This window comes from Pinus tabuliformis, chromosome 3_2, assembly GCF_031772625.1.
Source record: "Pinus tabuliformis cultivar Carrire ecotype Pingquan chromosome 3_2, CPIR1, whole genome shotgun sequence".
Lineage (NCBI taxonomy): Eukaryota > Viridiplantae > Streptophyta > Pinopsida > Pinales > Pinaceae > Pinus > Pinus tabuliformis.
Window position 1 is genome coordinate 15,209,784 of NC_142302.1, and position 72,089 is coordinate 15,281,872.

The following is a 72,089-nucleotide window of genomic DNA, read 5'->3' on the forward strand; positions in this document are numbered from 1 at the left end:
AAAACAACGTATAGCCAAAAATCTTATAATTCAGTTAGTTTATCTTCAGTTAAGTGCATAAGGACATTATTCACCATATTAAGAGTAAACAGATGCAGTAGAACAGATCACACAAAAACCACACACATGAACACCATGATATAAGGTGGAAACCCAATGTGGGTGAAAACCACCTGCTGCAAGTCGTCTCTATCTTTCTTTAATATGAAACTTCAGTTTACAATCTTTTTGTACTAGTGCAGCCTTATACCAGTACGCAGGCTACAACCTGCTGAAGGCTTCAACCTTCTCTCGTTCTCCAAACTCCCTTGGAAGGGAGCTCCAACCCCCTTTGCTCTTGTACTAGCTAAGATACTAGTACGTAGGTGCTGACCTACAATCTTCTTTCTTTCAGGTACCACCTTTCATACATTTTCAGACTGGATATTCCTGAAGCACAACATTACAATCTGAAGACCACAATTCATTCAACTTTCACAACAGATCATTGAAGCACAAAACAACCAATACTAGCATCATCAATCTTTGAATCACTGAACCACTGAAACCCTGTCAACACCAGTCACAAGAACTCAGAGCAGACTACAGAACTCTGCAATAGCAGTCAGATCCAACTGCAACCCCAAAAATCAAACTTCAAAAGATATACGCTACTTCAATGAGAGAAACCCGCGTATACACGCGCTTTTACCGAAGACAACCAGCATACAGATCTAAAAATAAATTCTCTTAACTTGCAGCTGTACCAGACATCAGTTAGACCCAGGACATAACATTGCGTCAGTATGCAGATCTAGAAATACGCATAATCAACCATATCATAATAGGGCATTTCAAACCATTAGATCCCGATCTATCCTTAGATCTAGTCTTCCATCAACCGATATGATCTCTCCTTAGCTTAGATCAAGCAACCCAGAACCTGCATATCGGATCTCTTTCTTTTTCAGATATTCAAGCCTTTTCAAAAGATATCTTTCCCTAATGATCTTCTTCTCCTTATATAGCCTTAGGCCTTGCTCAATACCAAGAGCCAAAACCATAGAAATCCAATACCATCAACTTAAAAACTAGGGATCAACACGTCTGTCGAGATACTTTGGTCCAAATTCATAGGCTCAAGTACCGAGGACTAACTACCACGGACCAAAAGGAAGTTTCCCGACATATACACCCTTTTCTGTTCATGCATCTGCGTGTATACGCGCCTTCGTATATAGCTCTCCTGCGTATACACGACTTAGTATGCAGATCACCAGCGTGTATACGCAACTTGGACTTAATTAACCTGCGTATATGAGATTTTCTCTTCATTATGTAGTCTGAACGGAGATCTGTCATCAAAGAGAGTTGCCATCAAGGACAACACCTGTATCATAGCGCCACCCCTGTGCCAAAATGCCAACAATCTCCCCCTTTGGACTTGATGGCAACCTCAAGCTCCTTAGAATCATTCTCCCCCTTTGTCATCAAGGGCAAAGGGCTGTGCTCCCCCTGAGTACATGCTGATACCTCTGCTGGGTTGTGCTGAATCATGCTCCCCCTGACTGTAGGCAAGATCTGCAAACGATGTTCTTCAAAGAGAACCAAGACTTATACACCATAAGGGACCTTCCTATCACCAAAAGACTCAATACATACATCCATACTCCCTACCAAGAGGGGACACATCAGAAACAATCAATTATAGTACATCATTCATCCCAGACATAGTGGGGAAACCAACATAGGCCATTACATGACCTTGACACCATAAAAGAGATATCACACAAGAGATACATGACATAGAGACAACAAATCTAGACCAAGACTTATGAAAGTCACCAGCAGCATCTGATAAACATCTTTTAGATCAGCAACCAAGATTTCTTTCTGAGCTCCTTCTCCTGAAACCAACATCAGTCTAACATCAAAAATGCCAACAATGCTTTATGAGACTTTAAGCTTCTCCCCCTGAACCTGTGCCTGCTGCACCCCCTGAAACTGTGCCTGAAGAATTCTGGCATACCCATCTCAGACCTTTTCCAACCAGAGTCTGACCTTGCTGTTCAGAACTCCATATACGCGATTTCTCCTGCATAAACCTGCGTATGTACGAGGATATACTTACTGCAGCACGCGTACATCATACACGCGACTTTCCCACCATAAATCGGCGTGTATACGCGGATATCCCTTACGTAACTTGCGTATACCAACTTTTCTGTAGAACAGACAAGCTTCAACAGCAGGATGAAGCATCAACTACTCCCAGCTTTTGTCTGAGATATTCAAAAGTTTCCCTGGGCAGTGGTTTTGTGAGAATATCAGCAATTTGTTCCTTAGAGGGAACATACTCCAACTTGACCTTCTGCTCAAGCACTTGTTCCCGAAGAAAATGGTACTTGATTGGTATGTGCTTGGTTTTTGAGTGCATGACTGGATTCTTTGAAATGCTGATTGCACTTGTATTATCACATAAGATAGAGACTGGTGGAGTGCAAGTGATTTGAAAGTCCTGCAAGGTCTGCATCATCCAAAGAATTTGTGTGCAACAAGATGCCGCAGCCACAAATTCTGCTTCAGCTGTAGATAAGGCAATCGAACTTTGTTTCTTGTTGAACCAAGATACTAATCTGGAGCCCATAAAGAATGCACTACCACTTGTGCTCTTCCTGTCATCCACGCTTCCAGCCCAATCTGCATATGTATAAGCATGAAGTGTGAGGTCTGTATCTCTAGGATACCATAAGCCATAATTTTGTGTCCCTTGAAGATATTTGAAAATTCTCTTCACTGCCTGAAGATGAGTCTCCTTTGGATTTGCCTGAAATCTTCCAACTATTCCGACTGCATGCATGATGTCTGGTCAGGTACCTGTCAAATAAAGCAAACTCCCAATCATGGATCTATAAGTTGGTTGATGAACTGCTGCTGATTCATCATTTGCACTGAGGCTGCATCCTGTAACCATGGGTGTACATACTGGCTTTGAGTCTTCCATGCCATACTTCTTCAAGATCTGCTTGAGGTACTTGGTTTGAGACAAGAAGATACCTCCTTCATTTTGTTGGATTTGCAACCCAAGAAAGTATGTCAATTCTCCAAGTAGTGACATTTCGAATTCTTTCTGCATAACCAAGGCAAAGTTTTGACTCATAGTCTCTTCATTGCTGCCAAAGATAATATCATCTACATAGACAACAAGTATTAGCAATTTGTTATTTTCAACTTTTATATAGAGATTGCTATCTGCTGATCCTTTTGAAAAGCCTTGTTGGTGAAGATATTTGTCCAACCGATAATACCAAGCCCTTGGAGCTTGTTTGAGTCCATAGAGAGCCTTTTTCAATCTGCATACAAGGTTTGGATCATTCCCAAGAATGAAACCATCTGGCTGCTCAATATATACTTCTTCTTCTAAGTCTCCATTCAGAAAGGCTGATTTCCCGTCCATTTGAAACACCTTGAAGTTTTGAAAGCTTGAGAGAGCAAGGAACATTCGGATGGCCTCAAGTCTTGCCACAGGAGCAAAGGTCTCTTCAAAATCTATTCCTTCTTGCTGCGCATACCCTTTACAAACAAGTCTGGCCTTGTTTCTAATTACTTCTCCATTTTCATTCAATTTATTCTTGAAGACCCATTTTGTTCCTATTACATTCTTATCTTTTGGTCTAGGAACTAATTCCCAAGTGTTGTTCTTTTCTATCTGCTCAAGTTCTTCATCCATTGCTTTGACACAGCATTCATCTTTGCATGCCTCTTTCACATTTTGTGGTTCAGTGGAGGAGAGTAATGCCAAATAGCTTGAAGCTTCTGCAAGTGTCCTTCTTGTTTGTACTCCTGCTTCTTTCTGCCCCACAATATGAGATTCTGGATGATTCTTTTGAACATATCTGGATGGAGTCTTCTCTTCTATTCTTGTCTGCTCCTCTGGTTCTTCTTGAGGTTCTTCTTCTTCTTGAGGTTCTTCTTCTTCATCATTCCGCCTTTGAGGGTAGCCTTCATCTTCTTCAATGTCTTCATGATGAACTTGCCTAGGAATATATCCCTTCTCATCAACCACTACATCAATGTTGTCAACAATTCTGCCAAGTCTTTTATTGTAGCACTTGTATGCTTTGCTATGTGGAGAATAACCAAGAAGAATGCCCTCATCTGCTCTTGGTTCAAGTTTGCCAAGTTGCTCATCAGTATTCTTAATATAACATTTTCTCCCAAAGATTTTGAAGTGCTTCACTGAAGGAGTCTCACCACTCCAGAGCTCATGAGGTGTTTGAGTGTTGTTTACTCGGACATTTGTTTTGTTAAGAATAATAACCGCAGCATGTGCAGCTTCACCCCAGAAGGTTGCGGGAGTACCTGATTCATCAAGCATAGCACGAGCCATTTGTTGGATTGTTCTGTTCATTCTTTCCACAACCCCATTTTGCTGAGGAGTTCTAGCTGTAGAGAATTCTCTTCTTATCCCATGTTCTTCACAGAAATTGAAAAATTCATTTGAGGTAAACTCCCCACCTCTGTCAGATCTGAGGCACTTAATTTTGTGTCCTGATTCATTTTCAACCAAGGCTTTGAAGAATTTGAATTTTTCGAATGCTTCATCTTTGTGCTTCATGAGCCCTAACCAAACAAATCTGGAGAAATCATCAATGAATAATATCAGATATTCTTCTCCTCGAGGTGTCCTCTTCCTAAATGGACCACATACATCTGTATGGACTAGCTCGAGAGGCATGCTAGTTGATCCTTCCTTCTCTGGAAAGTTAGTTCTGGTTTGCTTTCCAAACTAACAAGATTTGCATATGGTATTGTCTGGAATTTTGATATCTGGAAGACCACGAACTGCCTGATATTTGCATGCTTTCCTTATTTGTGAAAAGCTTAGATGCCCCAACCTCCGATGCCATAGCCAATGTTCATCATCCTTGCTTAAGTAGCATTGTTGTCTTTCCTCAAAGATATAAAGATTATTTGGAGTCCTTCTTCCTTTGATCACTGTTTTACCTGTATCAAGATCGCGAACACAACATCCATTTGATCTAAATATTACCTCGGTTCCTTGATCGCACATCTGACTGACACTCAGAAGATTATGCTTCAATCCATCAACATATAAAACATTTCCTGCTTTGACCTACTCTTTCAACGGAGCAACACCTTTTCCTTTTATGGCTGCAGAGATATCATTCCCAAAAGAAACTTTCTTCCCCTTTTCTAATGTGGTATATGACTCAAGCTTTTCTTTGTCCCCTGTCATATGCTTCGAACATCCGCTGTCAATGTACCATAGACTTTCTTGACCTTCTGCATAAAAGGCTATCCCACATCTTTCTGGTTGTGATTCTTTTATTCTCCATGTTCTAACATTTGAGGTTTGTTCCTTCTGAGTTGTCTTCCGGAACCTGCTCCTGCATTCAGAGTCTTCATGACCAAAGTTATTACAAATAGAGCATTCAACTTCATTTTCAAGAACCGAAAAATTGTTATAAGTCCTTTTCATGGTTCCAGTCATTCTCCCTTGCTTTTGAGCTTCTCTAGTCATGATTGTCTTGTAGGCAACACATTGAGCTGCTTTGTGACCGAAATTATGGCAAGAAAAGCATTGGCCATTAAAGAAACTTCTGCGATAATCAGATCTATCATCCAACCGATTGTAGCTTCTATTCACATTCATTCTTGGAGCAAATTGGGAAGATTTTACCTGTGGCTGATTGTAGCTTCTGTTTGTCCTTAAGGCAGTTTGTCCCCGAATTTCTTGATGGTCTTTATTTGTTCTTGGGGTAAACTGTCCCTGATTCACCTGATGGCTTTTATTTGGCCTTTGCTCGCTTCTCCTTGCTGCATCAAGATAACTTTTAGAGGTAGAGGCTTGAGATGTTTCTCCATTATATCCAAGACCTGTCTTGATCAGAGGGGATCGCTGCACATTGATAATCTCATCCAAGGTTTCAGATCCTTTAACAAACTTAAGATTAATTGCTTTGGTTTTCTCAATCTCCTTTCTAAGACAAACAATCTCACATTCCAATTTTTCAAGATGTTTTTCCTTTTCAGCTAGTTGACATTGTAGAGAATCAATAATAGCACTCTTCTCTTCTAAACAAACTTTGAGATCTTTCATTTCTTCATAAAAGCCTTCTACATCTATAGCATCCATGTAGTCATCATCTTCAAAAGCCATCAAAAGTTTATATCTATTACCTTGTTCATCTTCATCACTATTTGAAAGTCCATCACTATCTTCATGAGTGTAATAGCTTTTCTTCTTTTCATATTGTTTCTTGTTCCATTTAACAGGTTCCTTTCCCTTGTCATTCTTATCTTTGTGAGGACATTTGGCAGCATAATGACCTACTCTTCCACAAGCAAAGCATTTAAAAGGTAACTTACCTCTGAACCTTCCAGAACCCCTTTGAAGATTTCTGACAAAATTTGATTCCTCTTCTTCATCTTCTGGCAGGTGACTTGCTTCATAATAATCTTCTTTGCCTGAAGCCTTGAAGGCAGATTCTCTTCTGTCTGATGGACCTCCCTTTCTCATTTCATAAGCGGTTAGAATTCCGTGAAGCTGAGACATAGTAAGAATTTGCAAATTTTCTTTTTCTTCTATGGCAGACACTTTAGATTCAAACTTGGGGGACAAAGATCTTAGAACCTTTTCAACCACAATAGCCTCTTTTATTTCTTCACCCAAGTTTTGCATGCAATTGACAATCTCATCTACCCTAAGGAAGTAGTTAGCCACACTTTCATCATTATACATTCTGAGAGTCTCATACTTAATCCTGAGAGTTTGAAGTTTAGCACGCTTTACCTGATCGTCTCCTTCATAGCTCGTGACCATTTTATCCCATATTTCTTTTGCAGATTTATAGTGCATTACCTTCATGAATTCTGATTGAGAGATGCATCCCAATAGAGTATTGACTGCTTTCGCATTTGTTTCATATTTCTTTTTCTCAGCTGCATCTGTAGGAGTAGCTGAAGGAAAAGTGTAGCCTGTCTCTACGATGTTCCAAACTTCTGTACCAAGAGATCGAAGATAGGCAGTAACTCTTACCTTCCAATAATTGAAGTTTGTCCCATCAAAAACCGGTGGCCTGATTGCTGCTTCTTTCTCGTAGTTGCTCATGATGAACGATCTACCTTCAAGCGGTCAAGCTTCTCTGAAGGACCTGCTCTGATACCAATTGTTGAAAATAATACTGAGAGGGGGGGGGGGGGTGAATCAGTATTATCATAACTATAAAACTTTTTCAATGCTCAGAAACATATACGCTACTTTCGTTAAGTGAACCAGCGTGTACACGCAACTGTGTCTAAAGAAAACGGCGTATAGCCAGAAATCTTATAATTCAGTTAGTTTATCTTCAGTTAAGTGCATAAGGACATTATTCACCATATTAAGAGTAAACAGATGCAGTAGAACAGATCACACAAAAACCACACACATGAACACCATGATATAAGGTGGAAACCCAATGTGGGTGAAAACCACCTGCTGCAAGTCGTCTCTATCTTTCTTTAATATGAAACTTCAGTTTACAATCTTTTTGTACTGGTGCAGCCTTATACCAGTACGCAGGCTACAACCTGCTGAAGGCTTCAACCTTCTCTCGTTCTCCAAACTCCCTTGGAAGGGAGCTCCAACCCCCTTTGCTCTTGTACTAGCTAAGATACTAGTACGTAGGTGCTGACCTACAATCTTCTTTCTTTCAGGTACCACCTTTCATACATTTTCAGACTGGATATTCCTGAAGCACAACATTACAATCTGAAGACCACAATTCATTCAACTTTCACAATAGATCATTGAAGCACAAAACAACCAATACTAGCATCATCAATCTTTGAATCACTGAACCACTGAAACCCTGTCAACACTAGTCACAAGAACTCAGAGTAGACTACAGAACTCTGCAATAGCAGTCAGATCCAACTGCAACCCCAAAAATCAAACTTCAAAAGATATACGCTACTTCAATGAGAGAAACCCGCGTATACACGGGCTTTTACCGAAGACAACTAGCGTACAGATCTAAAAATAAATTCTCTTAACTTGCAGCTGTACCAGACATCAGTTAGACCCAGGACATAACATTGCGTCAGTATGCAAATCTAGAAATACGCATAATCAACCATATCATAATAGTGCATTTCAAACCATTAGATCCCGATCTATCCTTACATCTAGTCTTCCATCAACCGATATGATCTCTCCTTAGCTTAGATCAAGCTACCCAGAACCTGCATATCAGATCTCTTTCTTTTTCAGATATTCAAGCCTTTTCAAAAGATATCTTTCCCTAATGATCTTCTTCTCCTTATATAGCCTTAGGCCTTGCTCAATAGCAAGAGCCAAAACCATAGAAATCTAATACCATCAACTTAAAAACTAGGGATCAACACGTCTGTCGAGATACTTTGGTCCAAATTCATAGGCTCAAGTACCGAGGACTAACTACCACGGACCAAAAGGAAGTTTCCCGACATATACGCCCTTTTCTGTTCATGCATCTGCGTGTATACGCGCCTTCATATATAGCTCTCCTGCGTATATGCGACTTAGTATGCAGATCACCAGCGTGTATACGCAACTTGGAATTAATTAACCTGCGTATATGAGATTTTCTCTTCATTCTGTAGTCTGAACGGAGATCTGTCATCAAAGAGAGTTGCCATCAAGGACAACACCTGTATCATAGCGCCACCCCTGTGCCAAAATGCCAACACCATTTATGTCTTTGCCCATCTAGATCATCCTGAGTGAGTATATATTTTACCACTACACTTGGAACGAAAACAATTATGTGGGAATGTAGAATATACACTCTTAAGTCCTTCAAAACCTTTACTAAAGAAAATGATTGTTTTTCCATGATATTTTACTTCAAGGAGGCATCTCTTAAAGCTCTGCTGAAGAATGTTATAGGTTGTTCATGTCCCTCCTTTTTTTCTGCAACAACACTACTGCAATAGTGTGCTCTGATGCAAAAGAAAAAATCATGAAATCTTTAGTAAAATTAGGGCTAATCAAAACAGGAGCACATGTCAAAGCTACTTTCACCTCACTGAAATATTTTTTAGCCTCATTATTCCATTTTATTTCAGTATCCTTTTTCAACATGTTTGTGATTGCTCTCAAAATATTGGCTAAGTTTGGGATGAATCTTCTCAGAAAATTTATCCCACCAATGAAATACTGAATTCATTTTTTCTCCTGGGAGGATCAATCTTCATTATGTCTTCAACTTTGCTGGGGTCTATTCTAATACCATCCTTTAAAATAATGTCACCAAATAGCTTTCATTCCTCTCACCCAAAAAGAGACTTTTTGGGGTTCAAGGAAATACCATTTTTCCTACATTTCTCAAAAACTAACCTTAAGTGAAGCAGGTGATCTTCATCTGTTTTGGAGAATATAGTAATTTCATCTAGATAAATCACAATAAATCCATCCTCCTCATCTACAAAAACAATATCCATATCTCTTTGGAAAGTGGCCCCTGTATTCATAAGGTTAAAGGGCATCTTCACATACATAAAGGTTCCCCAAGGTGTTGTGAAAGTTGTTTTATGTTGATCATCAGGATGCACAAGAATTTGGTTATATCCTAAAAAACTATCGAGCAAATAAAATTTGCTGGAACCAACTATTTTCTATAAAATATGATCCATTTTGGGTAGAGGGTAATTAACTTAGAGTGACACTTTATTCAGATTCCTGAAATCTACACAGTCTTATTTCTGTTGTCTTTTTCCTTCTTGTCACTAGATTTGACACCCATTTTGAAAATCTTAAAGGCACAATGATTTTTGCATCAAAACGTTTTTTAACCTCTTTTTCTATCAAGGGTAAAAAAACTAGATTTACCCTCCTTAATTTATGCTTGAAAGGTTTTTGGTCCTCTCTGATGGGAATGGTATGTTGTATAATACTGGTATCATATGCCTTTAGATCTTCATAACCCTAAGAAAACACATCAGAATATTCTTTTAGTAGATCAATGTACTTCTGTTTTTCTTTGGGAGGTAAGGACTTGGACAACTTTACAATCTTAGGATTTTCCTTAGTACCTATATTACAATATTCAACCTTAGATCGTACAAGTTCTATCTTTAGCTTTTTAGCCACATCATTAAAATGAAAGAACTCTTCTAATGGTACCAAACCCCTTGGCAACACATTGTCTTTCAATTGTAGGACCTCAATCTCTTCTGGATTTTCATCAGTCTCATTCAACACTATTTCATTCATATCATTATCTCCATTATTATATGAATCAATATGTACATTCTCAAATTCTTCTTTTAACTGCAAAAAATTCTCTACTTGCTTATCACTAGCAAAAAGCTGCCAATAGCTAACATTATCTGGGACAGCTGGTCTATGCTTCACTTCAAACTAAATTTTTCTATTGGGATGAAATGGCATCTTACAAGTAATAGATAAGGCAACCAATGCAACTAGGATATTTTAACCCCTAGGAATTAAAGATAACTAATACTCTGGGAAACACTGCAGAAAATCCAAGAAAACATTTTTGTAGGCCCTTAGTCTAGGGTGTTTATCCAAGTACTCACCTTTGATTTGGTTAATGATGAGTTCTGAATCACCATGTACAAAAATCCTTTTAGCTCTTGATCTCTTCAAAAGTTACTGTCCTAAAATCATTGCTTCATACTCAAATATATTATTGGTGCACTGGAAATTGAGCTTGTATGAATATCCCTTTTTTTATACCTGTTCGTAGTTTAAGACACAAAATCCTACCCCTTCTCCTTCCTTGCTCATTACCCCATCAAAATCCATATTCCATAGAGCATCACCCTCTTCATCCTATTTCCCATCATCTAATTTCATCTCCTTTGTTTTTGTCAATTCAGTTTTCAAGTATGACACTTCCTCTTCTCCACATATGTCATTATATAGAATGAAGGAATCCATATCTGAATGTACAAAATAAAGGGGGTATGTATTTGGTTTGTCTTTGTTGGTTACCATATATTTCATTAATGCTTCCCTGTACAACCATCTTTGTTGACCAAAAACATGAATAATAGCATATGTCACGTCCATCTGCAAAGTACCTGTAATTTTGCTCCCTATGATATTGATAAAAACATTCCATATTTTGGAGGTATGTCTACCACTACAATGTCCATTACCACACTTTTTGCTGGGATTTGGGCCAGAGTCACACATAAATCCTTGATGAGGCCTAAGCATAGGTGTATTCCTCTAAGTTCCTCCTAACTAGTGAAGTCCAATGGATAATTGATAAAGGGTTGCCCTACTTGTCCATCTTCTGCAATTGGAATTTGAATTTGTTTTCCTGATAATATAACATGAGATACACTAACACTGACTAATATTTTAATGTTCCTTCAACTTTGAATTTCATAAACTTCTCATGGATGGCATCAAATAAGAATTGACTGTAATTGAACAAAACTAAAGGCTTTTGTCCCACTGAGAAAAATGACAAGAATCCTAAAACTACTTCATCTACCCATTGGTTTGAATTATAACCAAGTAGTCAAGTGACCATTGAAATTACCTGTTTTGACATTTATGGGAAAATGGAAACAGGGTATGGGGGTTTGTTCTAGGTAACTCAACATTTTTAGGGAGGAAACACTCAAAAATATGAGCTCTCCGGGGAAAGGTAAGTTGTTTGTATAATTCCATAAATGAGTCTGAGGAAAAAGGATGTAGGGATGCTTGGGGATTTATTTGTAAATATTGACAAATACTTTTAGGAGATATAGAGAAGATAATTTTTTTTATTTTGAGAAATGACTGCTTTCATGCTAGGAAGGTATTGGATGTGATACCAAGTGGAGAACTCAGGGAAGAAATGGGTTTAGGGGAAAATGAATTGGGGAGAAATGATTCCCAGATGCTCAAATCATCACTATGGTTGAGGTATTTCTGCTTCATCCAATTTTGAATTTCGTATCAATCGAACTCATAATCAGTCTCAACAATCTTAAATTTGGTGCCAATTAAAGGTATTTTGTCAAAGTCTGGGACTGGGGGAACCATCAGGATCTATTCCACTATTTATCCCTTTCCTTTCTTCATAGACATTGTAAATTGAGGATGATCAAGAAATAGGTCACTCGATTTGCAATATGAATGTATCTCGTTGGGATCACAACTGAAAACTTCGTTTGCTCATTGTAATTTCACCCTGCAACTACCTGCACATAGAATACGATCATGAAAGGGAAGAAAGGTTGTCCCTTGTGGTAGTTTATAAAAGGAATGGTAAGGGAGCATAACCGAAAATTAACCGTTTCAGGTACGGGGGAAAAACATTAATTCTTAACATATCCATGTAGTGGGAAGGATTAAATGCCCAATGTTTAATTGGCAAGAAAATTTGAACTTTTGAATGGTCGGGTGATACGAAGAGATATTGACGTGGAGAGGGATGAGGTGGAAGTTACCTTGAAGACAGAGGAAGAACCAATGGCATGGGGGAATAGGTGGAGGTGACGTGGGGAGGTGATGCTCAGAGGCTCGAAGGAGAGGGTGGTTTTCAACGGGGTGTGAGAGGTAAACATTTTTGGGAGGGGACCCCCCAAAAATGACCAGGAGTTGACACGTCGCCTTTGAGGGTTTTGGCGGAATCCACTTTTCAGGACATCTACCCCCTCCTTTCGTTAATTGTCGAGAGTGATCGGGGTTCCGAAAACATTCCTCTCGCCATTGATCCTGGCAGAAGAGATCTCGACTATCAGTACATGCACCAATTTTACAACAACATGACAAAAATGTCATATCGTGCTAAAACAAACATTTGAACCATTTTTTTTTTTTTAGATAATAGAAAACATTTCTAATTAATTCGAAAAGTGGAACTTTAACTAGCTCGCTATAGGGGGTATTTATTATATATTTAGATATATATTAATTTTTAATTTTTACATTTTTATTCCCCTTTTATTTTCTTTCTTCTTTTTTTCTTCTTCTTTTTCTTTTTATTTTCAACATAAAAATCTTGAAATTATAAAAAAATATTTATAATATCCTAATGGGATAAAAACATATTGAAAATACACAACTCCTATATTTATAGGAACCTAACAAGTTCAACCAAATCTAGAAGCCAAAATCCATAGAAGCTGCAAAGAAAATCAATACCAAACTTGACGACCCCACCAGACCAGCTTACTACCCTGCCAGGTTCACCCCTCCTTCAAGATGGGTCATCTCCCCATCTCGATTAGGCTAGTTTGGTTGGCTCGTTTGTACCTTCAGTTCCTACATGACCGTAGGCCCAAACGATCCTCTTTGGCTCCCTCTTGGTCTCACACTTTGTTCCTCCAAACAACTCTTATGTGTGTGACTTTGGTTGCTCAATGGTGTTTCATTCCATGGTGTGATTCTTTTGATTATATGACTCATCCCACCTTTGTATGGTTCAAATTCAGTCGTCTCAATCAGTTCGCATGTTTTTTGTTCCATCTAGCCATGTGGGTCGGCTTGCCTGGGCATTGGGATCCTTAGGTTGTGCTAACACCCATTCCACCTAGCTCAAAAATTCATTTCATCTCGCTCATTTTGTACACTCAAATTGCTTGTTTTGTCTTAGCTCATTTAATCTTATGTCCTTAACTCGTTTCATCTCTATCAACGTCCTTAGCTCATCTTGCCTGGACATTGGGATCCTTAGGTTGTGCTAACACCCATTCCACCTAGCTCAAAAATTCATTTCATCTGGCTCGTTTTGTACACTCAAATTGCTTGTTTTGTCTCAGCTCATTTCATCTTGTGTCCTTAACTCGTTTCATCTCTATCAACACACTTAGCTCGTCTTGCCTTAGCCGATGCCAAATTTCAACTTAGCTGACTTGTCTTGTCTAGTTTACACCAAATTTGTCTCACTCATCTTCAGGACTTGTTCCACTAGGGCACCCTCTCCTTGGTACAACTCGTCTTGAGCCAAGCTCATCCAACACTTGGTCACTTGTCTAGGGGTGTTTTGGTCCATGTCCTTGGGAATTTATGGTGCTCCTCATGATGTCTTCTTGGACCTCCTCACCCATCATTAGGTCAGTTCAGGTGGTTAATCACCCACATCCACCGTACCACCAATCTTCTGACACGCCTCCAATAGAAACCCCAAGTGTTGTTTTCTTGACACCTCGTGTTATTGTTCTCTAACTCAACATCCACTTTCATCGCATTTATTGCGATATATTTGTTGCAAATTATGTGATAGGGATGTCACCCTTGGCATGGACCTCGGTTAAAGGCGCTCCCAACTCTAGGTCCTAACAATAAGACATACAGTTATTGACATTGAATATGTCTTTCACAAATTAGCATCACATTAAAAAATAATGGATCATGTTGAGACCATTAATAAATTTGAAGCAATAAATTAAGAAGTTCATAAAGGTTAATTAATTTAAAAATTAAATTTTTCTTTGGTTTTTTAATGGATTGATGTGGTTTTTTCTGTTATGAAAAAAAAATAGTTTATTTTATAGTCATAGCTTATTTTTTGATTTTTTTTAGAAATTTTCTAGGCATATTTTCAAGTTGAAGTTTCCTAGAATTCGACAACAATATATTGGAATCATAAGTTTATACTGTGTACTATGCCAAGTAGATATTAGTGACCATCCAGATCTTCTACTAGATTAAAGCACAGATCCCTAGCTTGGAAAATATTTTTTATTAGTTGTTTGGGTTCTTAACTTTTGGGGTTGTTTTGAAACCCTAAACGATGATTTTTTTACCTGGCAGGGGCATTTGCATGTATTAGCTAGACCTTTCCTACAAGTTACCAAGAATTCCAAACATAGATCATGTGCAAAAAGTTACAACCCTCGGATGTTGATGTACCAAACCTATTGAGGCCACAAACCTTTTGGCATTGCGTCTCCCAGTGTTAGATTTCAGATGTTTAGGACTTGCTCATTATTAATTTATTTTAAAATGGCATTCTCGACTCATTGTAATGGGATCCGGTGAATGCATGTAGCCATGACATTTCTTCTCAATGATAAGCTACCATCGTTCGAGCCAGTTTGTTTCATTTCATGCTTTTTTATAGTTTCAACACATTCCATTTACTAATAAAATTCACGTTTTATTGTATATATTTGTTTTTGTTATAAATAAATATGGATCATGAACTCTCCATAATTTGAGTGCACTAAGGGTTTTTTAGGGCATTGAATCCATATATGCATCAAAAATGCATTTTATATAAAAAAAGATCATGATTTGACCGAAAAAAAATCATCACATTCTAACCAAAAACTTCAAAACGTATTATATTACAATTAACATTGCTTTTTTTTTAACAAAAAACAATTACTAAAAAAAGACAACCTTTTAAAAAAAAATAAAAAATAGAAAGCAATAACAATATTATGAAAAGTAAATCAATTAGTTTAGAGAGAAGGGGAAGGAAGAAATCAACACATATTTCTTTGAAAATATGTTAAAATTTTAATTATATTTTAATTATTATTATTTTTTTTTAAATTTTATTTTGATATTAATTTTAAGTTTTAAGATAAATATTAAATATATTTTGATAGTTATTTTGATATTTTTTTAAAAATCAATGTTAGAATATTTTATGGTTGTGTGTGTGTCCTTGTTTTTATTAAATATAATGAAGAGATGGAAGAAGAGGTATTCATAGCACTCACCTAAAGATATGAGGATCACATCATAAGACCTCAATGAACACAATAAGGGGTTCTACCAATTTCCTTTGTTAATGATGTTTTTCTTATATTCATCCTCCAGTGCGATGTATACCTTAATCCTTCATGGAAATCATTTTCATTCAAGATATTCACGCAAGCATACCCCACAATATTTCAAGGAATCTTTGGCACCAAAACAAAAAGAGATGTGCTCTAAAACCCTACTTTTTAATGGTGACATTGTGTTGTAGAGGTCTTTCCTTTCCCTTGCATTATGACCAATTAATATGTGCAAGATCACATTAATAAATTTCTATGGCATGGATTGATTCATCACCTCAATGGTCTCTAGATGTAGCTAGCTAATCTCCATCACTAGATCTTCAACACTTGAAATAGAAAATTCAACTATATATGTGCCAAAGGTTTTTGCATTATGGAGTTAGACTCAACTAGAGATAAGGATTGAAACTTCGAGCTAGGGCCTTGGTTTTAGGGACAAGTTAACTTGTGCACAAACTTGTGGTTGTAGTGCCCTATTTATTTTGACTTTTTGTGATAGACAGTGTGACAAACATTATTTTTTGAGGACATCAAATATTGATGATCCATTATTTGCACTATGATATGATTATAGTTTTGAATATTATTAATGATTAAGATAGATGTTACTGGATGAGTATGTTATTAGATGATGATATTTACTGATGAATATTAATCATTTATGATCATATATTGCTAATAATTTCATGAGTATGGAGGTGAACTATGATGGCACATAGGAATGAGAGTGAATAAAGGATTTTGTTTTGAATTAGGAGTAATGTTAATTTAAAATTGAATTGTTATTGATGAATACATTTAATAAAGTATTTATGACTTAAATAATGGATGCATGCACAGGGTTTATGCTTCTCAAATGAAAAAGGTATGAGTAATGGAGATATATGAAGAAATTTGGATTTGTAGTGGAGGGGTGGAACAACATCTTTTATTTCACTTGATAGAACTCTAGTTTTGACTTGGTTGAAAAGTGTAGTGAAATTCTATCTTGAATTTTTCATGATGCCATGAGGGTTGGACCAGAGATTCAAAAACTCATGAGGTACAAATAAGGGGCATGCATTAAGGTGGAAACATTAATTATCAATAACCATTAATCGCTCAAGAAGGGAAACTCTTGATTTAACAAATGTTTCCATTCTTGCAACAATGTTCCACTCAGCTAATCAAAGGTACTTGGAATGGAAGCATTGTGGCACCCTTAAAATTACACAAGGTAATCCTTGAGAGACACAATTGACTTGGAACCCTTAGTATTAGGAAATGAAAAGATAAAATTAAATTAAATTAAATTGATAAAGACCTTTAAAAGACTTCATGTGTATAGATGAAAGTGAACTTTACTTAGTAATAAAAATCCCTTAACAAAAGTTGTTTAAGGAATAGGAAACAAAACTATGTTACTATTTTAATGGCAATCTTAAGAAGAAATGGTTAGAATAAATATTAAAAATTTTTAACAACCAAGTAATAAGTATTGAGTATATCTCATCTCAAGTTAGAAAAGAAATATTATACTTGAAACAAAGAATTTTTATTAAATTGATAGCACCTAAAAGAATAAGTATGCATAAAAATAATATAAATTATTTATTTAATTAAAAATATTAACTTCATGAGAATTCTCCATAATAGAGAAATGAGAGAAAAATATAAGAAATTTAGTGACATGAAATGTCACCTTCATTGTTAACTGAAGTTAAATCAATTAACCATAAAAAATTTAGTAAAGGAAAAAATGATCAATTGGATATCTATTAGCAATTCTAGGAAACATATAATGGGTGAGGAAAATAGTTTTTTTAATAAAACAAGGAGCTGCATGCAGCCGGAAGTCCCTGCCCCGGTAATATTGTTTCTTTGACTGCAGTAGGTAAAGTGGGGCCAGGACAATTATATTAACTCATGATAATTTGTTAATGAAGAAGAACCAGCTTAGTTGTGTGAAAATAGCCACTTTACTTGGTGACCATTATTGCTATCAAAAACCAAAATATTGATCTTGATTAATTGGATCTGGAAGCTCTTGATCTGGTACCTGCAAGTTATTTAGAATGTGGGTCTCAATTTGATCTTTATACTGCCCCGGTAATATTGTTTCTTTGAAACAACGCCCTTACTGCAACAGGTAAAGTGGGGCCAAGACAATTATATTAACTCGTGATAATTTATTAATGAAGAAGAACCAGCTAACTTGTGTGAAAATAACCACTTTACTTGTGTGACCATTATTGCTATCGAAAACCAGAATATTGATCTTGATTAATTGGATCGGGAAGCTCTTGATTTGGTACCTGCAAGTTATTTAGAATGTGGGTCTCAATTTGATCTTTATATTGGTCACCTGCCTATACCCTATTGCAATTTTTTACTTGAATATCATTAAAGAAGGTTAGTTTCACTCACTCTGGCTCTCAACATCTGGCTCTCACCAGAGAACTAGATTATAAAAACACAATATGACAAACTTATTCTATTTTTTTTTTTCAATAATGAAAATTTGTGTACAACAAAATGACTTTTGATTTTTTATAATAATGAAATTTAGCACAGAATAAATTAGTTGGTTTATCAATATTTAATGAAAATACGTGACCAGTTTTGAAATCGTACCAATTAGTGCGTGACTAGTTTTGAAACCAGACTAGTTGGTCCGATTTGTTGGCTCCCACATACTCCAACTAGAGACCTTCCACCATACCTTGTAACTAGAGACCTTCCACCAACTAGAGACCTTCCACCAACGTTCACTAGCAGCTCAAACAAAATAGCTCCAAAAGCATTTCATACATTCACGCTCAAAACTGTACACCCCAGGGTAAAATCACTTCTACCCGTGTTATTTTTTTTTGCCATAAATCAAGAACTAAACCTATAAAGTTACAAGATAATAATACGTTTAGCCTCTATGAAATCTAGTGGGCTAAGTGTACTACATGCATAAATTTTCATAAGCATCTATGAAGTAATTAAAAAAGTGTGACATATTAGTTAATTTAATTAAATATCGTATCATTTGAATTTACATAAGTCTCTATAAAGTAATTAGAAAATTACAATTAATTTAATTAAATAATATTTTATTAATTTAATTAAATATAAATGACATAGGTATTTGATAACTAAATATGGGGTACTTATTTGAGTCATTACTTTTCTCTGCAACAACTACCAACAATCTTGGATCGTTTTCACTAACTGCCCTCTTTCTTTTATTCAATACAGAGCCAACAAACCATTCAATACAGAGCCAACAAACCCCGAAGATAATTTGAAGGGATTGAGTGGGCACGCACTTAGAATTTGTGATTATTATTGATATGGAACTGGAACCACATAGATACATACATATAAAGGAACGCTGGGGCTAGCTCAATCTCTGGCTGAATGGGGTTTGCTGCTAGCTATGGCTATGCCTATTGATGTGTAAGGTATGCCATTATTTGCTAGGCTATCAATGTTGGTGGTATGGATGCTTAATGTCGTACAAAAAGTAAAAATCTTCTACGATTAATTTGTTGGAATTGCGAATTTCATTTGAAAATATTTAGTATGTAATAATTTGGTGAAACCAAATTTGTTGGAATTGTTAGTTTCATTTGAAAATTCTGCTGACTATGTAAGAAATTGGTGAATTTGTTGGAATTGTAATTTTCATTTATAAATTTTGCTAAATTTGTAAATTCTGATGAGTGTTTGAAAATTCTGCTAAGTGTTTGAAAATTCTGCTGAGTATATAAGAAATCGGTGAATTTGTTGGAATTGTCATTTTCATTTATAAATTTTGCTAAATATGTAAATTCTGATGATTGTTTGAAATTTTCAGGGTGCTGACTTATACGTTCAAAACATAATTTAAACATAAAAAATGTGATTCAACAAAATTTTTTTCAAGGAGTTGGAGTCGAAAACTCAAAAGCTCTATCACCACATGTACCTGAACATGGGAAACGACAATGGAATTCAGTTGTTATTGATAATTTGAAATCTCTTTTTTCTTTCTCGGATCCTTCCTCGTTACCACGGTCCACGACCTCTGGCTTTCGAAGGTAAAGGTACATTTGAGACAAGACATGCCCTCACTTTATCAATTGTCATGTATGGTAAGGTATGTCTGCTTATGCTATTGCCTTTATTCTTACTGCCCTTGCTTTTATCCCAACCTTGACCTCTTTTACCCTAGCCTCTGCTTTTACCTTTCTCTCTGGCTCTCTGCTTCTTATTCTTGAATGCCTATACCTTTCTCTCTGGCTCTCTGCTTCTTATTCTTGAATGCCTAAAATGTATGATGGTTGAGTTGTTTGCATTCCAATTCTGAATTAATGATCGACTCAACAACATACTTGTTAGTTCAGCTATCTAGTTGACTCGAAACCAAAATAAACACTGTTGTGAGCTTGGGGAGTTGCATCGGTTGTCCCCCGAGAACCGGATCTTGGGAATAAATGAATACTTATTATAGTAAATATAATTTATGAAAGTATGTAAATGTATTTATGAAATCATGAAAGTTTTCTTCTTAAAAAACTAAAAAGTTTATGTTAAGAAAGAGAATAAATCTATCTTGGTAAAGAATGAAATTTATTCTTAAAACAAAATTAAAAATTTATTTTATGAAAAGAATAACTCTTAATCTAGAAAGCAGTAGAAAGCATGTAACTGTAGGCTTATGAAAACATGGAATTTTAATCTAAAAAGCTTATAAAATTAATCTATTAAATCATAGAAAATTGATCTATGAAAGCATGCAAATTTATTCTAATAAAGCAGGTAAACATAGTCGACAAAAGCATTGAAATATGTTTACTTTAAGAGAATATAAACTTAATCTAGGAAAGCTTTTTAAATCCCAGTCTAAAAGAGCATGAGCATGAACTAAAATCTAGGTTAACAAAATATTTTAATGCAGGAAGGAAAATGCTCCAAATGTATTTTTTTTGGTTTTCAAGTGGATAATAATAGACACCAATTAAATTTGGAACATAGTTTCAAACTAAAAATAATTTTGTAACAAAACAGAGTATCTAATTCAGACAGAAATAAAAGAATTAGAAAACAGTGAGAGATTTATACTATAGACAACGTCATACATTCACAAGCGGGCCCTCTGAGTAATCACCTGAAGCCTAAAATAACCAAAAAAAACCTACTATAAATGATATCAATATTACCCAGGAATGTGCGATGGAAGAAAAGGATCAACTTTATGATATTATATAAATAATTCAAACACAATCCCTGTCTATTATCCTCTTGATCTACCCAGTCAGATCAATTTATATTTCTTTTGAAATAACAAAATCATAATTAAAATGCTACATATCAGAATAAGGACGACGACTAAGTGTTATATTTTGTGATTTTCAAATTGAATCCGTAACTCAGTGAATGCATATGATTGCGTGTGTTGTCAATTGTGTTAATATTCATCCTGAGTGATCTATGAACATATGACACAGTGAATGTTGGTTATCTTGCCACGTAACAGTCCAGGTATACTCTGTCTTTGTGCCTATGCCACACGATGAGTTAAAAACTACTTTGACGTCACCATAGTGATGACCCAATGGTTTCATTCATGTGCCACATTGGCAGATTATCGTGTTGTAATCTTTTTCCATACATCCATGTGCTGAATTTGACTTCATTTCTCTATGAGTCGTGATAAAAAATAATGACCATAAGATCTAGCATTCTAGTGATTTGCATTAATTGACCCCAAAAAAACCAACATGGGAGGTGCCAAAAACATGACCGAACCTCGAGGCTCTGCTCTGTGCCGCATATTCGTCAGGCAAACCAAAATAAACACTGTTTGTGAGCTTGGGGACTTGCATCGGTTGCCCCTGAACAATCATCTTACCAGTAGTAAGATATCTTAATTTTGCCATTTTCTTCGGAGTCTATAAGTGAAAAAAAATAATTTATAGTTACCACTGCTGCTCCTGCAGAGTCAAAAATAATATTGGAATTGCAAAATTGATTGCAAAATTGCATAGTCAAAAGTCATATTGGAAGTAGTAGAGATACAAAATTAGATAATTGATATACAATGTGAAAAAAATAATTTATAGTTACCAGCACTGCATGAAGATGCTATAACTTACTGGCCTAGGCCTTAAGACTGTACGAAACCCATAGTTTATGTATTTGCTCTAGAGTTTATGCATTTTCTCTAGTAACAGACATATGGATAAAATGCAATATGGATAAAATGTCCAGAGTTTATGCATTTTCTCTAGTAACAGACATATGGATAAAATGCAATATGGATAAAATGCAATGTGAGAATTTGTTGCCATCAATGGAAGTCTACTTGTGAAAATTAAATCATTCCTAAAATGCAATGTGGGAATTTGTTGCCATCTATAGAGGTCTAACTGCGAAAATTAAATCATTCCTAAAATGCAATGTGGGAATTTGTGGCCATCAATGGAGGTCTAATGCGAACATTAAATCATGCCTACCAAGAAAGTCTTTCAAAGTTCCAGAACTCCTTCTCCATAGCTAGATAGGATATGACTATGATGGCCGAGCCGAAGCCCAGGAAGAAGAGAGCTTTGTAAAATAGACAGAGAGAGGTCTCTAAAATACATAGAGTCCCTGCAATGCAAGCTGTAATAGGAAATGCAAGCTGTAATAAGCATGCACGATGTGTTCATGCAACTTGCCACGAAGCCCTCGACTGCCAACTAACTAAACCAACAGAAACCTAAAAAAAGACTTTGGATAAAACCACCCAGATCAAAAATAAATCTTAGATAACAACCACTTTGGATAAAAAAACAAAGACCAAAACAAGCCGACAATAAAACTTTGGGTAAATATCACTTGCCACAATATTTTAACATTGGGATAAGCGAGGCCTGCAATAAGAGGTAGTTTTTTTTCCAGCAAGAAACTTTGGTTAAAATTTGGATGGATAACAATTGCGACCGTAAAACTTTGGTTAAAATATAATAAAGCTCAAAAAATAGTTGGTCAACAAATGAATTAATTGTAATTTAACGATCAAACTTTGGATATTAGAAAAGTTTGCCGCAAGGACATGCAGAAGAGGTACCAAAAACTTAGGATATCTTACTTTTACCCATCTTGAAACCTGCGAAGCCCGCAATAAGACCCTCAACTTTGTTGGCCAATCAGCAATTACATAATAAATTTTATATTATTTTTTAATATGAAAACTTTGGTTAAAATTGTGATGTATAACAATATTTTTTGGTCAAACAAGAGATTAATAGGCAGTCAACGCAGGATCGATTGCTAAGAGTCCCAGGCAGGGACTAATAAGAAATGAATTACTTTAACAAAAGTAAAAACTTGATACATGAGAGAATTAATAATAAGGTACTTAGAATTTAAAAAATTCCTAATTTCGTATAAAAAGGAGATGTGATCTAAGCGAAAAACATCTTATGGACCCTAAAGTTGAATGGTTGTCCCAATGCTAAAATTTATAATATATGATGAGTATGAGCTTGTTAAGAGATCGACAAGTAGAGATTTGTTTCAAAGTGAAAACCTCTTGAGCTTGGTTAGGTTCTTCTTTACATATTGCTAATTCATTTGTTTCCTTCTACAAACCCATTGTAACTTGAGGTTCTGCAAGAAGGAAGAGCACCCAAGGAACACACAAAACGTTTCATCGATGAGTTGGCAATATTCAAACAAGTTTGTGAGACATTAATCTATTCATGATGAAAGTGACATGGAGATTCCGTAATCAAATTTGAAATTCTTGCAGAATAGTATGTGTAGCTCGTTAAAATAGAAAAATAGTTAATTGTAAAGTTTCTTTTGATAATGGATAAAGCTATAATTATTATGTAATTTATATAATTGTATCATAATTTTAAGATTTTAATTATTGATTTTGAAAAATACAATATAGCAAAATTTCAAGTTCTATTATGAAATTTCTATATTATTATATTCTCTTTTATGAAATTTCTATATTATTATATTCTCTTTTATAGAATTGTAGAACGCTTAGTTCTAGCATTTCAATTTAATAAAATGAGAAACTATACTATAAATGGACTTATTGCAATTACTATGAACTAAAAGTATTATATATATATTCATGGTAAAAAATTATATATATGCTCAATTTGATTATATATTTGGTTTTTTTTAATGATTTAGTTTTCTTGTAAATTTTCACGTATCAAATACTATGTTTAAAATTTTCTTTGACTTCAGTTCATTGTAGAAATATAGATATAGTGATCACTTTGATTTGTCCAAATTAATTAGCATTTTCAAGTTGAATCCAAGAAACATTAATTTCAATTTATTTATTAAGTTAACAATTTGATGGTTATCAGAAATCAATTTTGATGTTAGAGTATTATGGTTATCAGAAATCAGTTTTTATGTTAGAGTATATTAATATGACATAAATCAAGTTCAAGATTTTTTCATAAAGCCTAAATAAATCATTTAATCAAAATACCATACTAAAATATTAGCTATAGGATGTTTCACAAGAAAATATTAGCTATTTATTAATTTGGTAAGTTCTACATCGTTGTGTTATAAATTATATTCATTCTGAATGGAAGGTAAAACCTAAGGAAGGTAACTACACTTGGTACATGCATTAAAATATATTGCACTACCAAAAAAAAAGCCATTTATCATAATCTCTCCATAAATATTGTTAGATCACTGTCTATGCAACAAAGAACTGTATTTTATGTTTTGGGTTGTGGCAATTTTTTATATATATATTCAAATCAATGGGAATTTTTAAGTGTTCATAATCTCTTAACTCATAATATCTAAGTATAATGGAAGACCTCAATCAATTCTGATCGGTGAAAATTTAGCTCCAGTAAATTTATAACACTACTAGAATTATGGAAATGTTGTAATTACAAATAGCCTCTAAAAGTTCAAAAGAATTGGGTATTACTCTAACTATTTAATTTTTTATAACATTGTATAAGAAGAACAAATTAAAATAATAGGTGTACATTCAAAAGAATAAAATAAAAATAAAAATAATAAAACACAAAAAAAAAGTGAAATTGTGCTACATAAGAATGAACTTTGTAATGTATGAGAGTGAGCACTACAGTTGTTCTCCACCTTCAACCCATCAAAGGAGAATCTTTCAATCATCCTAGTTTAGGTAATACTTTTTACACTTCCTCCTAACTTATAGTGCTTTGGGTCTTTGTAGAAGATAGGTTTAATATATCGTCCTAGTGTGACTTGAGATAGACACTTTTAGTTTTACTTCAACTTTTGAGACATACATTATGATCTAAAATTTATTCTTTGATGACATAATACATTGATTATTTGTGTATTATTTCGTATAATGATGATTCATGATATGTTTTTTTTTATTATTAGTTTAGATTATGTTAATGATCATGATACTAGTGTGATATTGATGATTTTGATGTTGTTTATCATGCATATATTATGATGACTAATCATTGTGAATATGTGTTACTTTCATTTATTTGAGTGTAGCAAGAGACCATGGTGGCGCATAGGGTCATGATTGGATAGTTATTCTAGTTTGGTTATTAAGAACAATTGATATTAAAATTTGAATTTATTAATGATATATTGTTACAATATACTTATGACATGTTCATGGATGCATCTATGAACATGTCATAAGTATATTGTAACAATATGTCATTAATAAATATTAATAATTAATGATATATTGTTATAATATACTTATGACATGTTCAAGGATGGAAGGGTGAAACTTTAGTTGTACCTTAGGTTGGAAGGTATTGGACACCTTTTCCTTGAAGTTGCATGATGTCGTGAGCATTGGACCATGAGTGCAATCACTCATGAGGATTCATTGAGGGACGTGTGTTAAGATAGACATATCAAACCTAGAGTCAATAATTATCTCCATCACCATTCCTATGTTCCTCTTAGTTAGTCACATATACTTGAATAACAAGTGTTGTAGCACCCTTAGAATTTTGTGAGGAATTTCTTGAAAGGAATAACTAACTTGGAACCGTTTATATCAAGAAATAGAAAGGTAATTGGAATTCAAGTGAATGGATTAAAACACTTAAATTAAATAGAGATTCTGTAATAAAATTTGAAATTTGAAATTCTTCTAGAATGGTATGTGTGGCTTGTTAAATTACATAATTCTCTCGTTTCTTTTGTATATTTCAAATCTATTGTACTGTGCATTCGACACAATCATACCTCACATGTAGGTTTCATTAATTAGAATGTCATAAAAATTAGCAGTATTAAAGGAGTATAATGTTGTATATAATTTTTATATTGAAGCATGTTTAATGCAGTGTTATATTCACATTGATGTATAGTTTTCACATAAAAAGTATTGAAGGAACCAAGGATTTTTTTTCTATAAAATCTCCTAGGCTCTTTTATTCCATTGGTGTAGTGAAACCCAAGAATATGATATGTATGACTCAAAATATTGTAATAAGATGTTCTAGAAAGTGATAATCCACCCACCTTTCCAGGGACTAAAACCTTACCAGACTGACAATATTGTCAAATTATAGTGACATTTGAGCATATCACAATTATAGCTACAAGATTTTCTTGATAGGGATTAAATCACTTACCCATAATTGTTAAATGATTTGTGTGATGATTCTCTCAATTACATATTAGCGAATTCAACCCTTCTAAAAGTCATTTTATATTTCATATTATTGAAATGATGTGATCCTTCGATGTTGTCGATGCAGAAGACACATCCCAAACTAAACAAGTTGTATACCCTTCATAATAAATCTTGAGAAGCAAGTCAGTCCTGATGCATAGTCCAGTTGGTTGGAGCTCCTTTCCAAGTTATTAGTCCTTTGTCATAAGGTGTGGGTTCAATTATCCTTGGGTGCATCACGGTTAAGCCTCTATATTTGAGTTGACTGGCATGAGGTCCCTTTGGGTGGGCCCTCTTAAAAATGTTGTGGGAAAAAGAAAAAAGAAAAATAAAGTCTTAATAAGTAGGTGTAGCCTCATTCAAAAACCTGATGTCTACTATAGGTTGTGAGTTGACAAAATTAAGACTCTCGAATTCATTAGCTTACTATTAGCACTTCGTAATTCCTTCGGGCTGAGGAGAGGAACCCAGAGGTAACCACAAAATTATTTGGGCTAGAAACTAGTCTTCTCTAGCTGAAGGGAGCTCCCTCACTCTAAAATATAAAGATGTTAAAACACCGATTTATAACAGAGACCAATTCTCACAAAGGAATTTTGAAAGTATTTGGTTGAAGTGTGAATGGTCGGATAGGTAATAACACATGATCAATTTATCCTTTTACTCATTTACTTATGCAAGTAAATCGATAACTATTTCAAGGGCTTGTAAGCATGACTCTGGGATACAAAGATTGGTTGTAGTATAGATAAGTTAAACTGAAACAAACAAATTCTTCCTTAGAGAAAGAAAAACTGAAAATAGAAGATAACATGTACGATTATATATCATTTAATTTTAGTTTGAAACATGAAGACGGTTGAAAAAGAATATATACACTGACTTTTGAATCAACTGATATCATATAATCATAACAAAGAGAATAAATAAAAAACCCGATAGTAAAAAAAACGAATCCCATACACCATACCATAAGAATCCTTGGATAGTAAGATCGATGACCCTCAATACATAAGCAACATGCATCATTGATTGATCACACAAGCATAAATCTTTGAAAATTAGCACTAACACTTCACTTAACCAACAACAACCATTTCCATATTCATTAATTAGTTTAAATAGAAATACAATAGCCAATCCATAATGTCTAGATGCATCGCATCTTTGATCCAACAGAGGATCAAATCAAAGTAAAATTAGGAAACCTTTTTGTTGTTTCAAGTATTTTTCTTCTAAATAAAAAAAAACATAAAGGATTATTATCTTAAGTGAAACACTAAATCACTATAAAATCACTTTTCTTCAAAGCATATATTCTTTGAATGAAAATAATAAGAAAGCACAAAAGCTAACTGTTGACTGTGTAGTGCCTACGCAACGGATTTTTAACAAGCCATATCTCCCAAACAGTAATGCCTATCTAAAAACTAAGGGAGTTTATTGTAGATTATAGTTTTTTAAAGATAAACCTCTCTCCATTTTTTTTGGATTATTCCCCAACTTCCTAGAAAACGCTATGCAAAACCATGACCAAAACAAAGTATTTATGTAGTCCATAAAATAGGCTTTGAAGATGCAACCAACTCCATCGATCCATGACACCTATGAAAAATATGGAAGTGGTTATTGTTATTTTTTCCTGTCCTTGAGAAAAACCTCTTTCCGTTTCCAAAAAATCTCCTTCATGTGGTTGGAAACCGTTCTGAAAAATGATGACTAAAACAGAGTGCTTTGCAACAAATTCCCACAATGATGAGTATAGGGGAGTGGTACTAGTGTCATGGGAATTAGTTTAGAAAGAAGGGAGGGAAAGGAAATGTAATGTGAATAATATGTAAATGATACGTGAAAAGTGGATAGGATGTAGATGATATATGAAGGTATGTATAAAGGGAAATAGGGAAATAGGGTAGGGAATATGGAAACATGGGGTAGATAGGAATAATGTATAGGAATTTAAAACACATTTAACGACTAGAACTCATGACCATAAGAACTTTATACTGACACAACTTACTTTTGGATGGTTTTGATCGATGAAAAACTAACACATAACCCCTTTTGACTTAACTGTATAAACATTTGTGAAATGATGAATCCCAATGACTTGATACTCTTTCGTGATTTGGATGAACTCTCTACCAAATAAATTCAAGGATTCTGGACAATAAATTTGAGGTTATGATAGTAGCAGTGGTCATAGGTTCAACTTATTCAAAAACTGAAAATTAAAGGACATGGAAGATACATCTGGCAATGAAACTAATGACCCTAACATTGGCTCCAATGGAGATGGCAGCCTCCTAGTGAGGTGCCAAGAACAAAAATGCAGAATAGTATCCTAATTAGACCATTAGGCAATGGATTCAACCACAGATACTAAAAATTTAACTAAATCGCTGACTGAAATACATATGGCAGTGACAAGTTAAGATATTATGGCCTTCACCTCGGGCTTTAAATCTCCACTCTAACTATGCACACCTGCAATATTTCAAGGGTAAAGTGGTATGTACAATGGAATATTGCATATCTTAATCACCTACTTCCAATGTAGTCAGTCAAGCAGAAGGCTACTTGACTAGATTCTGCTCACACCCTCTGTAAGCGGACAAAAGGATGTAAATACTAACAACTTGATATGAAACCCAAGTCCAAAACTTGTGCTGATGAACAATATGAACTCCACCTTTTCTGATGATTCCAATAGGCTAACCAAAGGATCTTGAAGGATAAACTCTTGTTGATAAGTAAAAGGAGAAAATAAACATCAGTCATAAATGTTGGTTGTTCTTGTTCTATGTCATCAGTTTCAAGACGACTCTCAAAATAAATGGCAGAAATTTGTTTATCATCCTTATTATTAATAGCAAGGAGAGACTTTGCAGATTATTGAACATATTGAAAGAGGAAAGCCAAATCATGTAATTCAGAAATCTTAAAAGCTAACCCTTGATGTGATTCTATTTGAATTGTGTCATATAACGGGTTGTTTCTTTCTTGCAGCTCTATGATATGTGATGTTTGAGTGTCTAAAGTTTCTACACTTGCTGATTTAGAAAATTGATTCAGACCAATTTGTTCTTGAATGAAAGATTTAGGAAATGTACAATATGAAGAGACATATGGGCAATTATCCTCATACCTTTGACCACAAAAAAATTGACAAGACTGCTGCAAATGTTCATCAAACTCAGAGGATGGAACATGGTAGCTATATGTAAGAATTGATTCTTCATTATAATAGAGTTGATTTTTCTTTTGTTCTTCTGAAATGTCTAAAGGCTGTTGAATGTCATCAACAAGATCAGGAGAAAGCACTCATTCAAATGTATATTTATTTATTCTTTCAGCCCTTGGAGAAACTATTGCCTTTTGTAAATCCACCTGAATATCATGGCAACTTTCCCCTACATTTACCATGTCCTTCTGTTGTTTTAAAGAATTCTCATAATTTTGATCACAAAAAGGCTGACAAGATTTCCGCAAAATTTCATCAGACTCAGAAGATGAATCATAATTGTTTTCATTAGAAAGTTGATCTACTTCACTTTCAAGCAAGAGAGAAGTTACCATATATTCTTGGTGATGAAAATGGTTCTTGTGCAAAGCTTCCAGGATTTCTTCATCACCATTTTTTTTTTCCAGATTCTGAATGAAATTCTCAACATGGTCAAAAAATTCTCAACCAATGACAAAAAAGGATGAGATTCTTTGTATTTCTCAAAAAATACTAAGTGAAAATCCTTAGGTGAATACAAGCCACTAGATGGAAAACCTTCATACCAAGACCACACTTTTCCTTCTAGAGTAGCCATGAACATCTTCATGACACAATATTCATGAAATTGAACCTTAAACTTGCGTGCATGCATATGAAATTTAACCATATGTAGAGCAACATCACCTCCATATTCATCTTTGAACTTTGGTAAGCAAGTATGCCAATCTACACAAGGCATGCGATTTGGAAATCTTGGAATGTGATCTCAATTCATGGGAGCATACCTTCTGGATTGAGAATTCATCTTGAAACTACTGAAACTATTGACCTTTGAATATTGGAGTCACCAAGTGAATTGTTTAGCCTTCATGTGTCTGACTGATGTCCACCATCAACAACCAAATATGAACTATGATGATCTTTACCAAGGAATATGAAACTATTTGCTCCCTGGCAACGACACCACTATGTTAGCACTCTCTAATTCCTCCAGGCTTAGGTAAGGAACCCAGAGGTAACTACAAACAACTTTGGGCTAGAAACTAGTCTTTTCTAGTCAGAGGGGGCTCCCTCACTCTAAAATATAAAGAATTTAAAATGCAGATTTATAATAGAGACCAGTTCTAACAAAGGAATTCTAAAAGTATTTGGTTGAAGTGTGAATGACCAGATAGGTAATAACACATGATCAATTTAGCTTTTTACTCATTTACTTATGCAAGTGAATTGATAGCTATTTCAAGGGCTTGTAAGCATGACTCTAGGATACAAATATTGGTTGTAGTATAGATAAGGTAAACTAAAACAAACATATTCTTCCTTAGAGAAAGAAAAAATGAAAATAGAAAATAACATGTACGAGTATATATCATTTAATTTGAGTTTGAAACGTGAAGACAGTTGAAAAAGCACAGATACACTAAATTTTGAATCAACTGAAATCAAATACTCATAACACAAAGAAGAAATAAAACAACTGACAGTAAACAAAACAAATCCCATACACCATATTGTAAGAATCCTTGGATAGTAAGATCCATGACCCTCAATACATAAGCAACATGCATCATTGATTGATCACACAAGCATGAATCTATGAAAATTAGCACTAACACATCACTCAACCAGCAACAACCATTTCCATATGCATTAATCAGTTTAAATAGAAATACAATAGCCAATCCATAATGTCTAGATGCATTGCATCTTTGATCCAACAGAGGATTGAATCAAAGTAGAATTAGGAAACCTTTTTTACTGTTTCATGTCCTTTTATCCTAAATAAAAAAAATGTAAAGCATTCTTATCTTAAGAGAAACACTAAATAACTGGAAAATCATTTTTCTTTGAAGTATATGTTATTGGAATGAAAATTATAAAAAAAAACACAAAAGCTGATCGCTGACCGTGTAATGCCTATGTATCACCTGCGTAACACCTGCATAGTGGATTTTAAACGGGCCATATCTACCAAAAAGTAATACCTATGTAAAACCTGAAGGAGGTTATTGTAGATTATAGGTTTTTGAAGATAAACCTCTCTTATTTTTTATGAATTCTTTCCTAGCTTCCTATAAAACGCTTTGGAAAACCATGACTAAAACAAAATATTTGTGCAGTCTGAAAAATAGGCTTTGAAGATGCAACCAAATCTCTTGATCCGTGCCACCTGTCCGAAATCTAGAAGAGGTTATCGTTTGTTTTCCTATCCTTGAGAAAAAAATCTTTCAATTTCCAAAAAATCTCCTTCATGTGGTCAGGAATCGTTTTTCAAAATGGTTGACTAAAATAGAGTGTTTTTGCAACAAATTTCCACATTGATGAGTATAGGGGAGTGGTAGTGGTGTCATGGGGATAGGTTTAGAGAGAAAGGAGGGAAAGGAAATGTAATGTGAATAATATTTAAATGATATGTGAAAAGTGGATAGGATGTAGATGATATATGAAGGTATGTATAAAGGGAAATGGGGAAATAGGGTAAGGAATAGAGAAACATGGGGTAGATAGGAATAGGGGATAAGAATTTAAAACACATTTAATGAATAGATGTCATGACCATCTCACACAACCTCCTTTCTGATGGTTATGATTGATGAACAACTGACACATAACCCCTTTTGACTTAACTGTATAAACATGTGTGACTTCATGAATCCCACTGACTTGACTCTCTTTCGTGCTTTGGATGAACTCTCTATGGAATAAATTCAAGGATGGCAGACAATAAATTTGAGGCCATGACAACAACAATGGTCATAGGCTCAACTTATTTAAAAACTGAAAATTTAAGGACATGGAAGATACATCTAAAAATGAAACTAATGACCTTAACAAGCACAATGGTATATGATGTAGATTTTGAGCCAAGTTGGTGACAAAGCAAGTAAATCAATTATGAATTACATGAATTCCACATGGTGAATTGGAATGTATATTCCATCCACAAGACAATATCACTCAAATTATGCCATGGAAAAAAATTGAAATTTATAGAGAGTATAATACTTTACCACTTGGTTGAAAGGGATTATTGCATAATTGCCCACCCAATCACTTGGACATCATATTGAAGAATCTTTCATCAACTAGGATCCCCAATTTTAATCGTATATTCATTATGAATAACCATCACGCACTTATTAAAGAATTAATTAATTCATTAAATTCTAGATGCCCTTCAATCCTAGCGATGGATCTTCTATATCTTATACAAGTAACATGCATGAATAATTATTCCTGTCTTTAATCTTATTACCTATTATCTTATCCAATTGGTAAGTGTGATGTTTTAATTAAAATATTGTGCAGAACAATATCAAAGCCCCTGAATCCTTGTGTACAATTTAAGAAATAAAATGGTATTAAATCCATACCATATACACCACATATCCTTCAATTATAATGGACTTTTACATAGTATAACATCCGATTCGTAAGTAATAGTAAACCCTTGGATTTGTAAAGTTCAATGATTACTACATTTATATTATACATCAAGCAAGTGCCTATTATATTATATTATGATTATAAATTACATCAAGGAAGAAATGATCAACGATGTTAAGTCAAGATGAAAATATTTTAATTTTGTAAACAAAAACTAAGTGGTAGCGTGTCACTATTTTTTTCTGTGTATATATGAATTATGTGTATGTAGTTTTGTTTATCTTTTAAATACTTTGAAGTTTGCATATAAGATTGAAAAAATATAAAAAAATTTAAAATTACAAATATCAATTGTAAATATATATTTGAAAGTGGAAAAATCATTGTTGTTCAACAAAAATCATCTTAGTTAAAATAAGGTGTTGGTAGTTTGTGGGGGAGGGTAGGCAGGGAGGGGGTGTGGATTTTTCTTGTGAACATCATATTATTCAATGAAAACGATGCCACCTAAAATATCATGGTACTAGTTTGTAAAAGGAAGATATTTAATCTTGCAAGAAATATTTAGTTCTTTATGTCTACGAGAGAGGAGTTTTCTTATATTCAAGGAAAAAGAGTTAGTAGTTAATTAGCTAATTGTACATGAAAATCAAAAGAAACTTTTAAATTAAAGAGTATTTACATGAATGTTATTATATATTATAATTATTGTTGACAAAATATATTTTACAATTACATTTACCTTTGATTGCATAAATAGAAAAAAACACCATTGCTAATTATAATTTATTTTGCTGCATATTATTATTTTTATCTATTTATAATTTTGTATGCAACCATATATATATATATATATATATATATATATATATATTTTAGAGGTGGTTCACGAGTGACCACTACATCCACAGAAAATCTAGGCATTTGAACGCCGAAGGGAATTTGAATCTAAGGCTTAATCTCAAGGGCGTCGAGGAGAATTGACCCTATGCCCTCCCGATCAGTGAGGTACGTTACAACGAGGATTGGACCAATTGAGCTAACCCTTGGGGCTATATATATATATATATATATATATATATATATTAAATGACATTCAAAACAAACATATACTTATTACATTTTTTTTTTAACTTGACATTTCCAACTTGAAATAATAAATTTAAAGAAAGTTGCAAGTTAAAATTCAAATTAAAAACTTTAATGAAAATTTCTATAAATAGAATAGGTTAGTCTCTTCATATCATGTTATCGCAAAATAATCTGAGGGTTTAGCTTAACAAACTGTTGCTAATAAAGTAGGTATTTAGCTAAGTTAGGTATTTGATTTGAATCCCTTAAATTAAAAACTCATTAAATAAACAAATACATCAATAGTGACAATAATTCATTTGAAAATCGAAAACATAAGTATAAATTCACAAAATAAAATTCCACTTATCAGTTTGAAACAAAACTAATAAAAATAGCAGTTTCATCTTACTTCTTCCAAACATAGAATCAAAATGCCTTAGCTCTCTAGATTAAAAGAGAAATGTAAAATAGTGCAGCAAAGCCCTTCTTTCCAAAATTTCAGAACCCTTAAACATGGGTTCGGGACAGTATTAAATAGTTTTTCAAAATATGAAAGGAATAACAATAGTTTGATATTTCTTCAACTAAAGTAAAGTGAACTTAAATAAAATAGTAAATATTTGCAACAATAAGACTAAAAAGTGATCATCCTTGAGTAGGTGAAACTGACGTGAAGACTGATTGAAGGACTGCCACTGAAAATAAACTCTGAGAATATTATCAAACTTAGGAGGTGACTGTGGAGGAATATTGACGTGACATTTTACAACTTGGGCTTATAGCATAGGTAATATTTGAATAATCTGTTTGTTCAGGACCTTTGTGCTTCGATACTCAATGAAGGATTTAATGAGGAATTCCCAAATTTTCTTGACGTTGACAGATGTCAATTGATCAATAGTTTTTCTAAACTCATCCCTATTTTCCTGTACTTCAAGCCTTATTTTTCAGCGTCAGGGAGACAATCATTTGTATATATAATTGTTATTTTAGTGTGTTCCAATGAATAAGTGAATCTCAGAGCCTTTCTGCATCTTGTACCATTGGTTTGCGAGTTTGCAACTGAGCTTTCCATGAGTGCATTACAACAGAGTTTTGAATCTTGGTAATAATGGGTAAGTCAGAAGAAATTTTGGTTTTGATGCTTCTACCATTGCAACAACTCCTTAAGTTTTTTCCTTGAATCTTCAAATAAATATGTCATTTAATAAGACTTGTTGATTGAAACATCAACCCGATTTTCCATAACCTGCAATTTTCCCAAATGATCACAGAACTATACCTACACATGTTGAAGTGTTTAATTACTATTGAGTGCCTTATGTACGAATTTCACCAGTTTAATTACATTGGCTTCCGTGGCTTCTATTTTCTACAACAAGTCATTAACCTGAGCCTCTTTCTGCTTGATCTTTGCTTCTAACTAAGTTGTTGCTTCAACAACCTGATAATTTAACCATGCCCTCAATTTTAAACAATCTTGTTCCAATAGGATTATCTTCTAATACTTTTACTTGATGAACTCCTTAACTTTATTTATCTTATGGATGCTTGCATTGGCAAAGGATCGAACATATTATGTTAATTCTTCAAAATATTCGTTTTGGGTGGAAGAAGGGACTGCCCAAATGGTTTCTAAAGTTGTTGAGACAAAGGTTGCAGGCGAACTTTCTATTTATGAAATATTTCTCTTCTTTCTACTCTTCCTTAAAATGGCTTGTTGCTCAGGGTTGTAAAACACTTCAATTGGAGGTATTTGTTGAATATGAAATTAAAATCCATTACTTTATTGAGATATTTGTTTTGGAACAGGAAAAATATTTATAGGATTTAAGATTATAACATCAGAATTAGACATAGTAGTGGCTGTCACAACTTGAGAGTTCAATTCCATCTGTTGTTTGTCAGCAACATAGGTGGACAAAGAACTGGAAAAAGGGTTTGACATAGATTGAGTTTCAACTTGAGTAACATATGTTGAGATTATCTAATTATGCAATTTCCATTCTTCAGCCATTTTGGAATCAATAATGAGTTCAGGAATATTTTCACTATGAGGCACAATCTTCTTTGAAATATTCTACTTGGAAAGAAATGTTTTCCCAAGAGTCTTTTTTTTTTTTATAGGATCAACAGTTATATATTTATACTTCTTAATTAGATATTTCTTCTAGAAAGTATCTAATTGACTTCTAACCTTCTGAGTAGTAGTTTCTTTTGGTTGAGCCTTCTTCACAAGAACTTCTTGTTGAAGATTTTTATATTTAGTATCCTCTAGTGTCGCGGAATTGATAGTTGCACTTAATTGCATGAATGAGCTAGAAGCTTGTACTACAACTCTTTCACTGTCATTTTATTGTAAAATAGGAGGCAATGTGGCTCTCCTGTTGTCTCAGTATATTATAAAATCATATTTTAGGTTGGGTGGTAGTTCATTGATTCTTTTGATAACTTCTTGATAAGAGGATGGATATTTAAATAAAGAATCAAATGCGCTCTTCTCATGAATATAATTCTTAAGAAAAAAGGATGTAGCACTCTTTTCATCTTCTTTCTTAAGGTCATGTTGTTTAAAAGGAATTGTAGCTAGCTTGAGAGCTTCAAAATAAATAAGCTCTTTTTCACCATGAGGATATTTCATAATATAGTACAAGCCCACTCGAATAGGGAATTCAAGCCAAACCCTTTTAGACACCTTTTTTAATTCATGAGTGATTCCCATGCCAACCGTCTAATAAACAACCTCCCTACATGAGAGTATGTCTAGAACATACATAGGAAGAGCATGGGGTGGAACAAGGTAGCCCACAATTATAATATATGTATTCTCCTCACAGTACTATTCTCCAATTTTTTGAATATAATCAATAGCTAGTTGAGAAATGCTAGAGTGTTTCTTGTCAAATAGGAGTTTAGGGATAAGAATGATAACATTGTGACAAATGGCATAAAAATGTTGAAAGTAATTTTCCTCCAAAATATGGTTATGATAGATATGGATAGGTGTACATTCAACGGGTGTCCATTTCTATCCCATAGATAGAAAGGTCGTGGAGAGACAAATCACATCCATCATAAAAGCAAACATATATAGTGGACTGTTAGAAGTGGATATTTTGTTCTCATGAAGTGTCATGACATGTTGGGAAATGTTATTTGATAGAAATTTGGCCCAGTTAAATCTGTTACCCTTGGCATCCCTTTGAATAATACGGACCCAATCAAGAGGAAAATGATTAACATTTCTCCAACCAAATAAATGACATAACATGGCAACAAGATAACAAAAAGGAGAGCTAAGGGAAGAAATGGGATAATCACAAGCATGTTCTTGCTTATGTTGCTTAGGAACACTTCTCCAATCCTTTAGTAAAGTGGGAAGGGTCCTATCAAGCTCTGTGCAATATTTTAGAATGAAAGCAATAATAAAGGCCTCATTGAACATTAAACTAGGGTTGAGAAATTTGTACATACCCTGAATATCATTTGGTGTGAAAGAACCAAATCATTGTACACATTGGAGTGATAATCCGACGCTTTGAAATATTGATGAATTCAATGGACCATTGAATTAAGTCTATATAAGGCATGAGTCTTGGTCGACTGGTGACTTTATGTAACCCGAACCTCGCTGCAACGACTAATATGTACTATAGTTCCTTATTTCTCTTAGGTGCATTGTTAGGAACTGTTGTACCAGTTTTGGCCTCTGAAGCATATTTGAATTCATCTTCCATTAACTTGTAATTTTCATCCTAGGTTGATAATATGGTGCCTTGAGTAATCATTGTATCTAAATACAGGTTAGTTTTGGGAATTTTATCATTGAATTCTTCCATAAATGACCCTACAGGTCTTGGAGGAGGTGACATTTTCCTTGGTCTTCCCATTATTTATGATTTCACATAACATAAAAGGTAATTCCTTTTTACAAGATTGATACTACTTGTAGAGGTGGTTTGTTGCACGCAAAGGTGAGAATTACTATGAGTTCACGAAAAAAATAATAACCAATAACTAAACTAAAGGATAGTAAATTAAAATTAATTAGAAAAGACATAACAATCATAACCATGGGCTTATTTCTAAAGACAACGTCAACGATGTGAATGTGATAGATGACATGTGCCAAATGGTGGGTTTGAAGTGACATGTGATGATGTGGAAATGCTGCTATCCCAAGAAAAATTGGCTTGGAAGGAACTCACGATGTATTTAAGAAGAAAACCTCTAGGGAACCTTAGCTGGATGATCTGATTGATGAGGTCAACTAAATTTTGTGGACCAATGGAGGATTTTCCAATTGATATTTCCCTCGGATGAACTCATGAATGAAATATATGTTTATTCCAGGATTGGTTATGTGTGGGACATGTATTACCTTAGGATGGGTTTAATTAACAAGAACAAATTCATCACAGAGGAAACATTCTCGAAGGAAAATCACAGGGTACATTTGCATCTAAGTTTTAGGGAGACTTGCATCCGGGGTGTCGGGAGTTAGTTTATTAGGGATTTGTGCAATAGTTAGGTTTGGAAATAGATTCTTGATGGGGAAATAATTAGTTTACTTTAATTTTTTTTTTCTTATGGGATCTTCTTTGTGAGGTAATGTATACAATGTATCATCTTCGTAGTTCTAAATGGAGAAGTGAAATAACATAAAGGTGCTTTAGTCATTTAAACAACCTTAATTTAGTTTTCAAATGTAGTGGTTATGGTATATGATTTATTGTTAGATAAAAAGAAAACCTAAGCTAGGTATAAGCATGGAAACGTAAAATTAAAGGTTTTTTAATATTTTTCTAAGGGAGTTCAAGGCATGGATTTATCATTTTTCACATGGAGTTTTAAATACCAGGATGGGTTGGGGAGATCCATGGTCACATATGAAAGGACTAACCCCCTTGTGGTGTGAGTGTTGAGGAGGGGGGGTAGTGATATTGTATTTACATCGTCTAATGATTGCGGCATGGGAAGACCTTCAATTATCATATGGAACCTTGAGATGTAATAATGATAGCGGAATCATCCCCCCTGTGACATTAACGGGGAGGGGGGTCGCGCTTCTGTTGAGAATCGTCATTCAAGACCTTTTAACCAGGAAAATCATATGGTTTACATAGCTAAGGTCTGATATAACTAAGGTTTCTTTTTCTCACACGGGAATAGTTCACTTAATATTGAAGCAAAATTAGCCATATATTTTTCCCTTGTAAGTTCAAATGTTTTTTTTCTATGAAGCAAAAGAATTATACCCAACACACAAAATTCAAGCAAATATATGCATACAACTCTTCGAAAAGAAATTATAATTAAATGTGAATGATTTGGGAAGCAAGAAAAATATTCTAAATTCTAAACTGCAATTTTTTCAGGACCTCTTTCTCTAGTATATAAGTATTTTCCAAACTCTTTCTAATCCTTTTCTCTCACAAAGCGACAAGTTCATTGATAGAATATGTGTTGGCAGGATATGGAGTATGTTCCAATATCCTCCTAGTTAACAAAAACAGTTGGAAAACCAATGTAGGATAGATTAACAACTGCTTAAAGAGTACATGATCAAATGCTAGTTATAGAACAAACACTTTTGAGCAGAGATAACATTGGAAACACCTTTGTCATTTCTATCTCTAGATACTACAACTTTATCTCTTAGAGGGGTGCTAAGGCACAACTACCCCAAATTTGAGAAGGAAAAGCTTAGGAAAATAATTGTTAGAGATAAATGTGTAAGATATTCCTTCTCCCTCAATGGTCCTGTGAAATTTGGCTTTGGTAGGAAATGTGGTCTTTGTAGGATTCATTGCATGGGTTCTATTAATGTCATTCTAGAATTGAGATAACAAAAACCTTTGTAAATATCATCACCAATAATTGTGAAAATAAAAGAATTTCTATATAATTATAGCCATATATATGAAGGTCTCAAAACTCGTATACAATGCTATATACCTTCATGGTTCCAACCTTCTTAATGGCCTTGATAATATTCAATTAATTTATCATATGTGTTCCCTTTACAGTTGAGATAACTATGTCAACTTTCTTGATTCCCTCCACAATACATGCATGGTCTTCCATAGATCTCTACAAATAGGTGATTCTATGCCAAGTCATGCATTTAGGAACATCTAATAAAAAAGAGGTCCTAAATTAACATATATTCCTACAATGCTCTGTCTAAAATAGAGGACTCTCCATAATATAGGATGCCAAGCACATTTGTTTTCAGATGAAAGACAAAAATATATAAAATAAGCCCTAAGTTGTTGAATCCAAATATGGAATGAATAAATACAAGGTTGGACATCTCCATTACAAGATAAAAACATTGTATAATATTTAGTTCTATGATTGCAAAAAAGGGCAAAGTACGCACGCCAATAGGGAAAAAAGTAGAAATTTAGTACATTCTTGTGAGTCCTCACAACACACTTGGGAAAATGATCTTTTGGGATAGCCACACAAACAAAGCAACAATGAATCAATTGATTGGATCTGGTCTTCATATTATATTTAGATCGAATGGTAAAAATTAAAATCAATTTGATAAGGGAAAAACCAATGTAGATATAAAATGTGCTTATCACTCCTCATAAAAAACATTAAAGGGAATTCTATAAATAAGATGAAGAGGAAAAGAGAAGAAAAATGCAATGTGAGAAGAAGAAGTACCGGTCATTTTAATAAAGAGAATATTGTGCAATATCTCCAAGATCTTTTTTTATTTATATCTGATATATGGCCCAAGCCTATCATGTAGCCTCAAGATCTAATTCTCAATCTTCATTGGTACTAGTTTTATGTTTGATGTTAACAAGGAATATGTATTTGATGAACATTTTATAACATCTATAGATAGTTTTCTAACTTTATTCCCTTTCAGAGTGCTCTTATAACTAAAATAAAATTTTAAAAATGTTAAGCTCAATTTGAAGATAATAACATCATTTCACATGAATGCTCATGATGCACATGGAGAAAACAATCTTACGATATGTATAATATTATGTAAATAATTTTTTGTACTCACTAGATCATCTCTAGAATAAAATACAAATTCTTCTTGCATGTCATTGGAAATATTCATCCCGGATGTGTTACATCCCTCCGTAATATCACTGTGTATTATTGAAATTCCAATTTAGCCTTGAAAACTTAGAGATCTGTGTGATCGCATTAAATCATTTTTCTTCGTTTAATGGTAACTGCGAGGTTAGAAGTGCATGAATTCTTGATCTGGGACTGAAGTCCCGCACTCATTATTAATCATGGATTTCATTTTCAATGCATTGTGGCATAGTCAATAGCGGGGGTTGGCCCTGTTATTAACCCTTGTGTTAATCAAAGTCTCGCAAGTTGTAGATTCTGAAAACCCTCTGTTATCGGTGTTAATCTCAAGTTTGGACCTAAAGAGTTATAAATTTGGTTTTATAAGCCTATTGGCTCCATGAGGTGGTAACGTCGTGCAGATCTTTGTGTGATATCATAGTGACTATTGGATCACTAATGAATGCTGACCATCGGATGGATCTCGCATTGCATCGGTTATAAGTGAAGGGACCCTGGCCTGGTGGAGTTGTGAAATGCGACATGTGATACAAGAGCCCTGACAAATATTGCATCGCAACATTAACAAATAAAGGAACCTGTCGGTGAGCTACGATTGCGATATGTGATGGTTAGAGGTTTTGTAAGGCATTTGGCGGTTGTGGCTAAATTAGCGGTTCTGCTAATTTAGTAGAGTATCTAACTCTGGAGGTAAATGACCGAGACTCCAAGGGAAATCCAAGAAGAAATTTCGCTAGAATTAGAAGAAATAGTTTCGGGTTTTGAACGATTGTCACTTACACCTGCACCCTGACCACCATTTGTGGTATTAGAGCAGCCTACTGACATTAAACAGGGACTCAAGGATCAGAGAAAGAAATCCACCATGGCTTTCAGAGTTGGAAGAGGACGTGGTAGAAGAGGAAGACCTGTTGCAAATGTTGAAGTGATGGAAGCTATGCAACAGATGCAAGCTAGATTAGAAGCAATGGAAACAGGGAGAGATGCAGATGTTGGAGATGTCAGTGAGCCTGAAGTTGAAGCTACAGAAGAGGAGGAACCTATAGAAGTTACTCCTGAGATGAGATTATTTAAGTTAGTGTTGAGATCCACATCTAGACCCATGACTGAGGTTTCAATTTATGCAGGAGGATTAAATCCTGAGGAGTTGATAGATTGGATTAATGACATGGAGAAATTCTTTGGTTATGAAGAAACGGAGGATGAAAAGAAGGTGAAGTTTGTTGTCACAAAGTTGAAAGGACATGCAACACTTTGGTGGGATGGAGTGTAGGCAGAAAGGAAGAGAATTGGTAAACAACCAATTAAAAATTGGAACAAAATGGTGGCAAAGTTGAGGAGTAAGTTTTTTCCAAGTAATTATCAACAGACCTTATTTAGACAGATGCAAAATCTTAGACAAAGGTCTTTGACAGTGAAAGAATACACAAAGTATTTCTACAAGGTGAGCATAAGAGTTGGACAAATTCAAGATACAGATGAGAAGGTGGCAAGATATGTGAATGGTCTTAGAATGGACATTCAAGATGAGATAAGTGTACTGTCTCCTAAAACATTAGAAGAGGCTTATCAGATGGTATTGAAGGCTAAAGAAAAACTAATGAGGAAGCAGTCTGCCAGAAATAGAGGTACTTTCCAAGGAAGGGGAAGTCAAGGTGGTGTAGGAAGGTCTATAGCACCTAGAGATGGAGCTAGCAGTAGCTCAACTCATCACACACCCATAGGAGGTGATACAAGTGGTAGAGGGAGTTTTTCCAGAGGAAGAGGAGGTAGAGGTAGAGGAAGAGAAGTTAGATGTTACAAGTATAACAAGCTAGGACACAGAGCCTATGAGTGCCTAGAAAATGTAGGAACACCTCAGAGAAATGAAATTGTTTCTTAGACTGAAGAGGAAGAAACAACGGTGATAGAAGAAGAAAATATACCAGAGAGAGGAGAATCTTTGGTAGTTAACAAGGTATTGCTAAAGCCAACAAAGGAAGTTGTTGAACCAACACAAAGGAAGGATTTGTTCAGGACTGTGTCCAAGGTTCAAGGAAAATGTTGTCAGATGATAATTGATAGTGGCAGCACTGATAATTTGGTCCCTACAAAAGTGGTGGAGAAGTTGAAATTCAAGACAAAGAAACATTCAACACCTTACAAGGTTTCTTGGCTACAAAAGGGACATCAGTTGTTAGTAAATGAACAATGTGAAGTGGATTTCCAATTGGGCAAGTATAAAGATAAAATTTTGTGTGATGTGATGCCTATGGATGTGTGTCATATATTGTTGGGTAGACCATGGCAGTATGATAGAGGAGCTATGCATGATGAAAAGAAGAACACCTACAAATTCAGCAAAGATGGTGTCAATCATACATTGTTGCCAATAGAAGTGTTGGCTTATTGGGGCCCGACCCAGGTGCAAAAGTGATTTAGCCAAACAAATTCGGAAACTACCGGCCCTTTCGGCAATAGTCCGCAGTACACAAACTAAAGTCTCACACAAGGTAGTATGGGAGGGTGCTAGAACTAGGTTTGCACACCCTAGGGATGTCTTTTTGAAGTCTGGGAAGTTCGCGAACTGATATTGTGCATTCGCACTGCTCCGCGCAATTGTCTGACCTTTGCGTAGCTCTATAAAGCGTGCAAAGAGGTGGGGTCTAGATCCTTTAACCTTGCTACGTTATTATTATAGATCTTAACTTAATTTTTTGGGCCCAATATTCTTATCAATAATTCAACATTCATAACGAGTGCACACAATCATAAACTGTAAGGAGATGCATAAACATATAACAGAAGCATAAACATACAGATCTATGAATAGATGCACAATATTTCAGAATCAACTTAGCTTTTATTAAACTTCTGTTCCATTACAATCCCAACTCTTCCCTGTTCACTCAGCTGCAGGGGTCCGTGCACATAGCTGCAGACTCTACCAGGCCTCTGCGCACATAGCTGCAGAGCCTCTTTCTACTACTATGACTCAAGACTCAGACTTACAGATTCAGAACGAATATCACATTCAAAAACCCATATCACTTAAGATCACCACTAAATTGATTTCTACACTTAGAGCCTCGCTCTATTTATACATTCTCATGGTCCGTGGACCATGGGTAGGTTGACACATTCTATATTAAATTACAATATTTTAGGGTAGACAACCCTAGACTCTCATGCTCTGCGCCCGCATTTCACGAGGTCTTACATTACTTTTGACCAAAATTTGGGCTACAAACCCCAAAAACCCACTATGGGGGCATCCAATTCCCAATAGGCCCCTAACACAATCATCGTGACTCATCCTGAGTCACTCGGTTGGTGCGGTGATCTTCGTGTGAAGTTCATCTACCAACCTCTCCACGTCACTTACGTCCGCAACACATTCTTCCACTGTCCGTTGTACCCATTGTGCGCATATCTCCGATGCTTCATTGTTAGGTAAAATTCCTTGCCTGAGTGCATATACACCCTACATTTGTGCCAGCTTTCCCTTGATCTTGGCGGTGACTGTGAATGCTTCCTCAAGCCAAGGCCGGATGCGTTCTTTTAGCACTGCTTCTTTCTGATGTGTGGCGTCCACCTATGCCTTTAAAGCCTGGGCCTCCCTCATCTTGGCTAGCCGCTGAGTAGGGGCGATCATCTGCGTAGTCCCCTGGACATTGTCATAGGCATGCTACAACTCCCGCGCTTCTGTTTCTAATAGTTGTAGCATTGGGTCTTCCTGCAATGAACTGAGGTTTACGAGTGACTAATCTAACAAGCCTGTGCAATCATGTATGGCATGCTCTATTTCTTCCAACCCTGATTGAATGGCATGGTGCCACTACTCTCTGACTTCCGGTGGTGTAGAGGGTTGCGCCTTCAGCCTCAGCTCCGTGATCTGCAGGTTGAGGTCCAACTGGATCCTTGTTGCTTCCTCCTTCACCTCGCAGAATCCACTAGCCAATTTATGGATCCGTATACCTACTGGTAAGCCTACTACAATCTCTAGCTCAGGGACACGGCGACATGCTTCCTCGACGATTTTCTCCAACTACTGATTCTATGCTACTGCTTCATCATGTTGGAGGCTCAACTACTCGATGTTGATTCACTGTTCACTGAGCATTTGTACTACACATCCTTCCCTAGTGTGGAGCTCTATCGTCGCTCCATCTTGTAGCTGGTATAAGATCTCTCGTGGAAGGGCAGCCAAGTTGAGTCCAAGTCCCTTGAGCCGGCCTACCATGGCTCTATCCTCCACCTTGTCCGTTGTCAGTGCTCCTTTTGGCAACGCAACGGTATTAGCCATTTTGGCCCACAGCAACTGCTAGGTTGCTGATGTACGCGTAGCCCCATAGGCAAATACCATTCCCTCTTGTGGGGGCTGCACCTGGAGTTCCTAAAGTTGCATCCTAAGCACCCCCAACACATTCTGCTGCTCCGTCATTACCTCCTGGAGTGCCTCCTTGGTGACTTCATTAACTGTGTCGCCAATGTCGTATAGGTCACCCTTAGTTAGTGTAATAAGATCCCCATCCAACTTGGAAGCCTTGGTCTTCTTCTGTGGCCCAATTCTTTTTGTCACGTGTGGCTGTTTCAATTGTGTAAATGTGGTGCTTGGGTCTGCGCCTTCCATTGTATCATCTTCCCCATGCCCTGTGGTCAAGTTCGAGCCTCTTTCTTCTTGTGTCGTAGTGGCCCCTACTGCTACTGTCTTTTCTACGGCAGCCTTCGCTGCCTCCTGGGATGCCCATACTTCTTCAGCTAGCTATTCGTTCCACTTCTATTGTGCTAGCAGCTTGGTGGCAGGCTTTTGTCTTTAAATCTCTGTCTCATCACACACCCCCAGATCTAGTCTGCACCATTCTAGTGGTCATGTGTCGAGCACCGCGAAAACAACGTCATCTATTGTGATGAAGGGGAGTGTGGTCCACTTCTGCTTTGGATCCTTCCGCGCCCTGATATACACATTGTGCATATCTTCTTTAAAGTCTACAAAGCTCTTCAGACTGTCGTATACTGAGGCGGATAGGCACGGCCATTTGTTGATCCACAGTCATACGCTCACCTCCATCAGTACCTAGAAGATCTTGGTTTCTCGGATTCGTGTGGCATCCTTCATCGCCCATAGCGATGCGTATTTTGCTGCCTCTGGCCAGTCCTAGTCAAGGGGAGGAAACTAACTATCCTCAGGAAATTCACCTGTAACCAATAGGATGGATAAGAGCAACCATGCGTAGTGGAAGGTCTTACCCTGCTCTTGGGCCTCCCTGCAATTCGTTAGGAACTCGTCGCAGAGGAACTACGCCCAGTTGAACCGTACTCCTTCTGCGCATTTCTCGGCCAGCACGATGACTATTGTTGGTACCTCATTGCCACGACATTTTCTCAACACCTTTCCTGCCAACAACTGGGTAGTGACACAGACCCCTTTATTCTGAATACTAGTAATAACATAACCCCTCTGCTTTTTCTCCAACTTATATTTCTTTTTCATGGCCTCCACAATCACCAAGTCTCCACTTGTGCCAGCTATTTCTGCGGGGTCTCTTCCCGTACAGGGAAGCCAAGAAATCCTATGAATGAGCTCCGTCGTGATGGGAATGGGCTCCTCCAGCCACAAGTACCCATCGTGCACCAGGAAAAGCAGTTGCTTGATGACAAATATCGTGATTGGGGCCCGATGGAAGTGTGGAATCAATAGGAGGTGGAGTAGCCTAGCCTCCTCCACCCCGTGCAGCCATGTCTGTGGCTACAGTGTTGTAACTGCCCCCTCTGTGCTTTGTTCCATCAGCTGGCTAGTTTCCAAATGAGGGAACTTCTCGCTATCCGCGAGGTCCCAGTCTTCAAACTTCATAGTGGGTACGTGGCCCACAGCCGAACCTTCAAACAGAACTCCCTCGAGGAGGAACGGGGTGTTGAGTGTGCTTTTAACGACATCCAAATCTTTAGGTACCTTTACCCTCCCTTTTCGCAGAGGGACATACTTGGGAAGCTTTGTTGTGGTGCATACTGGCTGGATGTCTTCTTCCATCTCTTCCTCTGGTTCCATCTCATCTACAAAGGTCTGAGGGTCCTCCTCATCATCATCGCTCTCAATATTAACTGTTTTTCCCTTTCCTTGTATCGATAGTTTGCGGAACCACGGATTTCACGGAGACATACGGACCGGTCCTGCCACTTGTGGGTCCTTTTTGGGCCTTAGCATTCGAGGCGATTTAGGGATTTCTGGTGCATCCCCTACCGGTGGTGTAGAACTCTATGTGGCTCCCTTGGTTGTTAACATTATTCTGATCAAGGAATCTTGTGTATCCTTTGGTAGTGCTTCAAACCATGGGCTTGCTCTTACAACCTCCAACTTAATCAGGTTCATGCCGCTTAATAGCACAACAACTTAATTCGCAAAATGCCAAGGGTTGTTCGGTGGAGGGCCACCTGTGATTTATAGGCCCTTTTGAATTCAAATTTGACCGTTCCCCCTAGATTCGACTCATTAATGCGAGACTGGCTGCAGATAGTCCCAAATCTAGTTCTAACTTTGTGTCTTAATTTCCTGCCGTCCACTCCTCGTTGTCTTCAATTGGCCATCTTGTCATGAACAATGACACCAACGGCCACTTTCCAGCCTATCCACATGGCATCGCAGTCCCTTGTGCGTGAACGTGACCTGTGCATCATACTGATCCTACGCGCAACTTCTGTGTCACGCAGATCCCATACATACTCGTTTATATTCTCACGCTCTCTTTCCCGGTTGGAGCATTGAGATTGTGCTTCCTACGGATAGTCAGGTGGTCACACTACTAGTGCGAGGCTTCAAATCACCTTTCAATCCGGTCCATGGGCCTCCCTTAGTTACCCTCGCGCCTATCAATGCCTCGCGTTCTTCCTTATGTGGTGTGCTTCCTTGGTGACTTTTTCTGATAAGGTGCAGTCGCAGCCATGGTAGTATAGCCAAAAACTCTCGGCGGCAATCTTCTAGTGTAGTGGTAGGGTTGCCCATATGTGGCCCCGTCCTTCTGTTAACACATAATGCTAGCGATATTTTTGTTTCTAGCTTTCTAATATCTTCATCCATTAATATGCTTTCCTTCTTCAGTCCTACTTGATCTTCTCCAAGTTCTTGAAGCTCAAGGTTCCCTCGCTGAATGGCTTCTTGAATCTGCATATGTTCATCCTCGCGTGGCTACATAACCTCTTCGCTCTGGACCCTACATGTTGTTGCAATTATAGGAGTGATTGCGTGGGGATTATTTCCCAAAGCTATGGCCTTGACTCTGCTCATCGTCTTCGAAATCATTTCTGCGCTCAGGTTCCTACACATGGCCCCATAGGCCCATCGTACCGCTGACACACGTAGGTCCCAGTGGGTTCGTCTGGGCTGGTGAACTCTGTTCATGACTCCGCATAGCTTGTTGAATGCTCCATTCTGGACTATTTGTGGAGTGCATCACCTTCCCTGCTTCCGTGTCGGGTTTTGATTTTTGATCCTTATTCTGGGAGGTGTTTGCACATCACACGTCTGCACATCGACACAGGTGGGACACAAACTGCTTCGTTCTAGCTGCCCATCTCGCGTTCATCACTGGGGACTTCCAAATCATAAGTGCATCTATCTTCTACATTCGTGCCAATTTCCAATATTCTTTTGGTGTGTCTTCCACCATCGTGTGCATGTCGCGTGCAGCGCCCATTCCAGTGCACCGTACCATTGTTGTTCTGGTACTGTACTTTCAAATTTGTCTAAGAATTCATCTACTTCTATTACCTCATCATACGTTGGTAGTTCCCTTGCTTCAGTCGTCACGCACTGCAGTGATCTAATGATCATGTTGCAATTCAGTGTTGTCACTTTGTGCAACCAATTCTGCCAGCATTCTATCTCTTCATTTGAATCTAAAGTACAAGAACTGTCATGCTCCCATGAGATTCTCCCATCTACAGTCAGGTTTACCCGATCCTGGTCTTGCGCTGTTATCTGGTAAATGCAATCCAACTCACTATCACGCACAGGTTCAGTGTAGCATGCACCTTCGACCAAATCTAGCGGAACTACTACACGTAGGTACTTTTTCTCAAATATCATCTTCCACTTCTTCAAGTTGATGACTCCATTCATATCAGTGGCTCAGTCTATTCCTAGCAACGCAAGGTAAGGGTTGTTGTCATCAACAATCTCTATCACCTCAAAGTCCGTCTGCGTGCTCGCACCTTCGATATCAATTGTTACCCCTTACAACCTCCCCATGGTCAAAATTTCTGTTGGTTCGCCATTCGAAATTGAATGGGGGACCACTGCAATGTGGGCCTGCCCATGCATTCCCATGTCTACTTTGGTAACACATTCGCATCTGAACCTAGGTCTAGAATTACTCGATCCATTTCATATTCACCAATCTACACTGTTAATCTCATCTCCCTTCCATTGCACAATGTATTCTTTCCTAGTTTCCAAACTATGCACGGTTCCTCTGACTCTGCACACCTAGTTATCAATTCCTATAGTCCTTTAACCACCTTATTATCATGCAACAATTTCATGCATGTCTTTAGAAAGGTAGTTAGCATAGAACAATCCATCCTTGTCTCTGGTTGATCCTTACTACTTGAAGTAGAGGCCTCCATGAAGCTCTTCTTAGCTTCCATAAATGTCTCCTTTGTGCGTTCCAAGTCAAACTCAAGTTCCTTTGTAGGAGCCTTGTGAACCCTTGTATCTTCCTCAGGCTGCTTCCCCTTGTCTTCCCCTGTGGTTGCCCTACTTCTGAGCACCATGTTCATGTTGGGGTCTTCTTCGCGTAGTTCAGACCTCATCATTTGGATATTTTGAGTCGGAGTATGCTGTAGTACCCCTTTCTCGCGCATTTGTGCGATCAATGTAGGACAATCTATCATCTCGTGATCAAACTAAGAATAGTACGAACAAGATAGTATTGTTGGGTTGGTACAATCGCGAGCATAGTGCCCCAGTCCTCTACAATCGTAACAGATTAATTATCCTCAGCCCCTTCCTGGCCCCATTCCTCCTTGTCCTCGACCTCGCCCTTGAAATCCAGCATGCGACATCCCCGCGTATGGGTCAAGGCCTCATGTTTCCATTTGCATTCTATATTTTGGGGTCCTCTCCATCATTAACTCGTAGCTACAACAAGTACGCTCGCCGTGGCCCACTAATCTACAAAAATTGCCAAAAAGTTACAGGGGAGTCTGTGTATACTTCTGCAACAAATGATGTTTGTCCGTCGTGTGCTTTCCTCCCACCTGACATATCGCACACCAGAGTGCGGGTGTCGTACTTGGCCCTACCTATGCCTCTAGTCTCAATGGCATTGGTCCTCCTCCTGCCAAGTAGTTCGCAAATACTCAACAATGATCCTTATCGTGGCCTTGGCCTTTACATTTTATGCACCACACTTCTTCACGCACCTTTGGCCATGGTGCCTTATCTTGCTTCAAACTCTACATCTCCAAGAATAGATTCTATAGTTGCGCATGGATTTGTTGGAATCCCAACCTCGGATCCTCTATCGGTTTTTCATGCAACCTCATTGCCATTTCCAACGCTTCGGCTTGGGTTGAAAGTTTTTGTTGTGACAGCGCCATCCTCAGGTGTGGTGTCAAAGATGCCACAAACCATGCATGGTGTTTCACATCCGTTAGCGTCATATTAGACTCGCAGATCATACTCTTCAGACTCTGATCCAGATCCCAGGGGGTCTCGCCTAGAAGCATCGTGATTTCTTGAAATCCGATGATTGACTGTGTCTCTGATTTTGGCCAGCTAAATTCTTTGTTCAACGCAATCTGGATCTTTGCTATTCCTGCATTTGGGTGATCATTCGAGTGCTTGATATACCATGTCAGCGTGCGATCCTACAACACGCTCACTAATGTGGCCTTCTTAATGTTGTCATCTATGACCCCTTGTGCTTCCCATATTGCTCTTACCACAAACCAGAACCATTCCGAATCCTCATTCTCTACTCCTCTGAATACGGGTAACTTCATTGCACTCACCATGCTAAACTGTGGGGGTGGGTGGGTGAAGATGGAGGTGAAGTAGGTGAAGCGGGTGAAGGTGTAAGTGGAGGTGATAACTGTGGAATGCGCTGCCTTATCAAATTGACCGCACTTCTCGAAGAAACCCGAGCATGCTCTTCCTCACTCTCGCAAGGGTGAAATTAAAGGATTGTTTCCTAACCCTTCGATACCTTTGTAGATCTTTCCGCTCCGCTTTGTTCCAAACATTAATGTATTCCCATGACCCTCTTTTCACATAAAAATATCTTAATCCAAGTATTCAGGGATTTAATGTACCTACCTTGTGGTCCCTTGAGAAAACGTTGTTCTGCTTCGCTATAGCTCATAGTTGTGTCTATCGCGAACTCAGTGATAAATCCCCTTATTATTTATTTGAGCCAATGGTCCACGGTCCACGCGATCTTATCTTCTGATGCCTCTAGCCTGCGCACTAACTCTGGAGTCCACACTATTGGTTGATCGACCTTGTACCTTCCCTGGCTGTCGATTAGCCTCGTGATCCACTCATATAGTTCCAAAGAGAAGGATGCAAAGAAGATCTCGTGGATTTATGTATATATGTAGCGATCCAGCCACCTTTTCTCGTATATCTGTGAGTTTTGTTTTCCTGTGTCACGAACTCGTGAAGCTTCTGATCCAAACCCTCTTCAATTTCCTTCTTTGTAGGGTTCCAGTGTTTTGACATCAGACATCCCTTAGGCAGATCCTAGTCCTGGCAACGGAACCATTTGTTGGCTTGTTGAGGCCTGACCTAGGTTCAGAAGTGATTTATCTAAATGAATCTTGAAACTACCGGCACTTTCGGCAACAGTCTGTAAGACGTGGACCGAGGCCTCACCCAAGGCAGTATGGGAGGGTGTTGGAGCCAGGTTTCTGCACCCTTGAGATGTCTTGATTAATTCTGGTCGCGAACCGATCCTGTGCACTTGCACTGCTCTGTGCAGTTGTCTGAGTGTAGCTCTGTAAAGAGCACGAAGAGGCAAGGTCTAGATCCTTTAACCTTACTGCGTTATTATTATAGATCTTAACTTAATTTTGTGGGCCCAATATTCTTATCAATCATTCAACATTCATAACAAGTGCATGCAATCATAAACTATAAGGAGGTGAATAAACATATAATAGAAGCATAAACATACAGATCTACGAATAGATGCAAAATATTTCAGAATCAACTTAGCTTTTATTAAACTTCTGTTATGTTACAATCCCAACTCCACCCTGCGCACTCAGTTGCAGGGGTTTGCACACATAGCTATTGACTCTACCAGGCCTCTACACACACAGCTGCAGAGCCTCTTTCTACTACAATGACTCAAGACTCGAACTTATAGATTCAAAATGAATATCGCATTCAAAAGGCCATATCAATTAAGATCAACACTAAACTGACTTCTACATTTATTGCCTCGCTCTATATATACATTCCCATGGTCCGTGAACCATGGGTAGGTCGACACATTCTATATTAAATTACAATATTTTAGGGTAGACAACCCTAGACTCTCACACTTCGCACTCGCATTTCACGGGGTATTACATTACTTTTGAGAAAAATTTGGGCTACAAGCCCCAAAAACCTGCTATGGGGGGATTCACTTTCCAACAAGAAGAAGAAGATACATGGAAGAAACCTGAACCAAAGACCCTTTTGCTGACTGGAAAGGAGTACTTACAACAGATTGAAGAAAATGATGTGAATTTTGCATTGGTTTGCAAAACTAAGGTAATAATTACTTCCACTAAAGTTTCTGATTTACCAATTGAAATACAAGAGATGTTGGACAACTATTGTGATTTTATTGTAGATGATTTGCCTGATGAGTTACCACCCACTAGAAAAATTAGTCATCAAATAGATTTGATTCCAGGAGAAAATCTACCAAATAAAGCAACTTACAAGATGACTCCCACAGAGAATGAAGAAATCAGAAACCAGGTTCAGGAACTGTTAGATAAAGCACTGATTATAGAGAGTTTGAGTCCTTCTGCAGTGCCAACAGTGTTGAGCCCAAATAAAGATGGAGGCTGGAGAATGTGAACTGATTCAAGAGAAATCAATAAAATAACCATCAGGTACAGATTTCATTTACCTAGAATTGAAGATTTGATGGATTGTTTGGGTGAAGCAAGATATTTTACAAAGCTAGATTTAAAGAGTGGGTATCATCAAATAAGGATTAGAGAAGGGGATGAATGGAAAACTGCTTTTAAAACAAATGAAGGATTGTATGAATGGATGGTAATGCCTTTTGGGTTGTCAAATGCACCTAGTACATTCATGAGGCTTATGAATGAAGTTTTGAAGGAATTTATTGGTAAATTTGTAATAGTATATATGGATGATATATTAGTTTACAGCAGGTGTAAGGAGGAACACATGAGACATCTGAATTATGTCTTACAAAGGTTCCAGCAAGAGAAGTTACTGCTAAATTTAAAGAAGTGTTCATTCACGAAGGAAGAATTGGCGTATTTGGGTTTTGTTGTTTTTGCTGATGGATTAAAGATGGATCTAGATAAGATCAAGGCAATCATAGAGTGGCCTTCTTCAAAAAGTGTTTTTGAGGTAAGAAGTTTTCATGGTATTGCTAGTTTTTATATAAAATTCATAAAGAACTTTAGTAATATCAATGCTTCTATTATCGACACTATACAGAAAGATAGACAACCATTTAAATGGACTATTGAAGTAGAAAGGAAGTTTCAGCTGTTGAAAAGGAAGATCACTAAAAAACCTATTTTGATTTTCCCTAATTTTAATAAACCTTTTCAAGTGAAGTGTGATGCCAGTGGAGAAGCCATTGGAGCTGTTTTAAGTCAGGAAGATAGACTTGTAGCTTATTTCAGTGAGAAACTGAATGAATCAAAGAAGAAATATTCTTCTTATGATAAGGAATTTTATGCAGTTGTGCAGTCATTGAAGAAGTGGAGACATTACCTGATGTCTAAAGAGTTTATACTTTATTCATACAACCATGCATTGCAGTACATTATGCAACAACAAAAGCTTAATAAAAAACATGCCAAATGGGTAGAGTATCTTCAAGGTTTTAATTTTGTCTTGAAGCATATAAATGGCCAATCAAATAAAGTAGTAGATGCCTTAAGTAGAAGAAACATACTACTTCAAGAAAGTCAAATTCAAGTGTTGGGTTTTGATTTTCTTAAGGATTTGTATGAGAAATATCTAGATTTTAAAGAGGCATTTGAAGCTTGTAAAAATCTTGTTTTGTTAGACAGAAGTAAGTAGCTTGATTATTTCTTGCAAGATGGGTTGTTGTTTAAAAGAAATTAGCTGTGCATACCAAATTGTTCTATGAGGGAAAATTTAATCAAGGAGAAACATAGTGGTGGACTTGCAGGACATTTTGGTGTAGACAAGACTTATGAGTAGTTGAACAGGTTTTATTTATGGCCGAGGATGAGGACTAAAGTGGAGAAGTATGTGAAAAATTGTAAAGTTTGTCAGTATGCAAAAGGAAGAAGCCAAAACAGAGGGTTGTATGTTCTATTACCTATTCCAGATAGACCTTGGGATATGGTAAGCATGGATTTTGTTTTGGGCTTACCAAAGACTCAAAGAGGAAATGATTCAATTTATGTTGTGGTTGACAGATTTTCAAAAATGGCACATTTTATTCCATGTTATCAAACCAGTGATGCCACTCACATTGCTAATCTGTTTTTTAAAGAGATCGTAAGATTGCATGGGTTACCTAAGAGTATTGTTTTATATAGAGGCTCTAAATTTGTTGGACATTTTTGGAGGACATTGTGGAAGAAGCCTGGAACTAAACTAAGTTTCAGTTCTACTTATCATCCTCAAACGGATGGACAAACTCAAGTTGTAAATAGAAGCTTGGGTAATCTTATGAGAAGTCTCACAGGTGAACATCCAAAACAATGGGATCAAGTATTGGCATAGGTTGAATATGCATATAATGACTCTCCTAACAGGAGTACAGGGCAAAGTCCATTCCATATAGTTTATGGAATGCACCCAAGAGGAGTGTCTGAATTAATAAATCTGGGAAACGATGAGATGAGAAGTGCTGAAGGGGAAGATTTTTCTTCAAAAATGCAAACAATACATGAACAGGTAAAACAACAATTACAAGATAGCAACATAAAGTAAAAGAACAAAGCAGACTTGAGAAGGAAAGAAGTTAACTCTGAAGTTGGAGATTTTGTTTCAGCACACCTGAGGAAGGAAAGATTTCCAAAAAGAGAGTATAACAAGTTAAAGTTCAAGAAAATTGGACCATGCAAAATATTGAGGAAATTTTCTGCAAATGCATATGAAATTGAATTACCCCATGATATTGGAATATCTCCAATTTTCAATGTTGCTGATTTATATAGGTATGAAGGTGCAAATGCAGATGACACAGCAGAAGACCAACACAAACAAGAAATTGATTGGGTAAAATAGTTTCCTATAGCAAAGGAATTGCAACTAGAGAGGATTCTAGGCAAGAAATTGTTGAAAAAGACAAGGGGACATGAATATTTTCATTATTTGGTCAAGTGGAAAGATCAACCAATTGCTGATGCTACCTGGGTGACAGATGCCATGCTACAGAAATTGGGTAGTTCTATAGAAGAGCTCATGGATAGGAGCCCATGAAGAATTTTGTCCTCAGGAGTCTGATGCAGGAGCATGAGGCTTAAAGGCAAAAGGCTTCGAACTTATTCCAAAAATAAAATAAAATAAGTTACAAGCAAAGGAGTGGGGTCCTTTAGCTGTCAATTTACAAAGCTTTCTAGTTAGGATTTGAACTAGAATCTAGGATTTGGATTATCATGTAATAAATTCAAGTAGTTAGATGTAGTGGATATTATCGAGGAGAACATTATGTAGATTAGATAGGATTAGTTAATTCAATCCTTTGATTTAGGATCTAGTTGTTAAATGAACTAGTACTTATGTAAGTTCTCGATCATTGTAAGGGGATTTTTCACTGATTCGGCTTGTTTGCCATATAATATTTAGTTGCAAGAATTATATCTTTGTGTATTTCCATGTATATTTGGTCCATCCCAGAGGTGTTACATCCCTCCGTAATATCACTGTGTATTATTGAAATTCCAATTTAGCCCTGAAAACTTAGAGTTCTGTGTGATATCATTAAATCACTTTTCACCATTTAATGGTAACTACGGGCTTAGAAGTGCATGAATTCTTTATCTAGGACTGAAGTCTCGCACTCATTATTAACCGTGGATTTCATTTTCAACGCATTGTGGCATAGTCAACAGCGAGGGTTGGCCCTGTTATTAACCCTTGTGTTAATCAAAGTCCCATGAGCCGTAGATTCTAAAAACCCTCTGTCATCGGCGTTAATCTCAAGTCCAGACCTAAAGAGTTATAAATTGGGTTTTATAAGCCTATCGGCTCTGTGAGGTGGTAACATCGCACAGATCTTTGTGCGATATCATAGTGACCATTGGATCACTGATGAATGCTGACCATCGGATGGATCTCGCATCGCATCGGTTATAAGTGAAGGGACCCTAGCCTGGCAGAGTTGCAAAATGTGACATGCGATACAAGCGCGCCAATAAATATCACATCACAACGTTAACAAATAAAGGAACCTGTCGGTGAGATGCGATTGCAATATGCGATGGTTAGAGGTTTTGTAAGGCATTTGGCGGTTGCGGCTAAATTAGCAGTTCTACTAATTTAGCAGAGTATCTAACTCTGGAGGTAAATGACTGAGACTCCAAGGGAAATCCAAGAAGAAATTCCGCTAGAATTAGAAGAAATAGTTTCGGGTTTTGAACGATTGTCACTTATGCCTGCACCCTGGACACTGTTATCACTCAGGTTGTTCCCTGCCTCCTGAAGGGAATACGGCCGAGGTAACCACTAACCAATCTTTTAGCTGTAGGTCCTAGCCAACCTACAACCAGATAGGACTCTCTCTTTGTAATTTAGCTTTGTTTTTAAAATATTTTAGGCTAGTTATTATGCACAGATTTTTTGTTTGAGATTTGTTGGAAAGTAATATCAGGTGAAGCAGGGGTGCAAGTAGGAAACAGTTTCTTCCATTGGGTAGATGGAGTCAGAGTGAATGAACTGGTGAAATGTTGAAGTGTTCATTGGGTTTGCTACAGAGCAGGGTAGTCAATTTAGGAGCAATTTTGATATCTGAAATGGTGGAATGAAGTCAGTGAATGAAAGGCAATCAAGAATCTTTCATTATGCTGGTAGAAGGAAAGTGCATGAAAAATTACTAAGGAGCAATGAAGAATTCCTAAGCAACATTCATAGTGAAAGAACTAGTGCAAACAGGAGCAATTAAGAATTCCTATTTATGACTAATTCTGAAGAAAACATATATAATAGCTGAGATTGAACACAGAGTGTTTAATGGACAAATTATGTGCTATTCTTCTTCTCTGCTACCAAGATGATGGAACATACATGAAATTGCATACATAAAAAGCATAAAAACATAGAGAAGAGAAGACTTATTGATCTTTAAATGACGCAAGAATTCTGTAGCATTTCCCAGGGCTTCAATTCCACATTCAGACGATTCAGCACAATGAAATTCCAACAGCCTTTGTATTATACAACTTCAATAGTTTACAACGCAGTTCAGAAATGAAATTACCAACCCCCAATACATATTATTGGGGGGGTATTTATACAAAAGGAGGATACAAAATATCATGAGGATAAGTTTTGAACTCATAACTTTCTTTACCAACTATTAAGAAGTATTAAGTGAAGGAATAAATGCTGTAGTAAATAAGAATGTGCTAGCTGTCCAATTTGTCAGAAGAATTTTGACTTTCTGGGCTGAATGAGTCGGCTGCTTGCTACGCATTCATTCTGCGTGTGCTGTCCTGATGCTGGTACGCTGTCTGTTGTTGCTTTGTCTTTGTCTTCATCATCGGTGCTCGGTTTCTTTGCATTCAACAAGCTGTAGTGACCGTTCTGTTTTTACCTTGCACTGCCCTTTCTTCCGTTTTGATAGGTGGACTGTGCCATCTGTATGTGCTGACCTATGGTTTAAAAAAAGAATTAATAATAAAAATCACCTGAGCAATGTTTCCATCACTCCTCTCCACCAATCCTCCATAGGTAACTGATGCCTTTGTATCTTTATCAGTGTTTCATCAGCTTCAGTGTATCTATAAAAGTTTGGCTAGACTTCAAAGAGATGATTTATCTCATGTGCAATGTAGAATAGATTTTCTAGTTTATCAAAGACACTTTGTCCAGATGGAGGCCCTGTTTCTTCTGATGTGCTTGAGGAAGCTGTGATTTGATTGGAAGCATAGTTGTTTACCCTGTTGGCATAATGCTCATGTGACAACAGTCTTCCAGCGCTAGTCACTAAACTTGGTAGCCCTCTGCTCTGTAACGCTGTGATTTTTATTCTGAACTCATCTACCTCTGCTTGCATCTCTTGGCACTTTCTTTCCAAGGTCTGCACAAAATTCCTTAGGGTCAGTACCCTTTTTATTAGCAAGATAGTGTCAGTCCTATTCCTGATTCCTATTGCTGCCAACTACTCTTTGGTGTGAGTGTTCAGGAATTGGATCATTCTATTAGCTTGCTCAGGCATATTACCCAAAGATGCTCTAGCCTTTTGGTTTTCAAACTGAGCCAAGCCTATCAAATCCATTTGCTCATGAATGGTTTCAATGGATTGCCATTGGTCTGTAATGGATTGGCCAATCTTGGCCCACAGAATTTTCTTGACATCAGCTAGAGTTCTATCAAAAGTGAGCTCTTTCTCCAGCTCCTTTATCCTTTTTTCCAGGACTTTCACTTCCCTTATCTTCTCAGCTATGTCCTGCTTTGACTTATCATATTTTTCCTCAATTTTAGCCAGCTTTTCTTTGGCCTCTTTCAATTCTGCCATTTGCAATTCCAGGGCCTTTATTTCTTTCATCATATTGTCCATGCTCAGGCTGGTCTCTTGCTCTGCTGCTGCTGTAGTAGTTGCTGAAACTGGTGCTGAACTTGAAGTACCTGCTTCTGATGTTTGACCAGTGGGGGTGAGTGTTGTGGTGGCCGTAGGAGGAGCACCTATAAGAATCTGAGCTGTTTGAATTGGCTGAGAGGCTAACTCTCCTTGTCTTCCTTGTAATGATGCCTCCAAGGCACTCTCTGTTTCTATCAACCTTTTATGCAGGCTCATCAGCAAAGTTACCACATCCTGTTCTTCCTTTTGTTGTGCTATTTCGGTGGCTTGAGGATGCATTGTAGCTGGCAGCTTGAGTTGCCTTTTGAGGGCTGCTATGTCTTCCTCTTTCTTTTTTATCAAAGCTTACACGCCCTTGGGATCAGTGGGATCATGACCCAGCTCTATAATGATCTCCTCCAAGGACTTGATTCTATTGTCCTTGGCCTGTGATGAAGCCTTTTCCAATTCTAGTTGGGCAGAAGTATTGTGCAGAGAGTTTTGCAATCTATGGGCCAACAATGTTTTATTTGCCAAGGTAGAATATACCATTTCCCCGGTCTGCTTGTGCAATTCAATCTGGTCGATCGGATGGATATCCTTGGCGAATACTTCCAGATTGGTTCTAATATAGTCAGCAGCTGATTGTGGTTGCTGCATTGTAGGTCTGAAATGACTGAGAGTCATTTTTCCTTCCTAGATGTCATAGGCTGCCATTAGCCTTTGCTGATTGGTGGCTGCCATTAGCCTTTGCTGATTGGTGGCTGCCATCCTTAGCAACTGGTTGTACAGCTGGTATCTCACTGGCTCATTTCTAGCCTTGATATCAGTGAATGCTTTTTTGATATCAGAGCCCTGTCGGCCCTATTGCCTGGTGGATGTTACTTCTACCCCTTGTTGTCTCTCTTGCTCCTGCTGAAAGGAGCTAGCTGATGTTTCCATGCTTGGGGGAACTTGCTGTTCTATTGGCCCTTCTGGCATTTCCTCTTGTGAAAAAGGATTTAATCTCTGTCTCTTTTCCCCTTGTTGCTCGGTAGATGTCCCTGGAGGGGTCTCTTCTTGTCTATCCCTTTTCTTTGCCCTTTCCTCATTAAGAGGAGTCTGTAACACTGAGATTTCTGTTGCCTTTACTTGTGTAGAAGGGTCTTGCCCTTGACTTTGTTCATCTGTAGAAGCAGGTCGGTCTGCCATTTTTTCTTGCTATTCCAAGTTGTGCACTTGCTCTTCTAAATGTTGCACTTCTTTACCTTTATCTGTTGCTGCTGGTGGGGCACTTACTTGGGCATGTTGCTGGGAGGCCGTGGCAGATGAGGTGCCTTCTCCAGGGTGCCGAGGAGCTGTGAAAAACACATGTTCAAAAGATTCCAAGTCAACTGATTTTTCAAGATTCTTGATTGCTCTTTCTGTTATTTCTTCTTCAGTAAGTTCTTCCACAAGTGTGCCCTCTACCCATTCTTGTTGATTAGCATATTGTTCAATTTGAGGGATATTGTAGTGTTCATATGCTGCAAGCCTATATTTGATTCTTCTAAGGCTTATAAAGTGATTGGGGTCATATGGTGCCCAATAAAAGCTTGTTTTTAGTAACAGAAAATTTTTCAACATCTTGTCTGCCTCCTCCAAGGCCTCTTCTCTCTTATTGAAAATAAATGGGCCCAATTGATGCCTAATCTTGAGTTGTGCCTTTTTTCTTTTGCCATAGAAATGAATCATATCTGCATTACCAAATTACTGGAAGTATTCCAAGGTAAAGAGTCTCATGGGGACATATTTTGGCAGCCTGTAGGGGGCCAACTCACAACCATAAATTCTGATCACGGTGTGGTTTTGGTAAAAATACCAATCACAAATGCTGTAGCTTTTGGAAAGCTGTATCTTTTGCATTTCATCGGTGAGTCTAGGAAGAGGGGTGCTCACCAGTAAGGAAGAAGCTGGATGTATAAATAGGTCAATAAACTCAAAGTAGGTATATGGAGAGTAATAAACATGGTGGTAGACTGATGACCAAAATATTACAGACCTTCGCTCCCCCTTAGCATTCAATTTTTTGAGGAAAACTGGGAAACTATCAGGCTGATAGTAGAGTAGCAAATGATATATGTAGGAGGTATGTTCGAACACTCTTTCTCTCTCCATGTTCATGAATTGTTCATGAATCTTGTCAGCTATGAAGGTGGCATAATCATACTGGACAGCAGGGGGTTGTCCTGGAGCAAACATGGACAACATTACCAAAACTGTCTCATCAACATACTCACTGGTATTGAATCCTAAGATGCAGGATATGATGTCTACCAGCATTCTCCCTGTTTCATTGAACCACACATGTAGATAAGGAGGAGGTTGCTGAGGCTGAAAACCTGGTTGCATGAACAGTTGGGCAATTCTTGAAATCTCTGAGGTAGGCAGCTTGGCACCTTGGTCAAGTAGAAGTTTCATGGAGAGAGGAGCCAGAGGCTTAGTTGGCTCAAAGTTTAGCATCTTGTTTATGGCTTGAGGGGTAATGTGAAACAAAACAGTCCCTGATGGAGCCAAAACTACTCTTTGACTGGGCTCATAATTTTCACAACATTGATGGATAAGGTCAGGGAATACATTTACTTGTGGGAGATAATAAATTGGCAGGTTGGACTCCCAGATACCAAGGTCATCAGCATTGCTTCTGTATTTTTTCCTTATCTCACAAAAGGTTTCAATGTGATATTTGTTGCTTAGTTCAATTGTTTCCTTCATTTGGTAATCCCTGTCAGCAAGGGGCAGCCACTGCAAATTTCTGTGGTGCATTCAAGGGGGAAATATTTAAAGTTGTGGGAGCGGCCATTTTGAAGTTTATCTGTGTTTATCCTTTTAACTAGGATTAATGCAACAACAGACTGATGAAAAAGCTTCTGAGGATTTGCAAAGGAGCTGCAGACTAAGTTTAAATGAGGCAATGGTCTTTACTGTCTGGTTTTTATGACAAAAGTGGAAATTTAGAGAGTTTAGAGTCTAGACAGACTTCTCTTTTGTTAATGAATTCCCTGTATTAAGAGACTGTGGGCAATTTGCAAAGGGAAAAGAGGATGATTTTGAGCCAAATAGGTAGAATTTTGCAGCGGAATTTTAGTACAAGGGGTCAATGCCCGGCAGTATGAAGACTCTCTCGGCAAAACTATCTTAGAAATGATTTTTTGACGGTGAATTTTGCAAATGGTTGCAGGTTCGCAGGGTTTCCTTTGAACAAGGGGTTACTCAGTAAATTTAGGCAGCATTTAGGTGCATGAGTGTCTTTAGTTTGGGAATTTGCAGAGTTTCAAGCAAGTAAAATGGAGAAAATGGCAAAAACAGGGGTAAACAGGTAAAATTTTGGCAAATACCTGGTTTTTATGGCACCGAGGGTGTTGAGCTGGTTCAATGGCGAACAATGGAGTTGAAATTGCAAGTGGCAGTGGATTGGATAATCAAATTTGCACTTGGATGGAAGAATGATGTAAAACAGAATGCACAGAGCTTCCAAATTGACCAATGAAAATAAACGAAAATGGTTGACTCGGCATATTTTATGAAAATTCGGGACTTTTAGCACTTTTGGCATTTTTTTGGAATGACGTCAGCATGGCGTCATTTGGCGGGTAGCGGGTATGGCAGGGTGACGTGGCAGCAGACATGGGCGCTGAAATGGACGGGTGACGAGGCAGACACATCGGATAGAATTCGTGACATGGGAGCTGACGTAGGTGCCAACATGGTGTATGACATGGGGCACAGAGACAGAAGGCGGTAAATGGTTTTATCAGACCGCCTTTGGTATGGGGGTGGTATATGTCAGAGCCCGCCCAACACAATAAAAAAAGGACACGCGTCTTTTGTACGATGGGAAAACCGCCGTGCTATCGGGTGCTAACTCCCGTACGTTGGGGCGGCTTTGAAATCGACGAGGGCCGTCAGATCTGGGAGGGCGGATCGGAGGGTTGACGGAACGCGAAGTCGCGGGTACGATAATGTACAGGGCCCGCTCATATATTAAACATTATTTATTTATATGGCGGGGGTTCAAACTTTGGAAAAACGGGTTATACATTATATACAGCGTGGGCATGGTTATTGGTCCAAGCATTGTATTAAATCAGTCGAAAATAAAATATGAGCGCGGGGTTAGAATAAAGTATGGTTTAGGAGGGAGGGTTAACAGGGTTATTAGTTTAACCAAAGGTTAAACTAATCCCAAAGTAAGTGGATGCGGAGGGGTTAATGCAAGCTCCAAATGAACTTAGGATTTCCCCGAACTTAGGTTATATGGCTATAGTGCCAAGGGGTGGGATATTTACCATTTTTGGGTTTTTATATATTTTTTGTAGAACTAGGGGTAGGGAAAATGATTTAGGGAGTTAAATAATAGAGTTTGGAAGTTAATATGACTTTATGGATTGAAATTGTATAAGTGAATGCTAAGTTTATCAAGTGAACTTAGGCATGAGAGGCGATTGAAATGATGATTTTACACAAGAAATGTGGCTTTGAGCCTTTAAGCAAACCAGAAGTTTTACTTAAATTTTTCATGGGCATGGAGTGAAGTTTTAAGAGTTTTTGAGCAGATCTCAATGTCTTTAAGGGATGTTAGTGAGTATTTGTTGTGAGGGAGGAAAGGGGAGGTTAGTCATGCTTCCATTGTTCCACAATCCAACAATTGCCTTAGTGCTTATGTCACTGATGATATTAGTGTTTATTGACAAGACAAGAACTGAGCACCCACCTATTTCTGCAAACTCAAATTACCTACCCAGCCTAATACACCTAAAATTTTTTCTTCCATTTGATTGGGTGCATTTGAACTAGCAAACCCTGATTATCTTCTTTTCTTTTGACTGTCCTCCTATCTAAATCTACCCTTTTTTCTTCCAAGGGCCTAGATTAAGCAGTCGGGCTCCTTCATTTCTCTGCCTAGCTACTCATCTGCCATGTTTGAGCTGTTTGGACAGACATTCTTTCTCTATTCTACAACAACAATTTAAACATGGCATGGTCCAGATTGAACTGTTGGGCCATCCATCAAGCTAGCAGTGGCATTTTGGCTAGCCACTTTCCTGGTCTTTCTTTGGGGTTCATTTCTATTATTTTTTCTGACCAGTTGATTTTTCATGCCCTTTGATTTTTCTTTTAGGGCATACCCTCTTTACATTTTTTAATTTTCTTCTAATGCTCTTACAAAATATGGAACCTTTGCAGCATGAAAAGATGAACATATTTGGCACTTCCACTGTCAATCATGAAAAATGAAACCTATTGGTATAGGAACCTAACAGTGGCTCCACTTGGGGATGGCCTTTCCTTGTGAAAGGCCAAGAACAACAGGTCAGATTGCCTTATTTTTCAATTCTTGCGGCAGTCTGAAACTTCCTTGTCTTCGATACCATTGATCTGAATCCTTGTAACTTGTATGCAGTACCTTTTTGAGTTGTTTTGTCTGAAATTACAGTTCTGCTTCTTGCTGGTTTCTCTGAGTGCTTATAATCATCTTCATACTTCCCAAGCCCTTTTCTTGATTTCTTATGATGGACTCAAAATACACATCCAAAGTGGTGTAGGATCCTGATTTCTCTTCAAAATTTGTTGCACTTGATTCCTTATCTAACCACTGTAAATGAAAATGCTGGAAATACAAATATTTATGTACAATATATAGCTGTGTTGTGTTCATCAAAGGGGATCAAAATAATGTTTGAGCATTCTCCCATTGACTGGGCCTTCTTCAATATTTGTGCCATCCAAACTCCTCAGAAAATAGGTGTTATTACCTTGTACATCATAAATAACATAAGGTCCCTTCCATAGGAAATCAAACTTACCATGTTTCCCTTTATCCTCTCTTCTAGAATCCCATCTCAACACTTTGTTTCCTATGAAGAAATATTCAGCTTTTGTTCTTTTGTCAAAGATCTTCTTGAGTTTATCTTGTAGAACCTGGGTTCTCTGATATACTTCCTCTCTTGCTTGCTGCAAGTGAATAGTTTGATTGATCCTTCTTTCAATATCATTAGGCTCTGCCTGTATTTCTTGCAGCAACTTGATTACATGTATTCCCAAAGATGAAGGGAATCTTGCCTCCATTCCATAAACCAGTTCATATGGACTTGTACCAATAGATCTTTTAGTGGTCAATCTGTCTGCCCATAGTGCATTTACCAGCTTCTTATGCCAATTCTTTTTGTTCTCCTCCAAGACCTTTTTGATGATGTTGATGAGGCTTTTGTTGGATGACTTAGCTAGGCCATTACCTTGAGGATAATAAGCTGTGGAATGGCCTAAAGTAATATGGTATTTGTGGCAGAAGTTTATCATTCTTTTGGATTTGAATGCAGCAGCATTGTCTGTGATAATCTTTTCTGGACAGCCAAACCTGGACAAGACATTGGTTTCTAAAAATTGCATGATGATTGAGTCATTGGCTTGCCTACAAGGGATGGCTTCTATCCATTTGGTGAAATAGTCCATGGCAATCAAAATCCACTTGTGTTGGCTAGAGGAGGAAGGATGAATTTCACCAATGAAGTCTAAACCCCACTGTTGAAAGGGTTTTTCAGTTGAAATAGGTTTGAGGGGTAAAGGTAACAAATTTCTCTTGCCTTCAGAGATCTGGGATTTATGGCAAGATATTACAAATTTTTTCACATCAGCAAACAGGGAGGGCCAATAAAATCCAGCCCTTAGGATTTTATCAGCTGTAGATTTCCAGTATAAGTGTCCTTCATAGTCCCCTGCATGAAATTCTTTCATAACTTTGTCAGTTTCATTCAATGTTAGACAATTAAGCAAAATACCTTCATGATTTTTCCAAAACAAGGCACTGTCTATAATACAAAACTTTGATGCTTTCATTTTCAAGAATCTCTTTTTTGTCCTGGACAACCTTGGAGGAGCTTGCAGGTTTAACAATATAAAACATATGTCAGCATACCATGTGGATTGTAAAAAGGCTTGATTGATTTGTGGAGTCACCATCTCCTCTTTGTTGTCCAGTTCATCGATATCAAGGGCTTGGAAATTGGTTTCACTCATTAGTTTGGCTAGTCCCTGTCCTTTTATCAGTTTTGTAGGCTTGATTTCAATGTCATATTCTAAAATGTTGGCTATCCATTTGCCCCTCTTACCTTCAATTCCTTCTTGAGTTAAAATGTCCTTGACCACTGCATTTGGAACATAGGCTATCACATGTGAGTATAAAGTGTAAACTCTGAAATCCTTGATGGCTTTTACAAGGGCATATGCTTGCTTTTCCATGATCTGATATTTTAAGGGAGCATCTCTAAGAGCTTTGCTGAAGAAGGCGATGGTTTTCTCACATCCTTGGTCATCCTTTTGTAATAGGACAGCAGCAATAGTATGCTCTAATGCAAAGGAAAAAATGATGAAAACTCTATCAAACCTAGGACTTGTGAGGACTGGTGTGTTTGTCAAAGCTCTTTTGATGTCCTCGAAGGCTTGTTTAGCTTCTATGGTCCATTTGACTTTAGAATCCTTCTTCAGCATATTATTTAACAGTATATTTACTCAGTCAAATTGGGAATAAACCTTCTTAGGAAATTGATCTTTCCCAAAAACGCTTGCAGTTCTTTGATGTTCCTTGGATGAGGCACTTGAAGGATAGCTTGAATTCTGTCCGGGTCAATCCTAATGTCGCCTTTTGAAATGATGTGACCTAGGAGTTTGCCTTCTTCTAGGCCAAACATTGATTTCTTTGGATTCAATGATATGCCATATTTTCTACAAATTATGAACACTTGTCTGAGATGTTCTAAATGTTCTTGGTCTGATTTTGAGAAAGCAGTGAGATCATCTAGGTATATGACTAATAAATCATCAATCTCTTTAGCAAAGGATATATCCATTGCTCTTTGAAAAGTGGCCCCTGCATTCTTGAGTCCAAAAGGCATTTTGACATATTTGAAGGTTCCCCAAGGCGTTGTAAAGGCAGTTTTGTCTTGATCATCCAGGTGCACTAGGATCTGATTGAAACCTGAAAATCCATCTAACAATGAAATTCTGGAAGACCCCACTACTCTTTGTAAAATATGATCCATCTTGGGCAAGGGGTAATGGTCTTTGAGAGAGACTTTGTTCAAATTTCTTAGATCAACACACAATCTTATCTCTCCCGTTTTCTTCCTGCACTAGATTTGAGATCCACTCTGAGAACCTGATTGGAGCAATGATTCCTGCCTCATACATTCATTTAACTTCTTTATCAATCAAGGGAAGGAGAACGAGATTCACTCTTCTAAGCTTTTGTTTAAAAGGATTTTGATTCTCTTTCAGAGGTATAGTATGTTGGATGACTGAAGTATCATAAGATTTGAGGTCCTCATAACTCCAGGCAAACACATCTTGGAATTCCTTAAACAAGTCAATGTATTTCAATTTTTGATCAGTAGGCAAGGCTTTGGAGAGTTTTACCATTTTGGGATTTTCTGAGGTTCCAATGTTGCAGTCCTCAATTTCAGCATTCAGTGGTTGCATTTTTGGCTTCCTTGAGATGTCATTTGAATCGAATAAATCCTCCAAAGGAGTTAAGCCTGTGGGCAGAAAATTGTCTTTTAGTTCAATTACTTCAGCTTCTGCCTCAGCTAATTCATCAAGGTGTGTTTGCTTCAGTTCTTGTAAGTTTCCGTCATCAAAAGTAGTTGGATGCAAGATCAGATTTGCTATTTCAGCTGATATATTCTGCTCAATTCTGTCTGTCTGTTGTTGATCATCCACAGTGCTAGTATCAATGTTCATGTTGGAGAATTCCTCTTTCAAAGTCAGGAAATTATTTATCTGTGTGTCATTTTCAAAGATTTGCCAATTTTTTACATTATCTGGGACAGCAGGCCTATGTTTAATTTCAGCAGTGAAATGGTGGTTGGGCTCAAATGGTAGCTTGCAAGTGCTAGCAAAGGTTGCCAAGCTATGTGCATGTAAATTGTGCTTTCTAGGAATTTTAGTTAACTGAGATTCTAAGGTGTTAAGTATTTCAATGGCTACCCCTCTGTAAGCCCTCAACCTAGGATCATTTGTGACAAAATTTCCCTTCATCTGTTGTATGATCAGATCTGAATCCCCTAGAATTGAGACTTTGGTTGCACCTAGATTCTTGATGAGTTTGAGACCTAACAAAAGGGCTTCATACTCGGCCATATTGTTTGTGCATCTGAAATTTAACCTATATGCATGACCTTCAGCATGGTCATTCTGCATGTTGTGTATCCAAACCCCTGCCCCTGCTCCTAATTTGTTTACTGAGCCATCAAACTCTAAGTACCATAAGATTTCTTGGTTATGAATTACCTTAAGAGTTTTGGAAGTTTGTTCAATGGGAAAATTTGGATCTTGTATGTCACATGATATATCATTTCCCTTTGTTACATCAATGGTAACAACAGTTTTTTTATCTTGAGTATTAAACTGTTCATCCATACCCTCTGGTTGTGTTGTTATCAAGATTTTGACATTGGCTTTGGGACATATATCAGCATTGTATAAAATGAATGAATCCATATCGGAATGTATTGAATAGATGGGGAAGTTTTGGGGTTTTTCTTGACTACTAACCACATATTTCATTAGTGTTTCACGGTACAATCTCTTTGGCTATCCAAAGACCGAAATAGTGGCATAGGACATGTCTAATTGCAAAGATCCTTGGAGTTTGGCCCCCCATGATCTTGATAAAAGCATACCGTACTTGGGTGGAATATCAGCTACCACCACATCCATCAGAATTGTTTTGGTTGGGTATTGGACCAAGGAGACACACAAATCTTTAATTAGGCCTAGACACCTGACTTGGCTGGAATCAAATGAAAACAAATCTTTGTATGGTCTTGTGATATCTAGGTCTAGTTTTTCCATCACCGATTTAGGCATTAGGTTATGGGAAGCTCCTGAATCAAACATTGCATTGTGTAACACCTTGTCATGAATGTTTAAACTGACATAAAAAGGTGGAACTCCTACATTCGTTGTTTTTCCATTAACTTCAGGACCAAAAAGTAATTCAGGTTGATCATCTAGAACATTTACAACATCCCTATTCTCTGGTATTTGGAGTGACCTATTGATTTTCTATCTATATACTTCATGTTTGGCCAACTCAGAGAGAGGAATGGCTATTTTCAGCTTACCAATTTCTACTTCTAGATTGAAGGGTTTCTCCATTTGAGTTCTTGTGTTGTGGACAACAAACTTTTCCTTTTCAGCTGGATTTTCAATGACTTTCTCCTCATGTTGAATTTTGTTTTGATTCAAATATGTTTTTAAATTGTTTTTAGCAGGGTTGGTTACATTGTCTTTTGAGGAGAGGGAGTGTATGGCTGATTTTTAGAGGGTTGTACATTTGATATATCTTCCACAGTGACTTCCTTTGGATTTGAGTCTGTTTTGGCAGGGGGTTCTGTCAAGACAGCTTTATCTTTTGCTTTCTTTGGCTGTTTAGTATCCTTGAGTTTGGTAGGTTCAGGCACATCTATGGTTCTACTTCTCAACTTGTATTGTTTATGTACCTCATAGACTGCTGCATCATATCCTTCCCTAAAGTCGAATGACTCTCCTGATTTGGTTTGAAATTGGTTGAAGTTATGGGTCTCTTGATCTTCTTGTGTTAGAAAGACTTGGTGCTCACTGTCCAAACCCATCAAGTTGATGTGAGGGCCCTCTCTTGGTTCACTAGATGTTGAGGCTTCGGCATAGTTTTCTAGAAACGGAGGTCTGATGTTCTGATCAGGGCCAGGCCTCCCAACGTTTGGATTTTGATTCTTCTAAAGTTTGGGCTTCTTGCAGTACTTGGTAGACCTTCCCTTGATGACTTTCTTTCAATGGTTTCCACCCTATCCCCAAGTCTATCCATACCTTTGATGATTGCATCAAGTTTTTGCTCAAAAGATGAAGGTTCTTCTTTAAAAGTAGTTCTTCTTTCAGCTCTTGCCCTATTTCTTTTAGCAATTAGGTTTGCCTCCACACTAACAGCTATATTCTGCATGTCTGCTAAGCTTGGAGGGGCTCTTTCCCTCAATTGGTATGCCATGTCAGAATCAAATCCATCAGGGAATTTGATCAAAGCTAAATCAGGTGGAGGTCTAAGGTTTTGAGGAATGGCATTATAAACATTGTTGAATCTAGTACAATAGTCTAGGACAGTTTCTTGTGGGCCTCTTTTTATAGTGTCATATTCTGATAAAATATGCAAGGGATCTTTCTTCTTTTCCCATCTGTTGAGAAATGTTTGGTAAAGAGCATCCGGATTAGCTATGGAATTTGCAGGAAGAGCTCTAAACCAAATCCTTACATCACTTGTTAAACTTTGGACAAAAATTTTCATTCTCACATCATCATCATCTATCTCATAATTCTCAAAATAGTCCTGCATTTTCTTAGTGTGTTGTTGGGCTGTATAAGAGCTAGTTCCATCGAAATATGTGATCTTACTTTGATAATCCTGAGGCATAGCCCCTGGATTTGCAGGTAGCTGTAAAGGGGCATAACGATTTTCCATATTGACAGGGATAAATGGGACAACAGGAAGGAATGGAACAGCTGGGACAGCAAGGATAGTAGCAGAAATATGTGTAGTGGATGGAGGTGTAGGGAATGTGCTTTGAGAGGTTGATGAAGAACTAGGGGAAGCAGCAGTTGTGTAAAGACAGATTGAGGGTTTAGCAGGAGTTGGGATATAGCTCTGTTGAACTGTTTCAAGGTCTAAATCAGCAGAACTTTCTTGAGCTTCTTGTTTCCTAAATATCTTTGGTATCAAATTGGGATTTTCAAAAACGGCTGGAGGATTTGGGTCAGGGTTTGACCTGGTATACCAAGTTTTCTTCTTTGGAGCCAGCTTCTAAACCTATTTTTGGTGTTTTGTATTTTTGGTATTTTGTTTGAAATATGGGAGGCTTTGAGTTTTTCCTTTAAATACTTTGAAACAGGGAAACTGATTGAATCCTTTAGAACAACTGTTTATAACATAAAACTATAATGGAGATTGACTGAAGCAGATTTTATCTACTCCTGTACATGCGCAGCAAGAACAGTTTCAAAGGCTACCTGGCTAACTTCAGGCTCCATCTGTAGTTTTTAGAAAATAGACAGTAGTAAATAAACATTCAAAGTCCCCAGTGGAGTCGCCAATGACGTTATCACTGAGGTTGTTCCCTGCCTCCTGAAGGGAATATGACCGAGGTAACCACTAACCAATCTTTTAGCTGTAGGTCCTAGCCAACCTACAACTAGAGAGGGCTCTCTCTTTGTAATTTAGCTTTGTTTTTAAAATATTTTAGGCTAGTTATTATGCACAGATTTTTTGTTTGAGATTTGTTGGAAAGTAATTTAAGGTGAAACAGGGGTGCAAGTAGGAAACAGTTTCTTCCATTGGGTAGATGGAGTCAGAGTGAATGGACTGGTGAAATGTTGAAGTGTTCATTGGGTTTGCTACAGAGCAGGATAGTCAATTTAGGATAAATTTTGATATCTGAAATGGTGGAATGAAGTCAGTGAATGAAAGGCAACCAAGAATCTTTCATTATGCTGGTAGAAGGAAAGTGCATGAAAAATTACTAAGGAGAAATGAAGAATTCCTAAGCAACATTCCTAGTGAAAGAACTAGTGCAAACAAGAGCAATTAAGAATTCCTATTTATGACTAATTCTGAAGAAAACATATATAATAACTGAGATTGAACACAATGTGTTTAATGGACAAATTCTGTGCTATTCTTCTTCTATGCTACCAAGATGATGGAACATACATGAAATTGCATACATAAAAAGCATAAAAGCATAGAGAAGAGAAGACTTATGGATCTTTAAATGACGCAGGAATTCTGTAGCATTTTCCAGGGCTTCAATTCCACATTCAGACGATTCAGCACAGTGAAATTCCAACAGCCTTTGTATTATACAACTTCAATAGTTTACAGTGCAGTTCAGAAATGAAATTACCAACCCCCAATACATATTATGGGGGGGGGGTATTTATACAAAAGGAGGATACAAAATATCATGAGGATAAGTTTTGA